This window comes from Panicum virgatum, chromosome 5N, assembly GCF_016808335.1.
Source record: "Panicum virgatum strain AP13 chromosome 5N, P.virgatum_v5, whole genome shotgun sequence".
Lineage (NCBI taxonomy): Eukaryota > Viridiplantae > Streptophyta > Magnoliopsida > Poales > Poaceae > Panicum > Panicum virgatum.
The window spans coordinates 3769249-3841152 of NC_053149.1; the positions used below are offsets into that span (position 1 = coordinate 3769249).

Consider the following 71904-nt stretch of genomic DNA (forward strand, 5'->3'; position numbering starts at 1 on the left):
TATTTCGGAGGCGGTTTTGTGCCTGACTCAGTTAATCAATTAAAGAATAATAGAAAAGGTAAAACCGGTGTCGAGCCCGCTGAGCCCATCATGGGCCCACCAAACCCATTTGAGCAGGCTGTGTCACTCGCTGCCGGCCGCCGCCTGTCCACCGGTCGCCGTGCCGCCCCAGGGCCGCAGCCCGCCGCCGCAAGCTTGTTGGCCCGACCGCTGCCACTAGCCCGCCGCCTCGCCATGGGAGAGACAGAGGGAGGGGGGAGAGGGGGAGGGTGAGGGTCGGGCCGCCATGGGAGGGACAGAGGGTGAGGGCGGGGAGTAACTAGAGATAGGGAGAGAGAGATAGTGAGGAAAGAACCTAAGTATATATTCTTGGAGTCATCTACTGGGCCGGGTTAGTTTTCTCTAAGTCCGGTTGGGCTTGGCTTTTTAATTGAGCCGGGCTTTTGCAACTAGACCGCCTCTGAAAATAGGAGTATTAACAGAGGCGGTCATCTTAACACTGGCCGCCTCTATTAATCGATTTTATGAGACGATTTTCTTAATCGCCTCTGTTAATAAGAAATGGCCGTCTCGGTTAATGCTGCATTAACAGCGGCGGTTATTTTTGTGCCCACCTCAGAGATGCTGAAAAAGGCCTCTGTTAATGCATTTTTGTAGTAGTGCGGATTCCCGATTTTCTATGTTTAGGGATCGGGATGACACACCCTAACAAGTTTAAAGACCTGAAATTTTGGTTTTATATGTTGAAGGACCGGGCTGATATACTCTAACAAGTTCGGGGACCGGCCGTGTATTTTAATCATAAATTTACAATTGCGGCTGGCAATGCACATACTTTTCTTCTTAATGGTAACGTGGTAACATTTTTCTCTAGGAATCCTACTCGTGTTAACTTTTTTTCTCTACTTTCTTTTACTTATAGTTGCCATGTAAACTAATGCTATTAAATTGTGCTTCTTCATGGTCATGTCAAATTATTTCTTTTTGGTTGTTAACACATTCCCTAAATTGCACGCTGACAACTTGTTTGGTTGGGCTTTATCTCCTTCTAAAATTGCTTTAGTTTTGGCTTCAGTGGTGAAAGCACATTATTTCTCATGGAGTCGAAACTATTTTTAAAAAATATTGACCAAAATGGTTTTTAATGGCAACGTAGTAATTCTAAGAATACTTTAGAACTTGGAGTGAGGAGAAGCGGGTGAAGCTATTTTTTTTTGTCTTCTCCTCTCTACTGTAAGTGTATTTGGTAGAACCTTACCAAAACTTGCTGGAAAAGCTATTGGAGAAGCCCAGTAAATAGATCCTAATAATAGTCAAGGTTTACTTGTGTTATTGACACCAAAAGTACCGGTGTTTAAAATATTGATAATACAATGAAGGGTATGCAAGACTCAATTATTTCTATAGTTAAACCATTGGTTAGCTTTCGATCCATGATCGATGATTGTTGTAATATTCAATTTTTTTATTTATTTGTAGCTCGACCTAAAGTAGAAGCATGCATCTTTCTAACATTTTTCAAACTAATACCGTAATGAAATTGAATGTTAATTAGAAGGTGGCAATTGCCGTACGTAGTTGTTATACTCTACAATGCCGGATAACTGCTAAGCAAGCTGCGCACATACGCAATCGAGATATTAATAGTTAACTTATTATAAAAGCAACAAAGAAAACTGTACCAGTGCCAGTAATCGCATGGAAATTTAGGTATCTACCCTCTTTATATTAGCTATCTATTTTTTATTGGATTTTCATTTTTTTGTTTCTTTTCTAACTTATTTTTTACTTCAAGTTAAGAGCGAGAGGATAGATCGGTTGTTTACAAACGTGGCTTTCGTGGAGGGGTTGTACATTACAAGGTGTCAGTGTTTTGATCACCGCCTGGTAAATTGCACCGCACTTCTCTGTAGCTCGATGGCTAATACTCAAAGGCTAGTGACTTACACTGGTTCAGACAATTGTCCTATGTCTAGTATGGGGTGGTGCGCTTCGTATTCTTACGTTCAAGTTTTGGGTGCTTACAATGAGGCACTTGCAAGCAAGAAGTGTGAATGTGTGTGTGCGCGCGCGTGTTTGTGTGTGTGTGTGTGTGTGAGAGAGAGAGAGAGTCTAGACGTTGCATGTTAGAATGTTGGAACCCCCCTCGAGAAGGTCCGGGTCCACCTTATATATTCTGATGGGCTAGGCTACATTACGAGAAAGAAGGGGTGCCCCCCAGTAGTCATCCCGGCGGGAAGGTCAGAAGCTCTACACATGTCCTAAGTTAGGGTTCACTGGTCAGTTGTGCTCCATCACATCCCAAAGCCAAGTCTTATCCATCTGTTTCACGGCGCCACCTGACGTGGCTCCGGTCCTGTTCGCCTTCCCGTGGCATGGCATGGTGCCGTTGTAATTGCAGTACGCCCTCCCCGATCCGTTGGGGGTGGGCCTCTCGCTTCCTTAGCGAGGTTGATCTCCTTTGCGGAGGTCGGAGGGTCGGGCGCCCGATGGGACTATGATGCAAGGCCCGATAGCCTATTGCACCGTACCCCACCTCACCCTACGCCCAGGGGTGGAGGGTGATCAGACATGGTTTGCCCCTTGGAGCTTATGGAGGGGGCACAGTCAGCGTGAACGCTGGTCTCGGCGTCATGACAACCTGTCTGACCGTGGTGTCTCGACCGCTGCTCCTCCGGTCCGTAGACGGCACCCCTACCCCGCTTGACGGGCGGGTAGGGGGGCACACATGCATGTCGTGTCGGGCCAGAGCATTTAATGCCCCTTTGGGCGTTCCCGTGGGGCTCGGGGGATTGGATTCTACCCTAGGTCGGCGTAGGTCTCCCCGACCCGACGGCTCAGCGCGAGTCGAAAGAGCATCACATGTCTATTGTTGGCATGTCCGAACCCTTACACCATTGGCCCGTCTGGCGGGTTGTAAGGTTGGCCAGTTCTCCTGTCCGAGACTGGCCAATCCTCATTTTAGGCTGACGAGGATCTATCTTTAGGGTATCCGTGGTATTTAATCCCGTAGCAAGGTACAAAAATCTTCCCGACAATATTTATTATTTATTAAAGAAAAGCCAATTGTTTTGGTGCTGCTTAGGGCAAGTACATTGGTCTGGTCTAATAGACGGTCTTATGCATTGCCAGCATTTTAAGACGATGCAATAGGCAATACATACAATGAGTTGTCTTATAAGTTGTCCCATAGTAAATATATAATTTCATAATTTGTGCATAGAAAAAAGAAATATTGTGATTTGTATGGCAATAACAACTCGTACAATAGTGTGAAAGTGATTGCATAGTCCTAAATTTTAGCTTATGAGAGGGTTGACTCACAAAACAACCTCTTTGTTCTCTCTCCTCCCTCTCTCTTTATACCATCTAATTAAAAATTCTACATGGACTTGTATGAGACGATATAGATACTGTTGACGTGTAGCAATATACTTGCCCTAAAAGTTAGATTAGTTGGGTGAATCGAGCCTGACTAGATGCAAGATGCCGGATCAAACTTTGAGCTAGGCTGGCCACATGCAACTAGCGCTTCCTACCGCCCGAGTCCCGACGATGAAACTCGAGTGCAACGCCATGGTGGTGCCGCCGATGTTGGTGGAGGGGCCGGCCTGAAGGACAAAACCGGCATTGCCGGATGTCGGCGGCGTCGGCGCTACGACATTCCTCTCGTCGACGATGCCGGTCATGTACGGTGGCGTCGCCGTCCCTGTGCGCTCGGAGGAGTCGCTAGTGCTGCTCGAAGCCGCTGCAGCGGTTGTTGAAGGACCAGGCTGATGGCCTGGTGGAGGCGCCATGGGGGCAGGTCGACGGCCTGGACTCCGATGGCGAGGGTGGTCATTGGAGAAGCGGCGGCCGCGACCACCACGGAAGCGGTGACCACGGCGGCCACAATGGCAACGACCATTGCAGGCGACGAGAGGGAAGACGAGGAAACTGTCTCCAAGTGCAAAAAATTGAAGGTCAGTGGAGTCCATACCCAAGGAGCGTGAGGCCTTCTTGCTTTTGCGTTCTCGGCGAGTCGTTTTTTGGTCTCGTTGCCGCCTTCTTGCAGGAATTCTGGAGGGGAATGCCGGCGAGGACTCTCTTGCAGTGGCTTCGTTTCCCAGGGAGACGCCGAGTTCCGTACTCGTTGCTTTCTATGTGTGCAGAGTAGGCGAGTTGTCTATGTCCAGGGGCGTAAAGACGTCATGCCTTTGTGTTTGAGATTGGGAAGAACTCGGCGAGTGCTTAGCGTAGAGGCTAGCGTGCGTGATAACATGTTGTAAAGTAAAATTGAAAGAGAGAGTGTAATAAATGATTGATTGTATTGATTGATGGTTTAGACCACAATATTTATATGTACAAGAGGGGAAAGTGTGTCTATTCATGAAGGGACAGGCCCCTTCGTGATGTTTGTAACTGCCTAGTGACATCACAATGATGTCATTAATCTAATTAATAAATATGGAAATTGATAACTAAGCATATTTTCCTTCGTAACACTCCCCCTTGATCAATTTGTTCTTCTTGTAGCCTTGTAATCAATTTTGATCTTCTTGTGGTCTTGTAATCAATCGTATAACTCCTTGAAAAACCTTGTGGGAAAAATCAGGAGATGTATGTATGTATGTATATGTCATGGAAAAACTCCTTAAACCCTTTTGGGAAAATAGGAGAAAATTTTGATATGACATATATGTGTTGGTATTCCATTAAAAACTCCTTTAAAACCTAGTGGGAAAAATATAAGGAGAAAATGATATGGAATATCATTAATTGCAAACTTATATGAGAAAAACCTCAAAACAAAAATTCATAAGTTGCAATGTATTATGATCTGCTGATCATATTTGAACTTATTCTCCCCCAAAAACCCGATGGGAAAAATATGAGGAGAAATTAAATCTTGGATATCTTCTTAAAAACTCTGCTGAGAAAACAGAAGATATGATATATATATAATATGTCTTGAATATCCCTTCAAAAACCCTGGTGGGGAAAATTTGAGATATGACACAGAATATTGCCTCATTAAAAACCTAGTATGAGAAAAATCTTGATAGAAAAACTCATTTAGGAAAAGAGTACAATATATAATCAGAAGATTAAAATCAAAGGTTTACTCCCCCTAATGCTTGCAAATCCTTAAGTGTTCTCATACCAATCCCGAAAACATATTTTTGGAATAATGATGTAGGTAAAGACTTTGTGAATAAATCTGCAAGATTATCACATGACTTTGTTTGCAAGATTTCTATCTCTCCATTTTTCTGGAGCTCATGAGGATAGAATAATTTAGGAGCAATGTGTTTTTTGATATTGCTCTTTATGTAACCTGCATTCATTTGTGTAATGCAAGCTGAATTATCTTCATAGATAATTGTTGGTTTCGTAATTGAACCAATATCACATGAATGTTGTATGTGATTAATCATTCTGCGAAGCCATACACATTCACGTGAAGCTTCATATAATGCAATTATTTCAGAATGATTAGTGGATGTGGCTACTAAGGTTTGCTTGGATGATTTCCATGATATAGCCGTTCCAGCATGTAAAAATACAAAGCCTGTCTGAGATCTGGCATTGTGGGGATAAGAAAGATAGCCAGCATCTGTATATCCAATTATTGATTTATCTTGGTCAAACTGATAGAATAAACCAAGATCTATTGTACCTTGGAGATATCTGAAGATATTCTTAACTCCCGTCCAATGACGTTTTGTTGGAGCTGCGCTATGTCTAGCTAGTAAGTTTACCGCAAATGCAATGTCAGGCCTAGTGCAACTTGCGACATACATTAGCGCTCCAATGGCACTTAGATATGGAACTTCAGTTCCCAATAATTCTTCATCTTTATCCTTTGGTCTGAATTGATCCTTATTAATGTCAAGAGATTTGACGACCATAGGTGTCTTTGATGGATATAATTTATCCATATTGAATTTCTGAAAAATTTTCTAGATATATGCAGACTGATGTACTAATATCCCTGATGGGAGATGTTCGAGCTGAAAGCCTAAACAAAATTTGGTTTTACCCAAATATTTCATTTCAAATTCTGTCTTTAGATGGTTGCGTGCTTCATCTATATCTCGTGTACTCCCAATGATATTGAGATCATCCACGTACACAGATATAATGCGGAATCCACTTAAGGATTTCTTGATGAACACACATGGGCAATCATCATTATTGGAAAAACCTTTCTGAAGAAGGAATTCCTTTAGTCGGTTGTACCACATTCTTCCCAACTGCTTCAAACCATATAATGATTTCTGAAGCTTTACACAATACATGTTGCGTGAATGATTCTTATTCAGAATATCAAGCCCTTCAGGAACTTTCATATAAATATCCGAATCTAGTGACCCATAAAGATATGCTATCACTACGTCCATGAGATGCATGGATAGACCTTTTTGTGGTGCCAATGATATTAAATATCGGAATGTTATGCCACTCATAACTGGGGAATATGTTTCATCATAATCGATGCCGGTTCTCTGCGTGAACCCTTGTGCTACAAGCCTCGCTTTGTATCTCACCACCTCATTGTTTTCATTCCTTTTACGGATGTAAACCCATTTTGATCCCACAGGAAAAATGTTTCGAGGAGTAGGTATAACCGATGAGAATACCTCTCATTTCTTGAGCGAGTGCAATTCTGCCTCGATTGCTTCCTTCCATTTAATCCAGTCTGAGCGCTTGATGCACTCTGCCATGGTCTTAGGTTCTGGATCAAGTTGGTGGTTACTTGCAATCTTGGAGGCGAAATTAATGTCGACAATTGTAGTTTTCCTATTGAATGATTCTCCATAATCAATATAATTAGTGGAAATTTCATTTAACCTTTGTGACTCTTCTATATTTCCCAAAGAATTTGAGTCTGGGTCTTCCGATGTCCTAGCACTTGTATTTGTGCGCGCATTTGTACTAGGTATATGGTATATTTCTTGAATATCCATATTATTTGGATTTACAATATCTAATTGGTGTCTATCAACGTGATGTTGATTTGCATTTACCGTTTTGGAAGTAGGCTTCCTTGGTTTCCGCGGAGGCTTATCCTTTGTTACCGTATTTCTCCCCCTCTTATTTTGATTTGGGAGATTTTGAGTAGGTACTTCTACTCTTTCTGGTACGTTTACGGCAGGATTGTGTGACTTTATGACACCTTTATAATCAGTAAATGCTTCTGGCAGATTATTTGCAATATTTTGCAAATTGATAATCTGTTGAACTTCATGTTCAGTTTCTATAGTACGTGGATCAAAGGACTGAATACCTGAGGCATTCCAATTTATTTCCTGGCATTCGTTATGGTACATATTGTCTCCCCCTAATGCCGGGAAATTAGTCCTCATCGAAGATGCAATCAGCGTGACGGGTAGTGAATAAGTCCCCTGTTAGAGGCTCGAGATATTTTATGATTGACGGTGATTTATACCCCACATAAATCCCCAATTTTCTATGGGGGCCCATTGATGTACGCTGCGGTGGTGAAATCGGTACGTACACAGCGCAACCTGAATTTTCGCAGATGGGAAATACTTGGTTGATTCCCACGTACTAACTGCAACGGAGAAACCGTATTGTATGCAGTAGGTCTAATTTGAATCAAATCAGCGGCGTGTAAAACAGCATGACCCCAACAAGATGTTGGTAATTTGCAATTCTAGTAATAATGGTCTAGCAATTAATTTTATTCTCTTTATAAGAGATTCGGCTAATCCATTTTGTGTATGTACGTATGGTACTGAATGCTCCACATTTATGCCTAGAGCCATACAATAGTCATTGAAGGCTTTTGAGGAAAACTCAGCGGCATTATCCATTCTGATGGATTTTATTGGATTATCCGGATAATGTGCTCTTAATTTTATAATTTGAGCAATGAATCTTGCAAAAGCATGATTTCTTGTGGATAACAAACATATATGGGACCATCTTGTTGATGCATCAATAAGTACCATGAAGTACCTAAATGGCCCAGTTATTGGATGAATAGGACCACAAATATCTCCTTGAATGCGTTCAAGAAATGTTAGCGGTTCAGCCTTGATCTTAAGATAAGAGGGTCTCAAGATTAATTTTCCCGGTAGCACATGCGGTGCATACAAAATCTGAAGGTTTAGGAAATTTTGAAGTATTCATATGATGACCAAGTGAATTGCTAATAATTTTTCGCATCATCCCAATTCCGGGATGTCCTAGGCGATCATGCCAAGTCTTGAATATATCAAGATTTTGAAAAATTATCTTATATGCAACATGTTGTACGGGTTTGATATATGTGAAATACAATCCAGTTGATAGTGAAGGAATTTTCTCAAGCAATTGCTTGTTATATCCGTCATTTTTGGTGATGAATAGATATTCATCTTTGTTGTCGTTATGTGTTTCGATATGAAAACCATTACGACGGATATCTTTGTAACTCAATAGGGTACTGAGTTGAATCGGGATACAGGAGTGCATCCTCGATTACTAATTGTGTACCCATAGGGAGAATTATTATGGCTCGTCCTGAACCAACAACCACGGCATCTCGGCCTGCGATTGTCATGACTTTTCCTTTACTCTTAGTTAGAGTTTGCAAATATTTAATTTCCCTAAGTATTGTATTAGTGGTAGCACTATCTACTAAACAAAGTTCTTCCTCCATTTGGATTGTTCCCGTAGATAATCTATAATTATTTAGTCAAATATATTAAGATAAACTCAAATAATTATATAATATATATGTATATATATTATTGAGTAAGTATTATATATTTATAATACTATATTTTATGTCTTACAATATTTATGACAACAAATATTTTACAACACAACATAATATTTACAAGAATATGGCTTAATGATCAAGTCTATGGGGGTGTTTGAGACTAGTTGGTGTCTCCGAATATGTCGTTGGATTGAAATTCAACGAGCATATCTTCAGTGCTGAATAAATCGTCCATCTGCGGAGGAGTCTTCTCATCAATGGTTTCCAAAGGAGTGTCCTTGGAGCAACTGGCGTCAGTCTGTTGAGTAGTGAAGTGCGCTTCATACTTGTCCCCATGAACTTGTTTGCCAACAGATTTCTAGTAGAGTTCAACTAAATGCTTAGCTGTGTGGCACTTCTTAGTGATATGGTTGTGACAACCACACCTTTGACAAACTTGAGAGTTGTCATGACGGAAATTCTTCTTGAAAGTGCCCTTGCCTTTGTGAGAATCCTTATTTTTCTAGAAATGATGCTTATTTTTGTTCCACTTTCCCTTGAAATTCTTTTTGAATTTCTTGCCACCAAACTTCTTTTGAGTGTTCTGACTATTGTAGTGAACTTCAGGCAAAGGTGATGCCCCGACGGGGCGCAATTGATGATTCTTTGTTAAGAGCTCATCATGTTTTTCTGCCTGAAGTAAATCATATATCAAGTCAGAGTATTTAGTATACTTGTGGCGGCGGTATTGCTGCTGCAATATCCTATTGGCTGGGAGAAATGTGGACAAAGTCTTTTCAATCTTTTCGGCATCATCAATTGGTTGATCACAAAAACGAAGCTTGGAACAAATCTTGTGAACGGCGGAGTTATATTCTGCAACAGATTTGAAATCCATAAGGCGAAGGAGAGACCATTCACGTCTAGCTTCAGGCAAAATAATTGCCTTTTGTTGATCATAGCGTTCTTTGAGTGCAACCCAAAGTGCTCTAGGATTCTCCTCCATTATATATTCGTTCTTGAGATCTGGATGAAGATGATGTCTCAAGAAATGTAATGTAGCATATTTTGCTTCATTTGAAACAGGGGCTTGTGGATTTGGCTCCTCAATTGAATTGAGAAAACCTTTTGCTGTTAGCATGATTTTTACGTACATAGCCCAAGTTAGATAGTTACTACCATCTGCGGCAAGTTCAGCGAAATCTTTATTGACAATAGGTGACATATTCCTACATGAAATATCATGTATAGGATTAATTTACTGTGGTAAATTAAAATTTATGTGTGTGTAAATCTAGGCAAAATAATGAAATCAAGACGATGCTTGAATCAAAACTTATGGTATATAGATTAAATAGTGCAACTATTTTATAATATTCCTACCAGACTAATTTACTTGGTAGTTTTAATATATACAAATTGAATTTGTATTGAATAATTTGGATATACACATTATAGGTAATCATCATAAGATGTAGACCTTTAGTGATGGGCAAATAATTTGCTGCCTAAAAGCATGGTCTCAGCCCGATGAAAAGGGAGGAGGGCGGTTAGGGTTGGGGACCCGAACCCCCCCCCCACCCCAGGAACCGCCGCCACCGCCTCCTTGGGCGCGCCGCCGGCGCTCCGCCGATGTCGAGTGCCTCCGTGCGCCGCTGCTGTGCCGTGCGCGGCATGTGATGTACCGCCGCCTCCTCTTCTTCTCCCTTTGCTCCAGTCCGCGCCCGCCCCATGCGTCGATCGTAGTCGTAGACCGGCCGCCGGCCATGGCCGGCGCTTCAGTAGCCGGAGGAGACCCCAGTGCCGCTGGGCTCCGTGTGCCGCGGCGGATGCCGGATCGGCGGTCGGTGGCCGCCATGTGGCCAAGAAGACGAGCGGGCGAGGGAGCCGTGGACGCAGAGGCGTCGGTTGGCGTGGCCGGTGATGCTGGCGGCGTCGATGTCGCTGATGCGGCCGTGGAGGGGTTGCCGGCTTTGTAGAAGGGTGAAGCGCCCCGACGAGCCGCCCGAGTCCCGATGATGAAACTCGAGTGCAACGCCATGGTGGTGCCATCGATGTTGGTGGAGGGGCCGGCATGAAGGCCAAAACCGGCATTGCCAGATGTCGGCGACGTCGGCACTACGACGTTCCTCTCGTCGATGATGTCGGTCATGTATGGCGGCGTCGCCGTCCCTGTGCGCTCGGAGGAGTCGCTAGTGCTGCTCGAAGCCGCTGCAGCGGTTGTCGAAGGACCAGGCTGATGGCCTGGTGGAGGCGCCATGGGGGCAGGCCGACGCCCTGGACTCCGATGGCGAGGGTGGTCATTGGAGAAGCGGCGGCCGCGACCACCACGGAAGCGGCGACCACGGCGGCCACAATGGCGACGACCATTGCAGGCGACGAGAGGGAAGATGAGGAAACCGTCTCCAAGTGCAAAAAATTGAAGGTCAGTGGAGTCCATACCCAAGGAGCGTGAGGCCTTCTTGCTTTTGCGTTCTCGGAGAGTCGTTTTCTGGTCTCGTTGCCGCCTTCTTGCAGGAATTCTGGTGGGGAACGCCGGCGAGGACTCTCTTGCAGTGGCTTCGTTTCCCAGGGAGACGCCGAGTTCCGTACTCGTTGCTTTCTGTGTGTGCAGAGCAGGGTTTTAAAATCCGACCAGACTGGCCTAACCGCCGCCCTCCGGTACCGGTTTACCGGACCGGTTAGGCCGGTAACCGGTGGAAACCGGTTGAATTCAAATCCAAATTCAAATAAATTCAAAAACTCCCATGCAACCGGTTCCGACCGGTTTACCGGCCGGTTTGACCGGTTTACCGGCCGGTTTTACCGGTTTACCGTCGGTTTGACCGGTTTGAAATTCAAAAGCTCCCGTGCAACCGGTTTACCGGCCGGTTTGACCGGTTACCGACCGGTTTGACCGGTTTACCGGCGGTTTGACCGGTTTGATCGGTGGGCCTTCATGGGCCGGCCATTTTTTTTCTTTTCTTTTTTGATTTAACTTTAAATTCTCACAAACTATACTAAATGAATGAATTTTTGAGAAAATTTGACACCATTAGATTCATCACACCTTGAAGTATTTTTAGGAATTTTTTGGGAATTTTTCATTTTTTGAATTCAAATTTAAAATTTGAATTTTGGCCGGTTGGGTACCGGCCGAAACCGGAACCGGACCGGACCGGTTTGACCGGTAACCGGTCAAACCGGACCGGTTCCCACCGGTTAGGTTAACCTTGGTGCAGAGTAGGCGAGTTGTCTATGTCCAGGGGCGTAAAGACGTCATGCCTCTGTGTTTGGGATTGGGAAGAACTCGGCGAGTGCTCAGCGTAGAGGCTAGCGTGCGTGATAACGTGTTGTAAAGTAAAAGTGAAAGAGGGAGTGTAATAAATGATTGATTGTATTGATTGATGGTTTAGACCACAATATTTATATGTATAAGAGGGGAAAGTGTGTCTATTCATGAAGTCCCCTTCGCGATGTTTGTAACTGCCTAGTGACATCACAATAATGTCATTAATCTAATTAATAAATATAGAAATTGATCACTAAGCCTATTTTCTTTCGTAACGGGGAGAACCGTTTGTACAGTGGGGCATGCTGCGCAGAGCTCTCCCACCCACCAACTTCGAACTCCTAGCTAGGCCGCCGTAAAAGAAGAACGCAGAACACGGAACACGGAACACGGAACCGCCGGCGCGAGCGGTTCAATTCGATCGCCGGACTTTCCCTGGACCCTGTCTTGGCTAGCTATGGTAGGCAGCTCCAAAGCTGCTCGCGTCTGTATTGACAATTTGACATGGCACACCACGTGTTGGTACAGAAGCATTTGTACCATTTTCCTGTAAAAATAAAAAAAATTAGTACGTCAGTAGAAAAATACCTTGCTGCCTGATTTGAGGGTGGAAAGTTTAATCAGAACCAAAACACACACAAAACGAACGACACTGTTTCTGAACGAGAAAAGAATCCAGGACCGGCCCATCCAGCAATTCGTCCATCTCTTTAGGCCCATCAAGGCCCAATATCAAATCACCCCCGCGGGCCAAGGCATCAATTTTTCCTTTTTTGCCCCATGATGAGGAGAGGGAAAAAATCGCGTCCGAATCCGCCCAAGAGAACCAGGCGATCAGACGTTAAGATTATATTAGGATATACTAGTATGGCGACAGCACCAGTGGAGTAGTACTTCTCTAGTTACTACCATTAATCTATAATACCTATAAAATTAATCTCCCACTAAGAATCATTAATTCTATTTCTCTCAACATGCAAGCTATCCACATCATCATCCACTATAATCGGACCTTCTATTTATGTCTCCTACTGATTTTCTGTGCACAACCGCAAGTCACTATTGTAAGCACAAATAATTTCTTCACCACAACAAACACACATGAAAGGAGCTGAAGAAAACCAAAGGCCGTCACTGCAATATGAAGAAACCCAAAGATCATCCCTGCAATCGAGTCTAAATAACTCTACTCTACCTCTGGCATGCCCTGCCCTACTCAACATGGCTGTAGCTAAGGCCACTGTCGACTTCATTTTCGGTAACACCGCCGCCGTGCTGCAGAGCTGCAACCTCTATGCCCGCCGTCCGCTCCCCAACTAAAGCAGCATCTAGGAAAAAGAGATGAAAGATCTTTGGTGTTGTTAAGAGTCATTAATTCTATTTCTCTCAACATGCAAGCTATCCACATCATCATCCACTAGGATCTTCTATTTATGCTCCTACTAATTATCTGTGCACAACCGCAGGTCACTATTGTAAGCACAAATAATTTTTCCACCACAACAAACACACATGAAAGGAGCTGAAGAAAACCAAAGGCCGTCACTGCAATACGAAGAAACTCAAAGATCATCCCTACAATCGAGTCTAAATAACTCCACTCCACCTCCGGCATGCCCTGCCCTACTCGATATGGCTGTAGCTAAGAGCACCGTCGACTCCATTTTCGATAACACCGCCGCCGTGCTACAGGGCTGCAACCTCCATGCCCGCCGTCCGCTCCCCAACCAAAGCAGCATCTAGGAAAAAGAAGATAAAAAGTCTTTGGTGTTGTTTACGCTCATCTTCAAGGTGTTTGGTTTTCAATCTCTTTTTTTATGGTTTTCTGATGGGGAGGAAAAGAGATGGACAAAAAATAATATAATAATAAGAATACAAAGATAAGGATTAAAGGGAGAAAAAAAGAAGAAGAAAAGAAAGGAGAAAAGGAAAAGGTAGAAAAATAAACCGAAAAAATAAAATGTGAGAGAAAAAGAAAAAACTATAAAGAAATAAAAAAATGTCTCATACTTTACGAGTGTTATTTTGTTGTTAATTTTTTATTTAGCTAAAATAATTTTCCTTCTATGTTTCAAGTCCCTCAGCAACGCGTGGGGAATCACCTAGTATATGTATATTAGCAGACTACCCAAGATGACGAGATCGAGCATGCCACGACACACGAAGGGTCAACGTCGGAGCCGTTAGGGATATATTATATTAAAACGAGCAAATATCTATATCTATATTTATTACTAAAGCTAGTAAAGTTTTAATCTAAAATTTTGGTTTGGTCCGTCTTATGTTATTGACATGTGGACCTTAGTCCATCCCATATACGAGGTGGACTAGACTTTCGTCAATCTGAATCCTAATTGCAACCAGGACAAAAAAATTAGAATCATAATTGAAACTTGGATGAATCAATCGAAATCCTAATCGGATTCCAGACAATCAATATCTTGCATGATCACAACATGACTTGCGCACGGAGAACGAGCACAAAATTGATGATGTTATTTTATTAGTAATATTATGTAGATTTATTATATTACCTGTAGTAACACACGTGCATTATGCTAGTTATATTAAAACGAGCAAAGTGGCCCATACAAATAACACAGGTAGCTAGTTTTTTTTTCTTTATTCCTCCATATCTAATTTCTAAGTTTTATACATTCATGCGCACCTATATTCTGCTGCATCTTTTCCCATCGCGTAGTGATTGATGTGTACGAAATCTACAAATAATTTACTATTGCGGCTGGCAATGCACAGACTTCTTGCTAATGGTAACGTGGTAACATTTTTCTCTAGGGATCCTACTCGTGTTAACTTTTTTTCTCTACGTACTTTCTTTTACTTATAGTTGTTCCATGTAAACTAATGCTATTAAATCGTGCTTCTTCATGGTCATGTCAATTATTTCTTTTTGGTTGTTAACACATTCCCTAAATTGCACGCTGACAACTTGTTTGGTTGGGCTTTAATTATCTCCTTGTAAAATTGCTTTAGTTTTGGCTTCAATGGTGAAAGCACATATCTCATGGAGACGAAACTATTTTTTTAAAATATTTACCAAAATAGTTTTTTAATGGTAAAATAGTAATTCTAAGAATACTTTAGAACTAGGAGTGAGGAGAAGCGGGTGAAGCTATTTTTTTGTGTTCTCCTCTCAACTGTAAGTGTATTTGGTAGAACTTTACCAAAACATGCTAGAAAAACTATTGGAGAAGCCCAGTAAATAGATCCTAATAATCGTCAAGGTTTTGTGTTATTATCACCAAAAGTACCGGTGTGTAAAATATTGATAATACAATGAAGTGTATGCAAGACTCAATGATTGCTGTAGTTAAACCATTGCTTAGCTTTCGATCCATGATAGATGATTGTTGTACTATTCAATATTTTTTATTTATTTGTAGGTCGACCTAAAGTAGAAGCATGCACCTTTCTAACATTTTTCAAACTAATACCGTAATGAAATTGAATGTTAGAAGGTGGCAATTGTCGTAGATAGTTGTTATACTCTACAATGCCGGATAACTGCTCAAGCAAGCTACACATATACGTAATCGAGATAATAGTTAACTTATTATAAAAGCAACAAAGAAAATTGTACCAGTACTAGTAATAGCATGGAAATTCAGGTATCTACGCTCTTTATATAGCTATCTATTGTTTATTTACATGGACTTTTATTTTTTGTTTCTTTCCTAACTAATGTAGAATAGTATTTTTTATTTTAGCTTCAAGTTAAGAGCGAGAGGACAGATCGGTTGTTTACACGTGGCTTTCGTAAACGGGTTGTACATTACAAAGTGTCAGTTTCGATCACCGGCCAGTAAATTGCACCGTGCTTCTCAGTAGCTCGATGGCTAACACTCAAAGACAAGTGACTAAGGCAAGTGACTTAGACTGGTTTGGGCAATTGCTCTATGTCTAGTTTGGGGTGGTGCACTTCGTGTTCTAACGTTCGAGTTCTGGGTGCTTACAACGAGGCACTTGCAAGCGAGCAAGTGTGTGTGTGAGAGAGAGAGTCTCTAGACGTTGGATGTTAAAACGTCGGAACCCCCCTCTAAAAGGCTCACTCCACCTTATATATATCTTGATGGGCCAGGTTACATTGCGAGAAAGAAGAGATGCTGACCCGCCTAGCAAGAAGGTTGGAAGCTCTACACGTGTCCTAAGTTAGGGTCCACCGATCAGCTGTGCTCAATCACGCCCCGGAGCCAAGTCTTATCCATCTTTTCCGCGGCGCCACCGTACCTGACGTGGCTCCGGTCCTGTTCACCATTCCCGTGGCAGAGCATGGTGCCGTTATAATCAGGGGCGAAGCTAGAGCTGAATCGAGGGGGTGCCCTGTTCATGAATTTGCTGCTAGCTCTCTAATTTATAAGATGAAAATTTGATGATTAGTATTAAGTTTCCATTTCGGCGTGGGTGACCGGTTGTAATTGTGGTATGCCCTCCCCGATCAGGGGTGGGCCTCTCGCTTCCATAGCGAGGTTGATCTCCTTTGCAGAGGTTGGAGGGTCGGGCGCCCGCTGCCAGTCCCATCGATATAGTGTAGGGCCTGCTAGCCTGTTGCGCCCCACCTTACCCTATGCCCAGTGGTGGAGAGTGATCAGACATGGCCTGCCCCATGGAGCTTATGGAGGGGGTGCAGTCGGCATGAGCGCTGGTCGCCGCGTCATAACAGCATATCTGACCGTGGTGTCTTCGCCGCTGCTCCGGTCAGTAAACGACACCCCTATCCCGTTTGTTGGGCGGGTGGGGGGAGGTGGGGGATGCTTGCACGTCATGTCGGGCCAGAGCATTTAATGCACCTTTGGGCGTTCCCATGGGGCTTAAGGGATCGGACTCTACCGAAGGTCAGCGTAGGTCTCCCCGACCCGGCGGCTTGGTTCGAGTCTAGAGCAGGGTTCATCAAACCGGTGGGAACCGGTCCGGTTTGACCGGTACCAAACCGGCCCAAATTCAAAATTTAAATTTAAATTCAAAAAATGAAAAATTCCCAAAAAATTCCTAAAAATACTTCAAGGTGCGACGAATCTAATGGTGTCAAATTTTCTCAAAAATTCGTTCATTTAGTATAGTTTGCGGGGATTTGCAGTTAAATAAAAAAAGTGTGCATACAAAAGTATACAAATACAATGTAAAAGTAGTACAAAAGAGGGTTGGAGAGTCTATTTAGACTAAAATATGTTATACAAACATTTATTTAGTATACCTTGCGGACATTTGAATTTAAACCAAAAAAGAAAAAAATTTGAATTTGACCGGTTACCAGTCAAACCGACTGGTAAACTGGTCAAACCGACCGGTAAGCCGTTCGGAACCGGTTGAACATGCGATTTTGAATTTGATTTTGAATTTGACCGGTTTCCACCGGTTTTCGGTCAAACCGGTCCGGTAAACCACTACCGGACTGCACCGGTTTGACCGAACCGGTCGGTTTACTTAACCCTAGTCTAGAGAGCATCACATGTCTGTTACTGGCCTGTCCGGGCCCTTACGCCATTGGCATGTCTGGCGGGTCGCAAGCAGGTTGGCCAGTTCTCCCGTCCGAGACCAACCAATCCTCATTTTAGGCCTACGAGGATCTGTCTTTAGGGTACCCGTGGTATTTAATCTTGTCGCAAGGTATAAAATTTTTTCCCGACAGTATTTATTCTTTATTAAAGAACAACCAATTGTTTTGGTGCTGCTTAGGGCAAGTACATTGGTCTGGTCTAATAGACGGTTTCATGCATTGACATGTCATCTTAAGACGATGTAACAGACAATACATTCAATGAGTTGTCTTATAAGTTGTCTCATAGTAAATACATAATTCCATAATTTGTGTGTAGAAAAAAGAAATGTTGTGAGTTGTATGGCAACAGTAACTTGTTCAATGATGTGAAAGTGATAGCATAGTCCTAAATTTTAGCCTATGAAACGGTTGTCTCACAAAACAACCACTTGTTCTCTCTCCTCCTCTCTCTATGCCACCTAATTAAAAAATCTATGTGGGCTTGCATCAGATGACTTAGAGACCGCTGACGTGTAGTAATATAGGGCCCGATTGGTTGGCTGCATCTGCCCTCAGCCAGGCCCTCCCCATGCAAGAACTAGCTATTGTTTGGTGGCTTGGTGCACCTGGAGGACCTAGCTCACTCGGTGCAAAAGGAGGGTACCAGCCTGCATCCTGAGATGCAACCTTTTTCTACGTATCTCACGGGCCAGGCTCGCTGCATGCACCTGCACGCACGCGTCTGCACCAATTAGAGAGGAACGGTGCGAAAACAGCAGCAAACCAAACAATTTCTTCGTCACACCTAGCTCTGTGGATCCAGCAACCAAACTGAAGACTATTGCATCTAGCAAACCTAGCCACCACGAGCCTGGATGGCAGGTGCGAGATAGGCTGCATAGGGAAGGAAACCAATCGCGCCCATACTTGCCATAAAGGTGAGATTGGTTGGGTGAATCGAGCCTGACCAGGCCCGCTGGATGCAAGATGGTGGTGATTGGATGTCCGGGTCAGCCTTTGAGCTAGGTTGGCAAGATGCAACAAGCGTTTTCCCAACCAAACTCGCGGTACGGAGAAATTGGGCGTGTCAGCGTGGCCTGGCTCGTTCAGGCGCCATGCACGTGCAGCTAAAATTTAACTGTTGTCAAATTTCAAAAAGAAAAATTAACTGTTGTAGCTAGATGTCCAAGTGTCCAAGTGTTGCATGCTAAGCTAAAATTAACTAATCACGTGCTCCCTACAGCCTAGCTAGAACGTGCTAATAAGCAACCAAGTAAGTGTGCTTGTGTTGAACCAAGTAAGTGTGCTTGTGTTGCGTGCGCACCGACAATTATATTCTTTGCAGTGGGATTCGCCTTGTTCATCGGTTCGAGAAAACCATATACCGGACCCCTGCCCACCGAATCCAGTTGGGACTGTCATCCAATCGCGCCCATACTTGCCCTGAATCGAGCTTGGTTGGGTGAATCGAGCCTGACCAGGCCCGCCGGATGCAAGATGGTTGGATGTCCGGGTCAGTCTTTGAGCTAGGCTAGCGAGATGTAACTAGCGCTTTCCCAACCAGACTCGCAGTACGAAAAAATCGGGCTTATCGGCGTGGCCTGGCTCGTTCAGGCGCCATGCGCGTGCGCTAAAATTTAACTGTTGTTCGATTTCAAAAAGAAAAATTAACTGTTGTAGCTAGATGTCCAAGTGTCCAAGTGTGCTCTTGTTGCGTGCTAAGCTAAAAATTAACAAATCACGTGCTCCCTACAGCCTAGCTAAAACGTGCTAATAAGCAACCAAGTGTCAAAGTGTGCTCGTGTTGCGTGCGCACCGACCATTAGATTCTTTGCAGTGGGATTCGCCTTGTTCATCGGTTTGAGAAAACTAGATACCGAACCCCTGCCCACTAAACCGAGTTGGGACCGTTATCCAATCGTGCCTATACATGCCCTAATGGTGAGATTGGTTGGGTGAATCGAGCTTGATCAGGCCCGCTATAAGGGCGAGATTGGTTGGGTGAATTGAGCCTGACCAGGCCCGCCGGATGCAAGATGGTGGTGATTGGATGTCCGGGTCAACCTTTGAGGTAGGTTGGCCAGATGCAACTAGCGCTTTCTCAACCAGACTCTGGTACGGAAAAATCGGGTGTATCGGCGTGGCCTGGCTCGTTCAGGCGCCATGCGCGTGCAACTAAAATTTAACTATTGTTCGATTTCAAAAAGAAAAATTAACTGTCATAGCTAGATGTCCAAGTGTCCAAGTGTTGCGTGCTATGTTAAAAATTAACAAATCATGTGCTCCCTGCAGCCTAGCTAAAACGTGCTAATAAGCAACCAAGCGTCCAAGTGTGCTCGTGTTGCGTGCGCACCGACCATTAGATTCTTTGCAGTTGGATTCGCCTTGTTCATCGGTTTGAGAAAACTAGATACCGGACCCCTGCCCACCGAACCCAGTTGGGACCGTCATCCAATTGCGCCCATACTTGCCCTAAAGGTGAGATTGGTTGGGTGAATCGAACTTGATTAGGCCTGCTGTAAGGGCGAGATTGGTTGGGTGAATCGAGCCTGACCAGGCCCGCCGGATGCAAGATGGTGGTGATTGGATGTCCGGGTCAACCTTTGAGCTAGGCTGGCGAGATGCAACTAGCGCTTTCCCAACCAGACTCGTGGTACGGAAAAATTGGGCCTATCGGCATGGCCTGGCTCGGTCAGGCGCCATGCGCGTGCAGCTAAAATTTAACTGTTGTTCAATTTCAAAAAGAAAAATTAACTGTTGTAGCTAGATGTCCAAGTGTCCAAGTGTGCTCGTGTTGCGTGCTAAGCTAAAAATTAACTAATCAAGTGCTCCCTACAGTCTAGCTAGAATGTGCTAACAAGCAACCAAGTGTCCAAGTGTGCTCGCGTTGCGTGCGCACCGACTATTATATTCTTTGCAGCGGGATTCGCCTTGTTCATCGGTTCGAGTTAAACTTTTGTTATTATTTGGCAATTCATGTCCAATCATGGATTAATTAGGTTTAAAAGATTCATCTCATCATTTACAGGTAAACTGTGTAATTAATTATTTTTTTCAACTGCATTTAATGCTTCATGCATGTGTCCGAAGATTCGATGCGATGAATAATGCAGAATTTTTTTTGGAAACTAAACATGGCCAAATATTACCCACACCATTCCAAACCACCACCACCACACACCAAACCAGCCTAAATATTTCAGCTCATAATGTAATAAATTATTAGCCAAACTATAGTTACAACGTCATAAGAACCGATTTTCAAAAAAAATTATAGTATAGGTTCGCTACACCGTTTTGCACAGAGTAGCTGCCAGTCATACTGAGTCATCTCCAACAAATTTCGGTCAATTGCGATAAAATTTTATAGTGTGCACACGAGGTTTTATTTCCAGGGTCCGTCTCTTGATGTGGGGTCCACGTGTAATTCTAGTCACACTGCTTTGCACAGAGTAGCTGCTAGTCATACTGAGTCATCTCCAACAAATTTTGGTCAGTTTCGATAAAATTTTATAGTGTGAACACGAGGTTTTATTTCTAGAGTCCGGCGCTTTACGTGGGTTCACGTGTAATTCTAGCCACACTGCTTTGCACAGAGTAGCTGCTAGCTATACTGAGTCATCTCCAACAAATTTCAATTAATGTCGATAAATTTTCATAGTATGAACGCGAGGTTTTATTTTTACGATCCGGTTCTTGATGTGGGGTCCTACGTGTAATTCTAGCCATATGCACAGAGTAGCTGCTTGTTATACTGAGTCATCTTCAACAATTTCAGTCAATTTTGATAGGATAAACGTGAGGTTTTATTTCTAGAGTCTGACTCTTGACGTGGGGCCCAACTATAATTCTAGCCACACTGCTTTACACAGAATAACTGCTAGTCATACTGAGTATCTCTAATAAATTTCAGTCAATTTCGATAAAATTTTATAATGTGAACACGATATTTTATTTTTAGGGTCCGACTCTTAGTCGATCGATATTTATATATAGTCATACTGTTTTGTATAAAGTATCTATTTCAGTCCATCCCAACCCACCATAATTCACATTTACATAGAACCTGCTCCACCCCACCTCATTATCTAATACAACTTATTTGACCCACCCAAACATAATTCATATCAAAATCCAACTCATAAAACTCATTTCGACCCAACCCATTTGCAGGGCTAACCTTAATAACAGTTGAAACCAGCTGTCCAAACCAACTCAAGATATTAATTAAATCGTTACAAATCCGTTCAAATTCAGCTCACACCAGACCAGCATATTTATCTTAGTTTGGGTTGGAAACAAAAAAACTGTTAAAATCGGACCATAAACAGGGTGAAGCGGGATAACCGTTTGTACAGTGTGGTATCTGAAAAACACGCGCTGCGCTAGTAGATAGCTAGCCCCTGCTAGCAGAGCTCTCATCAGGCCGGACTCCCACCCACCAACTTCGAACTCCTAGGCCGCCGTAAAAGAAGAACGCAGAACTAATCTTAAAAGTAAAAAAGAAGAAGAAGACGAAGAAGAAGAAGGACGCAGAAACACGGAACTGCGGCAGGGTTACTGTGCCGCCGCCGGCGCGAGCGGTTCAATCCGATCGCCGGACTTTCCCTGGACCCTGGCCTGGCTAGCTATGGTAGTTAGCTCCAATGCTGCTCGTGTCTGTATTGACAATTTGACATGGCACACCACGTGTTGGTACACTAGCATTACTGCATTAGTACCATTTTCCTGTAAAAAATAATTAAAAATTTAGTACGTCAGTAGAAAAATACCTTGCTACCTGAAGCCATGAATTGAGTGTGCAAAGTTTAATCAGAACCAAAACACACACAAAACGAATGACACTAGGCCCGGCCCATCCAGCAACTCGTCCATCTCTTTAGGCCCATCAGGGCCCAATATCAAATCATGCCCTCGGGCCTTGGCATCAATTTTTCCTTTCTTTCCCCATGATGAGGAAAGGGAAAAAATCGCATCCGAATCCGCCCAAGAGAACCAGGCGAGCAGCGCACCGAGCAGAGAGAGGCAGAGGCGGCAGGGCACACAAGTTGGCGAGGCGCAGCGAGCCGAGCCCTTTACCCCGAATCCCCGCAGCCAAATCGAATCCAATCGCCGCCGCATTCCGCACCGGATCGAGTCGCGGGAACCGGCAGCGGCGGCGGCGATGGCGGCGGAGAAGCCGGCTCCGGTGCGCGTGCTCTACTGCGGCGTCTGCGGCCTCCCCGCGGAGTACTGCGAGTTCGGCCCCGATTTCGAGCGCTGCAAGCCCTGGCTGCGCGCCCACGCGCCCGGCGTCTACCCGGACGAGCTCATCGCCTCTTCCTCATCCGGTCCGTCCCGCGGCCTTCCTCCCCCCTTCGCTCTCCCCGCTGGCTCTGGTGCGGCCTAATCTAATCCGAGGTTGATCTGGTCGGGCGCGCAGGCGGCGGCGGCGGCGGCGACAAGGACGTGGACAAGGTCGGAGAGCGCCTCCAGGGCGTGGGGATCTCGGACGGCTCCACCAGCAGCGCTGCAGGTTCGTGTCGTCTCCTGCCCTGCCCGTCTTGCGTTGCTAATTCCTGGAGATGTTCCTGGTGATTAGAGATTAGGGAGATGATGGATGCCAACCTTCGATCTGTGAGCCTCTCGGAGGTTGAAAAACTGATCTCTGATCTACGTGTGCTGCTTTTCTGTTTCAGGGGATGCTTCTGCATCTAAGCCGGAAGAGGTGAAACGCCTGCCTGGTGGTAAGGTCAAGAAAAAGGTTGGTTCCCTCACATGCTTCTTAGAATTCACCCCACAATTGAGTCATGCTGCTTACTAGCCTGCTAAATCTACTGTTAAGCGTTAGTTTGAAGTTTAGAAATTCAAGTTGTGTTTTGTGAGTGTGTACCTCATTGGAGCGTCCAGATATCCTTCTGTTCAGTGCTGAATATACTGTTGCTTTAGCCGATGTCTTCATTTTGTTCAGTCTTCAGTGCTATTGTACTTGTTTTGCTGGGTTTAAGCCAATTGAGGTATCTGTATTCTGTAGCCAATGTCTTCAAGGAAAAGGTTGGTTCCCCTGCAAGGTTCCCACATTTTTCAGTTGGTTAATTGAACCACTGGCATTTACATTTGATTACTTGCCATCGCAACTTACAATTCTACATTAGCATGAGATTCGGATGTTACAAGTGTTGATATGTAACCTATTTTGCTATCGTGCTAGTTAGTTTGGCTTGCAATGTACTCATTTACTGTGAATAATTTCACACCACTGTCTTCCTGATTTGAGTTTAAACCAATTGAAGTCTCTGTGTGCAGCGTCTTAAATCTTCAGCGAATAGAACTTCATCGTTGACGATGTTCTCTTTCGATGTGCAGGACAAGCAGGAGGTTGTAATTGAGAAGATTGTCCGCAACAAGCGCAAATGCGTCACTGTGGTGAAAGGACTTGAATTGTTTGGTGAGTTATTTTCTAGTTTAAATAAAATATGTACGAGTGAAATGGCATGACGACAGTAGAATTAGGTGCTATATTTTATGGCTTCTGTTTGCAGTATAATGTTTTTTATTATTTGTTCTTCCCTGCATCTGTAGGTGTAAAGCTGAGTGATGCTTCAAAGAAGCTTGGGAAGAAGTTTGCAACTGGAGCTTCTGTTGTTAAGGTACTCTGTCGTGGCTCATGATGTTACTCTAGCTTTTGATTTTAAGCATGGTTGATGCATCTCTTCTTTGTTCTGTTCTTCAGGGCCCAACTGAGAAGGAGCAGATTGATGTTCAAGGGGACATATCATATGATATTGTGGAGTTTATTACAGATACGTGGCCTGATGTAAGTTATCCATCATCTTTGCATTTTATCATGCTTACATTTTTTATTTGTTTTCATGTATGTTTTTTTATACTGTATCCACCTTATAATTTTCTTATACACATCATTCGGTGTCACAACAGTATGTGTGTGGGAATACAACACCTAAATATGTTATCTAACAATTATATTTGCATTGAGAAATGATACAAATGTAGTTAAATAATATACTTAAGACTGATAAAGTGGAAAAGTAGCACTTTCTGCTCATTGTTTGGAATAATGAAAATATGATTGGGGTGATCTTCTTTCTGGAATGTGGTTGGTCCATGGGTTTTCTGTTCATTTTTCATTTTCTATCAGAATGCTAAGGCGGGCCTGGTGCAGCGGTAGAGCCTACCGTCTGTAACCGGAAGGTCCCGGGTTCGAGCCCCAGCCTCTGCACATTTGTGTGGGTAAGCCTTGGGGCTTAAAAACAATCCTTCCCCAGACTCCGCACAGTGCGGGAAGCCTACGGTACTGGGTACGCCCTTTTTTTTTATCAGAATGCTAAGGCAAGAACATTTAGCATATATCTTTTTCTTAGTTCATGTTGGTGTTGCACAAACGCTATAGGTTTTCGTTCCATAGATCTTGCTTCATTTTCCTTTAGTGAAAGTAGATGTATTTTGTTTAAGCAAAATAGTTTTGTTATATCTTTTCTTGGAGTAACAAGTGATTCTCACGATAGTGTTCTGTTCTCTACTGAACTATGTCTCAAGTATTGACTAGATATGACAATGTGCCATGTAAAACTGCCGAAAAAGATAATTTAATTATTATGTTTGCATTGAGTAATGAAACAAATTTGGCTAAATAATATACTTCCACAATGATAAGGTGCAAGAGTAATTGATTGGGATAGGATTAGAGAACCAAAGTTCCATGGTAGATGTAATGAGGTTGATCCATGTGTTTTCTGTTCATTTTTTTTTAATCTCCTATCAGAATGCTTAAGACAGGAAGGGAACCACTCTGTTCTTTTTCTCCCTTAGTTCATGTTGTTGTTGCACAAACACAAACTATTTTCCTTCCATAGATCTTGTTCGGTTCCTGTTAGTGAAAATATACTTATTTTGTTTAAGCATTAAGCAAGATACCTTTTCATTAGGGCTAGTTTGGAAAAGGCAGGGGGCTAATCCCTGGGGCATGGCTCCCCCACGGGGGACCCCCTGCACGATCGGACCCCGGGGGTGCGCTCTCCCCCCGGTGGTGCCATCCCGGGCACTATTTGGCAGACCCCGTGGACCCATCCCGGTGGTGCCATCCCGGTGCTGTCTCTCCCATTGGTCAGAAGTCAAAATTAGTCTTAAAAAATCAGGAAAAATCAAGGAAAAATTATTAAAAATAAGAAAATGGGAAACTGATTGTTCAATAATTGTAGCAAGTACTAAATACACAAGACAATGCATTGCATGATCATCCATACATTCAAATTTATACATACAAATAACTTTGCTACAGATGAGAGTCCTGTGCTGATGATGGCACCTTTTTATCATGGCCACCGGTAGCAAGCAGTTTGCCATCAGACGAGATGTCGCAACAAATAACTTTGCTTCCACTGGCACTTGCTTTTGCAATCTCACCAAAGGCAAACACTGCAACGGATAACATGTTTAGCTGCACATTGCTGTCCTCCAGTAGTGACATTACATTTCAGTGAAGCAAAAATAAAGCATGGACTTTGCCCTCATCTGGGCAAGACAAGTGTAGCATGATCTGAAATAAAAATATGCCAAACTGACTGCAGCAATGACAGTTAGATCATGCATCATTAGGAATAAAATCTGGCAGATAATTCTTTTCAACCAGTAATGTGATGTAACGACAACCATTCTCTACAGCAAAAAGTAACATGGTTTTTTTTTTGGGACTGACAGAAGGGACTCCAGATATTACACCTAGGCCTAGTTTGGCAACCAGGGCCAGATTTGCCCTGGGTAGCAAACCCCCGACGGGGATTTAATTGGCCGGTCGCATCCCCGGGAGCCATTCCCCGTTCCCTGGCCCAGAATTATAGCCAACCAGAAATTTTTATTGTATTCCCAAGCACACCAGCAAGAGTAGGCATCAACATATAGCATCAATAGATTCTGAGCTAACTGACTGACTCAAACATGTGAAAATCAGAGTTGAGAGCAGCTGAGGCTGTGTTTAGTTCGCGAAAAAGTTTGGGTTCTGGGTACTGTAGCACTTTCGTTGTTATTTGGTAATTAATGTCCAATCATGGACTAATTAGGCTTAAAAGATTCGTCTCGTGCCAATCAGTTGAACTGTGTAATTAGTTATTTTTTTCAACTGTATTTAATGCTCCATGCATGTGTTCGAAGATTCGATGTGATGGGTCCTGTAGGAAAAAGTTTGGGAACTAACTTGGAACAAGCAGCAAAATCTATTGAGCTAATTAAGGAGAATTTACTCTGCTACATGCTAAGTAGTAGATGCCTACACATATTGCAGCCATGGTGCAGCCTTGACGATGGCGCCTTGACGAAGGCCACCCTTCAAATAGAGCAAGGGCTAATTCTGCAGCACCATACCATCAAATCAATATGCTGGCTAACTGAATTATCACTCCATGGAAGATGCCCCAGTACCAAAAGCAGTGCCTACTATTCTTCTATCTCTCTATCTGAATACTCACTTGTCCCACCACTATAGCATTATCAGCATGAAGCATTTAAAACAAGAATAGTACATAGCAGAGTAGAATGAACTAAATGGGCACAGGCTCTACCATAACAAACCCAATCAAATGAAACTATTATCTCCTACTGAATGAACCTCACTATATTTGACTGCAAGCAATGGCAACCTCGCTATACTTAACTGCAAGCAATGGCACAGGTACAGTATGGAAGCAATGACATACAGATTTGTAGTACTAGAAATAGCTACTCTAGTTGCAGATTAGTTGATTTATAGACCTAGATGGTCCTGGTGGCATCACCACTAGAAACTGAGGATTAATCAAACTGGACCTGACATTTTGGCTAATGGGGAATTAGGGAAAAAATTGAGAATCAGATAGAAATTGGTAGCTGTAGCAACTTTAAGCTCTGTCTAAAACCTAATTCTGCACCAATCCTGCCAAATTGAGCATAGTTGCCAGAAGAATTAAGATGTCCAAGAATCAGGTATCAACCTTGTGCCCAGGACATTCCAGTCAGGACAGGATCGATAAGCAAGAATGTGACAATACATACAAAGAACTTGAATCGATGGCCCAACTAGCTACATATGTGGCCTAAACGTGGATGGGAAAAGAGCTAAGCACACCCAAGACTGAATCTAAAAAAAAAATAGTGAAGGAATGGCGGAAACCCTAGGCAGTAGGAGAGAGAGAGAGGATGAGGAGGAAGCGGAGAGAACTCACCTCACGGATGCGGAGGAGTCAGTCTAGGTAGAGATCTTATAGGTAGAAGTGTCCGCAGTGGCGTTGTAGTCGACGGAGAACTCACCTCCTGGATGGGGAGGCAGAGCGGCAGCGCCTCGATGCGGATCGGAGGCGGAGCAATGGCGCTCGGACGGGAAGGGCCGAAGAGGCGTGGCGGGGCGTGGCGGCAGGGCCGGAGAGGCGGACGGGGAGACGGAGAGGCGGCGGAAGTCGAGCGGACGTAGAGATGGAGAGGCGGCGTCGAGCGCTCGCGAAGCCGCTCGGGGAAGTGCCGCCCGGACGCCAGAGGTAGGGAGCGCTCGCCCCGGGGAAAATGCGAGGATAGGGCCAGGCAACCCCGTCTCGTGGGTTCCCAAACAGCAGGGAAATTGAGCCCGCGGGATTTGCTGCTTCCAAACTAGCCCTTAGAGTATAAGTCATTCTGACTGCCATATTATGTTATGTCTCAAGTATGACTAGATATGACAATGTGCGATGTAAAACTTCTGAAAAAGATAATCTATGATTTCTGAGGAGTTTGTGCGCATAATATGGTTGCCGTAGTCACCATGTGCTGGTAATTATTAAGAATTGGCAGTCATGTTTATTACTAAGTTATCATCGCCTTTGTTCTTTTCAGGTACCTGAGTCTGCCATTTTCTTCATTGAAGATGGAAGGAAGGTTCCTGCTGCTTGATGTCATATGATTTACAAGGCACGAGACCAGTGGGTTTACAAATATAATACAGATACAAGGCAAGAGCATGTCTGTTAAGGCATGCAGCACCCGTTTGAGTTGATCTCTTGTGCGAAGTCATTGTCTGTTATTTCAGTTTCTAGGCTAAGTTCACAAGTGGTATTTTGATATATATATATATAGATTTTGCAATTTCCTGAAAGCATGTTTTGTCGTTGTGTTGTCTGAAAATATACTGGTTGCAGCCCTTATCTTGCACTATGGTAAAGCAGTTTTGCTGCCTAGTCAGGAGCTAACTGGCGTAGATTTGTGCAAATGAACCAGATATTGCAAATGGTGCAAATACAAAACTGATCTAGGAATCGTCAAGCATATTTAGACTTCACACGCCTATATATGATTATAAGTTCTATCTAGGATCTGGTTTAAAAGAAACAAAATGACAAATTTCAGGTCCTGAAGTGCATTTGCACCTGTAATTTGTCACTAAATTCGGCTCAATCTTTATAATATCTTTTAGACTAAATTGAATTTGAACTTCAAATTATAAGACATTTAATGTGTTTTGAGTATACATTGTAGAGCTAGGAATGGAGGGGGATGTTCTTAGCCTAGTCTTGCATAGCGAGTTAGCGACTAGCCTTGCATAGGGATGCAAGTTAGATAATCTTTGGGTCATTGGATCAACCCAAAAAGTTGATAAAATGAACTAGAATGATATTATACGTAAACAATTTGGGAGAAAAAATGAACTAGAGTGGCATACCATTGTAATTAATTAGCTGACCCAAAAACACTCCACAGAGAGAGAGAAGTTTGGGAACAAACATCTGCCTTCTTCGATGGATGGAGATATATGTGTGAAAGAGATAAGATTGCAACCAATTGCTAAACCTGGTGGTAGACACGATATCATATTCTTATAATTCTTAAACCAATTTTTTGAAGGGTAATTCCATTCATCCATCACAAATATCAAGAATAGGCTTCATCTTGGACAAGCACCCAAGGTACAAAGTTATGGGTGCTAACCAAGGTTTAAAATTTCGGTGAAATTTCGGCGAAATTTCGGTATTTTTTTTCGTTTTCGGTAGTTACCGGGAAGTGGAATTTCGGTAAATTTCGTTTCAAAATTCAAAAATTCAAAAAAATTTGTAAAAAAATATGTAAAAAATATGATAAAAAACTAGGTGTTTTTCTGAGCAATTAGCACTTGAAGTAATTGAAAAATAAGTTGATTTGGTTGGTTAAAATCACTAAATGGTTTCAGACCCGTTAACCAATAATAAACCCGTTAAGCGTTTTAACCTACCCAACTCACCTGGGTCCGCCCCGACGCAGCTCGTTACTCTTCCAGTGCCTTCCTCGCTCTCCTCTCTTTTCCCCTTCGTCCCTTCGCCCTTCCGCCGCCGCCAGCAGTAGATTTCGGCGCGTAGCACCGAAATTTCGGCGGAAAAACACCGGATTTCGGCCGGAATGTAGAGGATCCCGCTGCTGGGAAGGCGCGGCGGCATACCACTGCATCCCGACCGGATTTCGCTGTCTTACCGGCGAAAAAACGCTACTTCTGTCCGGATTTCGGCGCTGGCTCCGGGAAAGAAAGGTATGAGAGAGTATTTTGCGATGGTGATGCTTGTTGATGTTGATCTAAGTTAGTTACTGCTGATATGTGATGAACTTCATGCTAGTTAGAGGAAATTGGGAAGCTAGGGTTAGAGGAAATGTTAGGATTTGTTAGTTGATTTGGCATGGAATGTATAGAAAAAATCATTCAAACATTTTGGATATGAATTGTATTGAATATTAGTGATGAATTTAATAGCCGATTCATGAACTTACACCGTGCTAGTTTGTATGATGAAAAAGAGCACGAATTGTAGATACTATGTGATATTCATGAACTTACACCGTGCTATTTTTCTGTAATTGTAGGACAATGCCAGACGTAGTTTGGGAGCATGGCCAAAAGGTCGGGGGTGGTTTCAAATGCAAGTATTGCAGGGAGGAGAAGGGTGGGGGAGGAGCAACACGGTTCAAAGAGCATTTGGCACATAGGGGGAAAGATGTGAAGGACTGCCCTTCGGTTCCGATCGAAGTTAAGCAATTCTTTAGTGAGCAGTTGGACAGGAACAAGGTTAGAGCAAAAGCAAGGGCCCGAGAAAGAGTGCTGAGGGACCAAGCAGCAAGGGGGCGGCACACTGACCTAGAGGAGGAGGGTGGCCAGGGGCACGACGAGGATGCAGAGCTACAGGCTGCCTTACACCAGTCCCGCCAAGAGTATGACTTTATGCAGCAAGCTGGGCCACGATACGAGAGGGGTGGCGGATCTGGAGCTGCTTCTGGATCTATAAGTGGTGGTGTTGGAGGCAGTGGTGGACCACAGCCTTCGATGTTCAGAAGGAGTCAGTCACAAGTCCCCGAGAGGGTTAGGGACTACCACCTAGGTTTGAGCAGTGCTCCACGACAGCAAAGGATTGATACCGGCCCATGGACTGTCAAGGGGAGGACATCAAGAGAGCTTCTAGGGAGGGCATGGGCGAAGGCGTGCCATGCTGTCGGTATTCCCGGCCGGAAAGTCGATGACCCATACTTTAAAGCTGCGATCGTGGAGACCCAGAAACAAGGTAATAATGTATATTTTGAGCTACATTACATATCCTTCATTGTGATCTTAATGCTTTCTCTTCTATGACCGCAGGTGTTGGAATCAAAATATCATCAGGGAGGGAGATAGATGGAAAATATTTGGATGAGAATGTGAAGGAGATAGAGAAAGAGATAGAGAAGTGGAAGAACGAGTGGGATGAATGTGGAGTCACGATCATGTGTGATTCGTGGACGGGGCCTATGCGTAATTCGGTCATTAATTTCTTGGTGTATAGCGGTGGCACCATGTATTTCTTGAAGTCCATCAATGCGTCCTACAAAATACAGGACCATCAATACTTGTTGAAGGTAAGTCCATGTATCGATGCATTGTTCTCACCTTGGCATAAAATATAGTACCATACGCATATCACATTGGCAATGTTGTGCAGGAGATACGAGCAGTGGTCATGAAAGTGGAGCCTCACAATGTGGTTCAGCTTGTCACGGATAATGGTTCGAACTACAAAAAAGCCTGCACTGAGGAGGAGTTAGGTAGTGACGATACCACACCTGAGCCTAGTGGTGGTGAGGACATTGGTGATGATGATGATGATGATGATGATGATGATGATGATGATGATGATGATGATGATTCCAGTAGCAGTGAAGGTGATGGCAATGATGGCAACGAAAGTGGTGGTTATCGTATATCTCCTACTATAAGGTTCACTGGGGAGGAGGACTTCACCCATGCAACACAAGATACAGATCATGGAGCACCTACTTCACAACGACAAACAACATCGACACATCGACATGGTCGACAGGCCCCACTTGCATATGATGAAGATAGCTCCAACTCTGCCTCTAGTGGTCAGTACTACAACCCTTACAGTACTTCTCCCCCTGCAGGGGGCTTTCTGTGGCCACCACCAGGGGTGGTGAACCCGCCACTTCCGCAGGCAGTTGCAGCATTGCCTTATTTGGATTATCACGGCTACCTACCATATCGAGCTCCACAGTTGCAATATCGCCCACCTACGTACGTGTATTTGCCACCAACAGACGAGCCGTATGAGGGACCACCGGGAGAGAGATTTGAGGACCGAAGAATGCAGGTACTTATCCTATCAACAGAACTTATCTATACGTTTTGCTTCCTCTACTTATTCAATTTATTTCACATAAATATTTAAATGCAGAGAATATGCTACATGGATTATTCTGGACTATGTCTTTGCCTCTGTTGTATCTTTGGATTGTAATAATTCTAAGGGACTTTGGATGTATTGCGTTCTATGTGTGGACTTTGGACATGAGTTATGTGTAATAATTCTAATGGACTTTGGATGTATTACGTTGTATGTGTGGACTTTGGACATGAGTTATGTGTTAAATTGTGTATTTGTCATTGTTTTGTGGAGTTATATATATGTTATGCATTATGAACTGTCAATATACACATAATCAGGGGAAATTTTGCCAAAATTTTCAATTTTTCCATATATACACATCATTTTCTGTTAATTTGCATCATTTTACGGTGACAAAACCGAAATTTCGGTCGGAATTCACCGAAATTTCGTTTTTTGAATTTGAATTCACTTTCCGTTCGGAATTAGCGAATTTCGGCGAAATTTCGACCGAAATTTCGTTTCCGGCAAACGGCGGGATTCGGAAAAAAAACGAAAAGGTAAACCCTGGTGCTAACATTGCACGATGAATATCACGATCAATTCTGGCCTTATGCTTAGGCGTGTGCGGTGTGCATTCGGGAATGTCCACTAAACATATTAGTCAACAAAAGAGGTTAGTAGGATAAATAGCACCGACTGCAGAAGTGCACAGTCTTGGGTCTTCACAGTATAAGACGGATGGGACTTCCTCGTCTTCACCACATAGCACGTCGTTGACCCTAAAATAATTATTGAATACCAAAAGAGGAACTTGGTCTTCTGTTCTATATCAGCATTTTCAATACGGTACATGCACTATCAAAATTATGTTTGAGGCACATGGATAGTATGCATGAAGTAACTACAAGACAGAGTATGTACGATAAAACAAAATGATAATAAATTATGATTAGTTTTAGAGTATCGCTAATGGTGACTCCCATTCTATTCAAACATTGATTAGCATGAGCAAGTATACAACTCTGCAAATAACACAATAAGATTGGCAGTGGCATTACTTGCTAAGGTCAGTCTCAATTTTTTTTCCGAACAAATTCGGGGGGGGGGGGTCCCCACCTACTATTTCATTGATCGAAAGAGCTCCGAGACGGAGCCGTTACAATGACACTTACAAAGATTATCTCGGCAAGCTGAGGGAGAACAACGTGAGGTCGGCTAGGCCGAAAAGAGAGAAATTATAGGAGAGGTTACATGGACACATCCCAAATTCTAATGCAGCTCAAGAGTACACCAAATGTATTCTACCAATCGTCCATGGGACCAGCGCCGAACAACTTGCTTGCCAGGTTCACCGCAGCCAAAATGCCACCACAACACCCCTCGCAGCTACGCCGCTCTGTGGTCACCTTTTATCCAATGGTGGTCTGAATGGCAAGCGCATATCTTCTGCAAATCGGCCAATCTATATTGTATGGCTCTGGACAACAATTACCAATCAGGCGAGAATGAGGTACAAGTCAATTTTCCTACCACAACATTTCTTAATATTTTTCACTTGCAGCCTTTGACTTCTACTCTTCACAGGATGATGACCGGAATCCTCCAACAATCAGCAGGAGTGGGCAGCTGATCAACTACGCCTTGCCAGCCGATAAACCAAATATCGGCTATGGTGCTCCAACTCTGATAGATGTGACCACTGGGAGAAAACGCAAAGTATCTTACACCAAAGTGATAACGCGTAAGAAAAAGAAATCTCCAGGCCAATCTTCGGCAGCAACAGTACTTCAAACAGATGTTCCAGTAAATCTTCCTTCTTCCCCTTCAGAAGGTAAGAAAACTTGAATCCTTTATTACTTCACTTTATCTGAATGCTGATCATATTTTCACCTCACAATCAAGATACCCCTGAACACCAATCCGAAGAAGAAGAAAATCTTCAGAACACACCTCCTCCTCCAACTCCCAGGAAATCCAGGGCGGAATCTCCATTGATACAGGTACGATTTCAAAACTTGCTCATGAATATATTCTGTATATTTCTGACAATCATCCTTCAGCTTGCCGTCCATGCATGATCTGAATTACTTGGCCAGCCAAACACTGCAATCCCGAGCTCTTCACCGTAATCCCTCGTCCCTGCTGGCTCTCATCTAGAAGAAATACCCTTGAAGCAGGTAAACAACCTTTCTTTCTGTTGGCCGATCACATTACTCTTTTATTTCCATCGGCCATCTTAACTTTATCTTCCTTTCAGGCACAGGAGTCTCCGGACAACAGTCTGTTCTCCTTTCAAATCCGAGCTACTTCTCAGGAAGAAGGAGAAGAAGCGACATCAGCCGATTCAACTGTACTATCAGATGAAATCAAGGCCAAACTCCAAGAATCCCTCCAATTTCTAAATCAAGACATCGGCCAACTGATCAAGAATGCTTAGCCAATCCACGCCATCTTGGAAGAACTGGAGGGTAGACTCCCAGAAGCAATTGAAGATGCACTAACTCCTGCAGCCTTCATCGAGAGCCACCGTGCACAATTCAACAAGGCTTAGAAATAACTCGCTGATCGTCATCAGCAGGAAGAAATCATCAAACAGAGGGACGACTTCAAAACTTTGGCAGAATCGGCCATCGGCGAGATCAAATCTCTAAATGACACCCGAGCCAGCATTCTGAGAAACAAGGCTACATTGGAGGCTAAACATGATTGTCTTCTGTAGGAACTCAATCAAGTAAATCAAGCAATAGATACTGCAGATCACGATCTTTCTCAGATTCCACCGGCCATCACCAGACTCGAGAAAGATAAGAAAAAGTATGCTCGTCAGGCATACCAACTCCACAAAAGCTTGCGGCCGATTTCTGGTTCATTAGTAGACAATAATCAAGTAATCGAAAACATTGATCAAATCCTCCTGCGCGCGATAAAAGTAATTCGGGAAGCTCTAGGATTACTGTAAAATCATTTCATGTACTGCAACCTCCAGAATTAGCAGACAACTTGATCTTAATCCAGAAATTTGTCTTTATGATTTATTGCTCTAAGGGCAACTCATATCGTGTCGGCCATGTCACAACCGATGCATCTGACTTGCAAATCGGCTTTTACATATTTTTTTTTGCACTAAAGGCAATACTTCCTAGTATTGGCTATAACTTACAAAATCCGGCCGATACTACAATCGGCCATATCTCTCATTGATCAAGATTCTCCCGAAGAATCTCCTGACTTTTCTGACGTAACTTCATAATCAGCCATCCGAAAGAAATCCTTCTCCCATGCTTGACCAGAAAGACAATTCATCCGATCATAACTCACTATATGGGCTTTAGCCGATGCCACGCTGAATGACGAATCGGCCGATACTATTTCAATAGTATCGTCAACCCATTGAATCAAACATTGATGCATAGTAGATGGAATGCAACAATTGGCATGTATCCAGTCCCGACCCAACAGCAAACTGTACGAACCTTTGCCATTAATAACAAAGAAAGTAGTGGGAAGGCTCTTACTGCTAATTGTGAGATCGACGTATAATGCCCCCAAAGCAGGAGATACGACTCCTTCGAAATCCTTGAGCATCATATCAGTTTTCGTCAGATCATCTTGATTCTTCCCAAGCTTGCGTAGCATAACATAGGGCATTATATTCACAGCTGCACCTCCATCAACCAACATCTTCGTAACAGGCTTGCCATCAACGAATCCCTTCAGGAACAATGCCTTAAGATGTTGCCTCTTATCATCTTCTGGCTTCTAGAATGTTGCTGGCAATGGCTCCAAATTCAACTGTGCCATGGCTTCCTCTAATTCTGGTTCATGATCTTCGTTGCCCGGCACTATAAACTCTTTCGGCATTATGAAAACCATATTATTTGGCGCAACCGATGATCCAGCATCTTGATCACTATCGGCTCTGGGCTTAGCACGCCAAACTTGTGACTTGATCTCTTTCTTGCGCAGAATCTGTCTTTGCTCTTCTTCAATGATCTCCAGCTGGCGTAGCCTCTGAACACATCGCTTCTGAGACCTAGTCAAACCTCCTGGACACCACTGAAATTGATCAGTATGATCGGGCTCACATTCTAGATCTCTTCGCATCGGCTGATCATCTTGCACTCTTTCATCGGCCATCTGCTCTAGCCGATCGTGTGCAGGTATTCTTCTTCCAGCACGATCACAAAGCATGGTCCTGCCACCCAGTCGATCATGTACCGATACTCTTTTTCCTAGCCGATCATGCACAGGAGTGCGTTCACGCCGATAGGGCTCATGACGTGAACTTTCATATGATCAGCTGCCTTGACCATTGCATTCAGGACAATCATATGCCGATGGCAATGTCAACCCTTCTTCCCAACAGTAGAATGATCTTGCTCGCGTCGTTCCTCTTCTTCTCTACGTTGCCGCCTTTCACGATCACGCCGAAACTTGTTCAACAGCATTTGAGACGTGACACGTCTACGTGGTGTCGATGAACATCCAACATCCTTCATCGGACCCTTTCCTTTGACCTCATCGGCCGCTAGCTGCGCTTTAGGATCAATAGCCCCAGATCTCTTGGCCGATGACGACGTCAGAATCTTGGCTTGAGGAGAACCCTCATCTCTGGCCACATCAACCATGTTTGTGGCGAAATGATGCCCGTCGATCTTCATCATCTTCTTGGGAGCCTCAAATTTCAATCTCCCTTGTTCGAAAGCCATCTGAATCTGCTGTCGGAAGACCTTGCACTCATTTGTATCATGCGACGTGGCGTTATGCCACTTGCAGTACTTCATATTCTTGAGCTCATCCTCTGATGAAATCTTATGATATGGCTTCAACTTGATCAACCCCTCCGACAATAACAAGTCAAAGATCTTGTCAGCTTTGGTGATGTCAAACCCATACGACTCAGGCTCTTTCTTTCCAAATGGACATGTCACCAGCTTTTTGCTGTTCTGTATCCACTCAGCCGATGCGACCATTTCTTGCTCCTCTTCAGACTCATCATTAGCAGAATACTCCACATAGTTGATCTTCTTCTGAAAAGGCTTCTTGGACTCGTAGGATCGAGTCTCTCCTGTCATCCGACTTGCGATCTGGCTAATACTTTCAAACTTCTGCGATGCATATTTATCTTTAATATATGGCAAGAGCCCATTAAATGCTGCATCGGCCAACTGCTGATTGGACAGAACCAAACTGTAACATCGGTTCTTGACATCTCTGAACCTTTGGATAAAAGCAGCAACTGATTCATCATTTCTTTGTCTTAAACCAGTCAAATTGGTCAACTTCAATTCAGTAACCCCAGAGTAGAAAAATTGATGAAATTGTCTCTCTAGATCGGCCCAATGTAATATGGAATTTGCTGGCAAAGTAGTGAACCAAGCAAAGGCCGATCCAGACAAAGACAAGGAGAACAAACGGACTCTGAGTATATCATAGTTGCCCGCTTCTCCCAACTGTAGAAGGAATATGTTAACGTGCTCCATTGTAGAAACTTCTCCCTGCCCTGAGAACTTCGTGAAGTCAGGCATCTTGTCCTTGTTGGGGAGAGGAATCTGATTGTAAGCCGGAGAATAGGGAGCCTTGTACATAACAGATTGTTGCTTCAGCCTTAAGCCAAACTGCTCCCTCATCACTTCAGCTATCTTCGTGCTCCAATCAACTTATGTTTCAACATTTAGTGCCTGTTGGGGAGAAGCCACGCTCGCTGTGTTGGTCATCATTGCAAGTTGCTGAGCTACATGGTTCATCGGCTGTTGAGCCGATTGCATCTGTTGTGCTTGCTGGGACATCTGATTGGGTATCTGCCGAGTCATCATCGGCTGTATAGCTAATGGGTTAGCCGATTGTTGACCAGTAATATCCATGTATGGCACATTGACATACCGTATCTGTCCGGTTGCTTGATTGTGGAATACCCATTTTACTCCCTTTTGATGTGGAGATTGCGACAACAACACTTCCGAAGGAGACTGGGGTTGGAGCAGGATAGCAAGACGCTGTTGTGGGGTCATCGGCGATGGCGCCGATGCATTAGCTTGTGCCATCTGTTGTGGACTCCATGCGCCTTGTGCATTCAGTTGTGTTGCCGATGCATCCTGCTGTGCACCCATCGGCTGAACGGCCGATGGATCAGGCTGAAAGGCTATCGGCTGAGAAGCCGATGCATTAAACTGCATCTTGGATGGCGTAGAAAAGAAATCCGGATGCATACCATACCCAGTAGCAGGATCCCATCCTCTAGGAAATACGGACGCAGATCCATCTTGCACAGTTGTAGCAATCGGCGGCGTGGTTGAGTAAATAGGATCTGCTGTACCCGCCGATGCTGCAGTAGTAATCTGGGGTGAAGTTTGACTGTTGCTTGTTCCTACCTGGCTATTTTGAGCCGACAGGGCTGCTGCCATATATATTTCCAAGGGAACATACTGCATCTGATCTGGCTGTATATAGCAAGGACCCATACACCCTGGAAACATGCCTTCAGTAAAAGTCTTAACCACCACATTGTGCACTGTGTTGCCCATGACTATTGCACTCTTGATTACAGCTTGTGCTACAGCTTGGCCAACTGCATCCATCATCTTGCTTTCACGTTGAGCCTCGGTCAATGGCTGGAAAGATGGAAGATTAAACTTCTTGATCACCTCACCAGATCTGTTGACGTTGTACGACTTGAGGCATTCACGTTTGAATTTCTCCACCAGCTCTTCATATTCCTTCTTTTGTTCTTCTTTGAGTTTATCTTCAGGAACAGGAATTTGGTTCTCTTCACTGACTGTAGATTTATCAGTAATGTCCACCATGTTGAAGCTTTCGGTCCCACTGGGCGTGCCAAAAGATGTGTTGACGCAAAAATCAACACACTGGAATCCGAGGGCAAGTGTACGCTGAGTCACGGAAAGTCAACAAAGCATGCCAGTCAATTTGACCTGAAATTGATAAGGGAGAAAACAAAGTCAAATTCGAGAGCGTTTTGGCTGGGATTCCGAATACCTCTCAGATGGGCGTATCAGCAAGCTTTGCCGATACTATAGACGACAAAAAGATATTAAATGCAAGCGCGTAGTAAACGAACGTATCGGCAGGATCAGCCGATACACTAAACGACAAAACCGGCTTTGAACAGCCGATCGTGTATGTATGACAAGATCTAAGCTACGAATGTGTAACTCAGATGATGTGAAGCTAAAAATAGATCTAAACCGGCTCTTGAGATAACAAAAGTGTTACTCCAAAATCTAAAGCCGATCTAGTATGTTTTTAGATGTGATAATGGCCAAAAAGCATAGAAAAACCTACAAATCTAGCCGATATCGATAACTGATGAATAAATCTAGATGAGACGACAGCGATGCGCCCGAAAGTCAAAGCCTAGATAAACTCGATAACTTTTGAATAGATTTGAACGAAGCCACAGCGATGTGCCCGGTAGCTAAAGCTCAAATATACTCGGTAAAATGAAAACTCACCAGCAAATCAAGTCGCTCGAATGTGAGGCAATCAAGTCGCTCGAATGTGAGGCGTCCTTGATCAACTTGAAAGAACTCATCGAAAAAAGAAGAGAAAAGGCGATGTCGCCGAAAAAGTGCAAAGGAATTATAAAGTTTGTTGTATTGGATGTGTATCAAGTTTTTCCGGTCCCTTACAACCCATATTTATAGTCTAGTGCTATCAAGTCCTAGCCGATTATGGCGAATATTACTCGACTTAAAAGAAAAGACTATCTAAAGATAAACTACTTTAAATATTACAATCGAATCATCAAGATTCTCGTAGAGTCCGGATCCTCTTCTCCTTTCTTGACTTCATCGGCAACTCTCCATCGGCCGAGCACCAGAGCTAGCAGATCAGCATCTTCGCAGAATATCCTCCTGGCCCATCGAACGAACTTCCATCGGCCGATTCCAACCCTGTGTATCTTTTGGTTTCTTCCAAATCGGTCATCTTCCCTTCACAAGAATCACCTTCCTTGACACGTGTCAAAAAACAGTGTCAACAACATGGTTCTCCACAAGTAAAATGGATCATGGAAGTCCTTTTGGTAGTTCTCTTCCTCACACCCCACACCCGTCCTCCAGATGAGAGTGGGCATGGCTTATGTTTCTGGTGCTAGAAGAATGCTTGCGAACGGCGGGGGATCCTCCTTAGGCATGAACTCGTCAACGAGCTCATCCCGCCAACCGCTGCCCGACGCCGAGGAGTTCGAGGGCTTGCTGCTGGAGTTAGGCAGGCCAGGCCACTGGTCTGCCGGCTCCCTTGCCAATCGACGAGGGGGGCTCCCTGCTTCTGGTGGCCTCCTTGGACTCCCCTTGGCGCCGATCTGGAGACCTTGTAACATCCCAAAATTCGCTAAGTTAAATCGTAAGCTGATTAGTTTCAAAATCGAGTTTCCGTCGTTGAGCTCAAGTGTTTCCCTAAAGCCCTAACCCTAATATTTCGGGAACTTCCCCTGTTCTGCCCGATCTCCTGATCCCCGAAAGACCCGACCCCGACACCCGAATCCATCACCCTGTTCGCCCTTGACCCGCGCACGCACCCGGCCGCGCACGCACCCGACCGTGCATGCGTGATCGGCGCTGCTCGTGGCCGACCGCGCGTCGTGGATCCGGCGCGAATCTCTCTCCCTCTCTCTTCTCTCCCTTCTCTCTCTCCCTTTCTTTTCTTTTTCTTTTCTCATTTTTCTTCTTTTCTTTCTTTTTCCTCTCCTCTCTCCTTCCCTGCGCGCTCGGCCCTCCCCTCCTCTCTCTCTGCTCCCGAGCGCCGCCCGACCCGGCTTTTCCCCCTCCTGCTCTGCTCGGCCGCGCACACGCCGCCAGCCCGGTCCACGACCTCGCCCCACGCTGCATAGCCGCGTACCGCCGGCCCCGAACCCCGCCTGCCCGCGCGCGCCTCCTGGCCGTGCGCCCCGCCTGCCCAGCCCGCACACACGCCCACGCGTGCGCACGCACGCGCACGCCACGCCGCGGCGCCCCGAGCCGTGCCCCCGCCGCTCGCCTCTGCCCGCTGAGCCGACGATGCGTCATGTCGCCGGCCGCATCTCCGACCCCCACGCACGCGCCGTCGCCCTGGGCGCACAGCGCCGGCAACCTCGGCACAGCGCCGCCTGCGACGGTCGCCGCCTGCCCGAGGCGTCGCATCACCTCGCCGTACTCACCCCGCCCGCCGTTGACGCCCGCACATTGCCGATCCGGCCCTCCACCGCCATTAACTCGGCCGCCGGCCTCCGCCCGCGTCCCGCCAAGCCGTCACCTCCTTGCTCGCCTATAAAGAGCCCCCCGAGCTCCACAGCCACCGCCGCACAGCTTCCTCCCGAGCCCCAGCACCGCCACTGCCACCATAGCCACCAAGCGCTGCCCGCCGCCGTGGAGAGCCATCCACAGGACGCCACTACCCAAGGTGAGCAGGTGAATCGAGTTCCCGGAGCCCCGTGATGCTTTTCCCCCTCCCCTTGCTCACTGCCACACCTCTGGGACGCCGGTCCGAAGCGACCGCCGCCCGCCGCCGCCCGCCGTCGTGGCCAAACCGCCCTGGGACCACCCCGCCCGAGCTGCGGCCGGGAATCGGCCCCGCGGGCCTCCCTGACCCTTTTCCCCTTACCTCGGAGCCGCCCCGAGCCCCTGGCCGCCGGATTCGGCAACGCCGGCGAGCCGCCTCCCCCTCCCCTGTTTCCCCGTGCGAGGGGAGGAAGAGGACAGGGCATTTTGCCCGTAACCCCATGGCCCTTCCTCTAAATACTCAAGAACCCTTCCACCTTTTAACATTCTTGCAAATAAAACCCTTCCCTTTAATATATTTCGAAATAAACCCTCCCCCCATATAAAACTAATTATAAATAAACCCCTACATCTTTTCAATATGTCCCGATTGTTTCTAGAAATTACGATCAAGCCCTTCCACTCTTAGAAATAATTACAAGCAGGTCCCTGGCCCCTTATTTAACCCCTAACCCTTTATATAACTTATCATTTCATGCACCAAACGAACTTTGATCGACCCGAAACTCTACCACGCCTTTCTTAACCTAGTCTCGGCTATGCCGTTAAGAAACCACCCCAAAATATTACTCCAAACTCCATTTCTTAATTATTTCCGATTCGAGCTCAACGATAAAACCTTTATTACTTTTTCTTGATTGTGTGTTTATTTGTATGTGACATAGACCACGGTGTGAATGAAAGAGAGCCCGTTGACGAGCAGTACTGTGAGCCCGTGAACGAGGACCAGTTTCGCGACTCCGAGCCCGAAGGACAGGACCTCCCCGAAGGCTACGAAGACGGCAAGTTCAATCCCATCCTTTGATGCATGTTTCTGTCCTAGTTTTTATAAACACAACCTATTGGTCTGTTTTATAAAATTGCATATGTTTTGCCTGCATGAAAACACGGTTGGATAGCCACCCCTTGATTTGTTATAACCATTCCTTGACCACCTAGATTAATGTCTGATTTTGCTTGGACGTTAATCAATATTAGAATGCTTAGGACTTTACTCATAATACGGTTTATTTTATAAAGAAAATGTGTGCGTATGTGGGATGGGATAAATGTGGTGTTTTTGTAAAGAAAGTTTAGACGGGATGGATGGCATTTCTACGGATTTGCCTTTTGGTGTGCTCGTGCCGTTGTGGCAGGGCAAGGAAGGGAGATATCCATCTTGTCACCCCTAAGGACCGAGTTGGTGTTACATCTCACCTAACTCAAATATCGTGCAAACCACTCGACCGTTGAATGGGCAACGGCTTAGCATAAATCCCACTAGTTGATGTGATAGCCATCAGGAGGGCTGAGAGCAACGGGTGACCAAGGAAAAGGGATATGTTCAGTGTGACTCATACCCCGGTCGTACCTCAGAGATAGGTTGATGACCCTTTGGTGAATCCCGTGATGGCGAATCAGGTCTAGCTAAGGTGGGTAATGGCTATGTCGGGATCTACACCGACACTTCGGTGCTCGTGTTGTGGTACCCGCTTGTGGGTAAAGTTGCACACCTCTGCAGAGTTAAGAATCTATTCGAATAGTCCGTGCCCACGGTACTGGGCGAGTTACGGTGTGGTCTCACTACTAGTGTTTACCTTGGGATGGGCTAGCGTGAGTTGTTTTGAAAATGTGTCCGGCAGTTGTGCCGTGTGCTACGACGGACGGGGAGTCCGGTAGCAGTTTAAAACTTGAACTCCGTGTTACTCAATACAAAAACTGGTTTCTGAAAAGTTTTTCTGCTAAATAAACCCCTGCATAAAAGTTAGCTTTCTGCAAATGAAACCGTAACCTTACCCTTGATTTACCTGTGCATATTATTCTAATATAACCCCCTCCGTGGGTGTGGTTGGACTTGCTGAGTACGTTTGTACTCACCCCATTCTTAATTTTTACAGAGGAAGACCCAGACTTCGTACCAGACGACGCCGAGTAGGGTTATCATTCTACACCCAACCGTGCCTGTGGAACCGGCCCTGTTCGAGATGATTTCGTTGACGCAGTACTCTGAGCCCGAGCTAGATCCCATGTGGGTCACGCTCTGGTGTTATGTCGTAGCTTGGTTACTTTTTATTATCATCTGTATTGAGTGTCCTCCTCGGAGGTTTGTATGGTAATGAACCATCTGATGTAATAAATGTGGCATCAGCCTCCTGGGACTGATGTTTGTATCACATTTAAGTTCTCTCTTATGAGGGGACGCTTCAGACCTGGTGGTGGTGTGGACCTTCCCTACCACGGGGGTCGCCCCTCTGCGTCATTCTGGCGGTTGCGGCTCTCCCGAGATCTCGGGTGGGCACATCATGCGTCGTCGACACGGAGCCGTAGATCCGCTGCCTCATCTTCCAGCTACAGCTGGAAGGCGGCACAACTTGGTGCCATGCTTCATGGCAGTGGGGGGCGGTCATGGGCTCCTCTCTCGTCTGGCAGGGTGGTCTTGCAGCCAGGATGGGTCTCCGCGCTTCCTTTCGAAGGCGGGAGGTTAGTGTGGTGCGACTGGAAGGCACCACAACCAACTGAAGGAGATCATGGCCCGTCTTCCAGCGCCTGAGGAAGATACCCAGAAGCGGTGCCAGCAGGGGGTTTGGGCTAACCTTAGATCCATTAAACTCCCCTTCGACGCCATCGTCTGCCTCTACCTCTGCCGGGGGCTTTTTGGCGTGGCTGATGCTAGGAGAAGCCTTGCGAGGTGCTACAAGAAGTCTTGCGACGTTCTTTGGCCATGTCCTCCAGCTTGCCAGGTAGCAGCAATTGCCTTAGCCCCCTTTTTGTTGCTCCCTTGGTGGGAGTAAATGGATTTGATCCATTGTATCCGTTGTTTTCCTGAGTTGAGAACAGCCAGCTTTCGTTTGTTGTAACAGCTTACGGCCGGTTGTTGTAAGGAGATGATTGATGAAATAAAGTTAGCCCTTGGGCGTTCCTGTTTGTTTTATGTTACCACACTGTTTCTTTCGTTTCGTGCCTCAACGGTGAATGACTCCACTGCGATCGGTGGCGATCGGAGTAGGTGAACCCTACCACTTGACCTAGATGGCCCGAAATGGTAGGTTCGGTGAGCTTGATAGTGGGTACGCCCATTTAAGGACAATCCGAGTGAAGTCCGACCCCGCCGTGGACGACCGGGTCGACGGAGCCCCATTGGGAGCACTCCACTGCTCTAAAGTCCGCATCCCAGTCAGATACTCGAGCCGTCAGCCAGCTCGGGGGGCCTAGTTGGCCTCCCCCCTGGAGGGGATTCTGTGGGACGCTAGAGGCCGGATCGGACAAGAAAATTTGAGATGACCCGACTGCAACCAGGGTAGGTCAGGCTTGGGCCGCTTGGTGCTTGTCTCGGTTTTTCTTCCCTGGCTCTTTGAGTCAAGGTGGCGCGGATCCCTTGGCGGATTGGCCTTCGAACCTTGAGATCGAATCATGCGGTTATGATTCGTTTGAGGCATGAAAATGGTTCGCCATCTTCCCTGCAAATGGAAACGAATTGACGATGGAGATTTAATTGGAACTATGGAATACGCACCCGTTGAACCGATGCGTCGCGCCGGTTGCCACAGGGAGGTCCATTGGCGCCGACTTGTGTCTCGAGACGTCGCTTCGCTTGGGAACCGCCGCGGAGTGATGATGATGATCACCTATTTAACCCCTAGCCTCGCGCCGTCTCGTCTCTGTCGACATTGTTGCCTGCCAGTTCTCAGAGAAAAACAGAGAGAAGGAGAGGGCAGAGTGCAGGGGAAAGGAGAAGGAGGAGGAGAGCTAACCGCCTTCATCGTCGTCGTCGATGTTCTCCTGATGGCTGACGGCAAGCATCCCCGCGATGAGGGGTCCAGTGCTCCGCCGCACGGTCTGCCACGGGTATGCCGCGAGCTCTTTCGAGGAAGGTATTTTTCGACGCCATCCTCATTCATCTGTCCCTGCATTTTACTTTGCTGTGTTTGTGATGATACCTGCGCGGTGGTAGGGTGCCGTCGACGGGTCCCGGAACATGGATCGCGGGGCAAGGTGGCGTTGGGCCGTCGGGCGGCCCCGTTGCCTCCGGCTCCTCTTCATCTGGCGGACCTCCAGCGCAAGGCGGCGCTGGAATGTCTGCTGCTGGTGGTGGTGGTTCGGGGTCATCCTCCGTCGCGCCCCTGGTGCTGGTCATCGAGGCGCCATCGGTTGCTGCTGCTATCTGGCCGGACCTGCCCGCGCCGGGTTCGCCTGCAGCGTCTGCTACGTCCTCGGAGTCCGGCTACGCGGAGGTCCGCCCGGACATACCAATTCTGTAGCGGGAGTGCGACTTGGCACGCAGTCTCTTCTCAGCCGCCTCGGTCGAAATCGAGCACCTACGGGAGAGCCTGCTGGCAGTCGAGGTGGCTCGGGGCGCTACCGAAGAGGAGGTGTGCGCGGCGAGGGACGCTGCAGTGGACGCCCAGGCCCGTGCCTTTGGTGAGTTCTATTCTTGATCATGCCTTCCATCCCCTGTTTATCCTGTATTTCACATTTTTTGTCCGTAGTGCTGGAGGAGGAGTTGGAGGCCGTCCGCCGCGAGGTGACGGACCTGCAGCGCCGCCTTGGTGAGGTGGAGGACCAGCGCGAGGCCCTGGAGGATGGCGTGCTCGCTGTCTTCCGTGTGGTGGAGCTCCAGCACGGCGGTTCATCGGCGGGCCATGCTGGACTTCACCGGGTTCGGGTGGGTCGTCACGGCGGAGATGGACGTCGATGACCTCCTACGACGCGGCGCGGATCCGGAGCTGGATGACCCATATGGACCGGGCGGGAAGGCAGCGGAGCACGCGGCCGGCTGGCGGCCAGTTTTTTATTTTGCTTAATTATGAATTGTATGTAAGTACTGTGCCCCAAGCTATTCGTGCGGCTTGGGTGAATATCTGGGGTGTTCACTGTGTGTGTGGCGCCCCTAACTATGTTTAATTTCGTGTTTGCTTCTCATATTTTTGCTCTGTTTTCCGTCTCGCCCGGGTTTGTTTTTTTTGAAAGTGTTCTGACGTTTGCTTTTTGATTTGGCTATGGGAGTTTCTATGTGTTGTGTGGCAGGAGAAACCGGTGTGCGCGTGCTGCGCAGTCCACCCCAGTGAGGCCCCCGAGCGCCTTGGCCTGAGAGTGCTTAGGGCAAGGGGCTGTAGAGGCGAAAAACAACAGAAAGTAGGATGGTCGAAGACCATGGTCTGGCCCCCGAGCACTCTGAGCCAAATGTGGATGGGTCGGGGTGCTAGAAACCAGAGAGCTTGTGTGTTATGGGTAGGTAAAAAATGCAGGTGTCTGGCCCCCGAGTGATTCCGGGCCGGAAGTGGCTAGGTCGGGATGCCGGGTGAGTGCACTGTGTTGTGAGGGGAGAAAAAAGAATCGACAGGTGTCGGGCCCCCGAGTGCTCCGAGCCGGACATGGCCGAGTTGGGGCACTTGGACTGAGCCGCTAGTGCTCCTTACGGGAAAAAACATCGTAACTGTTCTATGTTCCAAGAGTTGGTTAGAATGTTATCGTCGGAGTCTTTTAGCTTGTAGGTGCCTGGCCGTATCACCTCTACGATGCTGTAAGGTCCTTCCCATGGTGGCGAGAGCTTGTGCTTGTCCTTCGTCGACATGACTCGTCTTAGGACCAGATCTCTGACCTGCAGCGTCCTCTCCCGTATGCGCCTCTTGTGGTACCTGCGTAAAGTTTGCTGGTAACGGGCTGATCAGTGTAGCGTTGCTAGCCTTGCTTCCTCTAAGAATTCCATGGCGTCCCTCTGGGCTTCGGCTGCCATTTCTGGGTCAAAGGCCTTGACTCCCGGTGCACCGTAGTTCAGATCGGAAGGCATCACGGCCTCGGACCCGTATGTTAGGAAGAAAGGTGTTAGTCCTGTGGACCGATTAGGCGTGGTTCACAAGCTCCAGAGCACTACCGGCAGTTCTTCCACCCAGCGATCCGCAAATTATTTGAGCATGTCAAAAATGCGCGGTTTGAGCCCTTGGAGGATTAGGCCGTTAGCTCTTTCTGCTTGCCCGTTTGTGCGTGGGTGTCCAACCAATGCCCAGACGATCCGGATCCCGTATCCTTTCGCGAACTCTTGGAAGTAGTGGCCTGTGAAATTGGTTCTGTTGTCGGTGATGATGGAATTGGGCACGCCGAATCTGTAAACGATGTCTAAGAAGAACTTGACATCTTCCTTGGAATCGATTGTGGTGATCGGTTTTGCCTCTATCCATTTGGTGAACTTGTCGATTGCGACAAGTAGGTGGGTGAACCCTCCTGGTGCCTTTTTGAGGAGCCTGACCATGTCTAGACCCCATATGGTGAATGGCCATGTTATGGGGATGGTTTGAAGGGCTTGGGCTGGCAGGTGGGTTTGCTTTGCGTAGAATTGGCAGCCTTTGCATGCGCGGACGATTTCTTCCGTGTTGCGCAGTGCTGTTGGCCAGTAGAATCCCTGTCGGAAAGCTTTTCCGACCAGGGAGCATGGTGCAGCATGGTGTTTGCAGATCCCGGCGTGCATCTCGAGAAGAAGCTCCTTGCCCTGGGCAATGGGGATACATTTCATGAGAATGCCAGTTTCTGAGGGGCTGCATTTGTAGAGCTCGCCGTCGATTATGTCGAAGGTTTTGGCTCGTCGGGCTACCCGGCGGGCTGTGTTGCGCTCCTCGGGGAGGACTTCGTGTAGGAGATAAGCCAATAGGTTGGCTCTCCAATCCGTGTTGTCTGCCTGGCTTGGGTCAGGTTGTCCTGTAGCAAGACAGGTTGGGACCCGGGTACCTGGTAGGGGGCTAGGTCGGACGGAGCGTGCTCTATTTTCTCTGCATGCTCTGTTTCCCCTGTTTTTGTCATGTCTGCGGCCTACTATTTCTCTCGTGCTGACGGCGCATTCAGGTCGTTGACGAAAACGCCATTGGGCGCCGGCTTGCGCTCGGCGGCCATCTTTGCGAGAGCGTCTGCATCGGGGTTATGCTTCCATGGGATCTGGTGGAGCTCCAGACCCCGGAATCTCCCTTCTAGCTTACGGATTTCCTGGCAGTATGCGTCCATGAGGGGGCTTGGCAGTTAGAGTTCTCCGATGTCGATTACTAGCTTGGAGTCGCCATAGACGTACAAGCGGGTTGCTCCGATGTCGATGGCTATGCGGAGGCCACTGATGAGCGCCTCATACTCGACGACGTTGTTTGATGTGGGGAAGTGGAGGCAGACTGTGTACTGGAACTTGTCTCCTTCTGGGGAGACCAGGATGACCCGGCCCCCGCGCCGGGTCCCATGACCGACCCGTCGAAGTAGAGGGTCCAGTACTCGTGAGAGATTTCTTGGGTCGGAGCTTGAACTTCCGTCCACTCGGCGATGAATGTTGGCATTTCTTAGCGTCATCACTAGAAGTGGTTAGTTCCTAGCAACGGCACCTCAAAGATGCCATGTGGTATGTCTTAATGTTTACAGAAGGATCCGCAAGCGCAAGGATATACCGTTGTAGCATTTCACCCAAAAGTATTCAGGGTATCGTTATTTATATTTTCCCAAGGGATGGCTAGGTTGTGTAAAGTGTATTTACTTAGTTACATAACCATGACACGTATGAGCAAGATGAAGACCACTGACTATATAGGGGTAAGTGATAAATGAAGGATAATCATGGGTAATGTGACACACACAGAACAACCAACTCTCATGAATAAAGAATAGACAAGCAATCCTAAGGTTAGTGGGAGCATAGGCAAAGATTCCTATCATACTAATCATATTAGCGGATAAGTTACATTAGCCACATTGCTTAGAGCTGCAGGTGCCGAGAAATTAGGGACATCGGGAAGAATGACCCGCACTGGAGAACATCCAGTCCCGTTTTATCTTCGCATGAACTCCTACACCGTACCCGAACGTCGGAGAGTACGCTAACCGAGAAGCAGCTTCCCGGCGGACCGATAGGGCTGTCACCACCTGCGGTGTACCCCATTCACACCGTGGAGCACCGTCATATATGAAGGATCCCGCATACCCGGGCACCATGCCCGCATATGAGGTCACTACCCTAGCACCCCCGGGTCCCCCACCCTTCGGATGGACAGGTAAGATGCTAAGGCAAGCCCGAAAGCACAACGAACCGATATCCTTACCCAGATCATCCGGTCTAAGCATGCAACTACTATAACTTGGATAAACACTGATCAAGGCTAAGCAAGCTATGAACATAGCAAGATAACCAAGAACGAACTCTTAATGATTAGCATAAAGAAAGTCAGAATACAAAGCCATACCAGAGGCCGAGGATTGCTCGCCGACCCCGAGGACGACTGGATTCGCTAAGAGATGAAGTACTAGCCTAGCTCCACTACCCTAAGGAGTACAAGTCATAAGAGAGTGTAGAGAGAGAGAGAGGCTTCCAACTGGTGTGTGTGGTGTGAGTTGTGGGAGGCCCCTTTTATAGTGCTTGAGGTAGGTTCCCGCCATCTCCTTGTATGGAAACATGGTCAATCGCCTTCAGGAGGATAAGATCGAGTTTCCCGCCAAAACTCAGCCCGTTTGGCTGCCAGGTGGGGTCGGCCGACCCCCCCTTGGCGCCACTGGCCACCGACCTTTGCTGGTTCACTGCTCTGTGGGTCTTGATGTCAGCTGGTCGGTGCCGGGGCTTGGTTGGTCTGGTTTGTGGGCCTCCTTTGCTCATGTTATGTAGGACACGATCGTCTGTGTCTTCTATCTGCGTAGTGATCGTGTTTTCGTCTTATTCCGAACTTGTGCTCCTAAAATCATAAATTCTCGAAAACAACTCTGGAGCTAGGTTAGTGATACAAATGTGCGAGTAAGAGGTATAGTTTTCCTTCTTAAATGAGTATAGTTGACGGTAATATTTCGCACTTAACGACCGTCAACAACACCCCCAAGCTAGCCTTTTGCTCGTCCCTGAGCAAAACAAGGCGCTCGTTGTTGATCAGGAGTTGCTACAATGTTGAATTTCCAACTCATACTTAGGCACAACCAAATGCTTCTTACCTTGATTTTGAATAAGTTAGCATTTTTGTTCTTACCTCTTACCTTACTCCTATGGAGCTTTTAGCTTCACCTCATCTTTGGAGGTTGAGAGTCAGAAAGGTATCATAGAGTGCTCATATTTCTTTCTCTTTAGCTCAACCGTCAATCCGGAGGTTTTGTAAAGAAATTTATAAAGTTCCTCGGATGGTCTCTTGAATCGTTCAATGTGTATAATTCCTTACCAATGCTTTTTATTTTGCCTTTCTTCCTCAACCTATCTCTAATGGCTATTTTTGTGGAGCTGTATGTATGGAGGATTTGAAGGCATACCTGCTTCTCATATTTTGTTCAGTCAAAGACCGGATCCAAAGGAGAAACAAGTCATAAACCTTGATCAAGATGTGCAAGTGTGTGGATATTTTTGGTGGATGGTGTATGAACTCCTTTGTATGCACCATCTCTCTCTCTCTTTCTTTCTTTTTAGATAAGGGGCTATTTTTTTTGACATGCCTAAGCATGTGGCATACCTTCTTTGGGTATGCGTCTTTCATTCTCTCTTTTTTTGACATGCCGGAGCATGTGGCATACCTTCTTTGGGTATGCATCTTTTATTTTTCTTTTTGCATAGCCCCATATCCTTGGCATATTTTTTTTGAGAGAGAGTGGTGTCATACATGAACATGGAGTTTTATTTTGTGGATGGATATGTGCTTACTTCTAGTGTAGAAGCATAGCATGTGGTGGAAATATGTACGTGATCTTGATCATGAGAGTATGAAATGAATCTCACTAAGGGTCACAACAATTTGACAAAGCTCAATGAGATAACAAGTTGCATATGTGGTAGGTTTTTCAATTAAAATCAACATATGACTTTGGATAGGAATTTCGTATCATCGAGGAACTTTATTATATTTTTGTGTTTTTTTAAAAAAAATTAAATACTCCGGATGTCAAGTATCACATAAGAGAATATCATAGCAACTTTACTTAATCATATCATAGTTCACAATAACTTAGATTTGGATCATGCTTTTTGCTACCCACAAGTTTCAAGTTTAAGGTTCGAACATTTTTAGCCACCAAACTTAAAACTAGGTAGAGCATAAAGTTGTAACTAAGTATATGAAGAAAATTAACAGAGCAACTATTCATCATCTCAACAAGGAAAACTTACACCATGCTTACTACACATATTAAAAGGAAATATTTTTGGTATTTTCTAGGTTTTGCAAATTTTTATTTGTTTTTAGTTATGCAAATTTTTATGGATTTTCTGATTTTGCATTTTTATGGGTTTCATGCAAGGTTATGAAAGCGGTAAAGATAAATGATACAAGTTACCTCTCGTGGGGGTCCTCCCCCAAGCTAGCTTCAGGCTCACTACGGCTGATCGGGGTTGAAACCCGTCCAGCGGCAGTATGCCCTCCACAACTCCTGTGGCTGCAACTGCAATTGCTCCATGTTGTGGATTCTTTTGCCAGTGTAACGCTGCCATGCTTGGGTACTATCCATGTGTTGGTTCAGCGTCTCTTGTATGTTGTCGCCCTGCACCCGCAGCTCACCTAGCTGCTGGGTGATGGCACCGAAACCTCGGGACGAGGACGTCCATCTTGATGAGGTTCGGGGCTCCATCGGAGCTGGAACTAGTGGATCGGCAGCCAGGTGCCTGCCGTGTCCACTCCTCAGTGCTGGCACTGTGCCATGACGAACCACCGGCCTCATAGTTATGTGGCTGTTGAGGTGGTGGTGTCGGCTCTGCCTCTCTTCTGGTCCTGCTTCTTGTCATCCTGCCAGGCAAACCAGAAGATCTATGCCTATGACCCCTTTCTCGTGGAACGAGAGGTATAGTTAGCGAATGGCAATTGTACAAATGGAACTCTGCATTGGGCAGCGGAATCTCATTTATATAGTCCATGTAAAAGAAAATCAAAGAATCATTCGGGCCTTTTTTAAGTGTCTGACCTTGGATCAAATAGTCCTCGTCGATATACGCACGGTCGCCCTCAATGAAAGGAATACATTCTCCTCTAAGGCACCGATACATGTAGCGATGCGAGTAATCAAAGAAGTGCACTCAATAGGACCCGTCATCTTGAAATTCAAAAGCCATTGCTTAACCAAAGCTTGCGCGGGGGAGATTTTGATCTTGTTGACCATGGCATAGAAAATGAGCAACTCATCGTTGCGCATGGGTCGGACATCATCTCTTGGAAAGAGAGTGATGGTCAACCACTTGTGCATCAACTGAAGAGTCGGATTATGAATATCGCTACACCGAGGTGCAAACTTGCCATGGACAACTTGACCCCAAATCTGGCCCCAAAACTCATGACGATTAAAACCTCGGCAAGCTTGGTCCAGAGAAATAGGCTAGCGTTTGTTGAAATCGAGGTGGCCAGCAAAAGTTTTCCAAGAAAGCAAATATTCTTTCCCGAAAAGTCGAAAATAAACCTCGTTTTCCACCTCCCGAAGAGTGCAAAGAAACGAAGTTATCCCATCCAATTTCATGCCAAACATTAGAGAAGTCTTCGTACATACCTATTTTGATGGGGAGGTCCGGATCGAATGCTCGAGTGTGGACGAAGCTTCTATTCTTGAGGATGACGTAGCCTTATCGTTCACGGTCGTCTCGCAAGTCGAGGTATGGTGCATCTTCCGCATCAATCTCTATGACCCCAGCTTGCGGTTTGGCTTGCATCTCTTCATATTGTTCCTCTTCTTCGTAGTCCATCGTGCTTGGTGTAGGCGTAGGTTCGGGTGTGTACGAGCTTGAGCCACCCCGAGAACGGGATGAACTTCCACCCGTCATCTTCTTGAATGCGCCGGAGACCTTCCGCCTTATGCCTTTCATGATGGAACAAAAACAACAAGTGCAACTCGAAACGTGTTATGTTAGTAAAATCAAATTGAATGTTCTTACCCGTGAGTTGCTCCTTCTTTCTTGCAGCAAAGAAATGAGAAAGAGAGAGAGAGGTCTCTTGAAATCAAATCTTGAGCAAGAATCCAATGAAAACCCGAGAGCAAAGTTTGAGAGAGTTTGAGAGAGAGTGAGTGAACGAGAGTTGAGTGTGAGAGCTCAACACCCACCCCTCGGCCTGTATTTAAAGGGAGAATGGCCGGGCACCATTGGAAGAAGCTAGGCACAACGGCTAGTGACCGTTGGAAAAGGCTTCGCCCACTAGCAGTTGGCAGGGGGCCGGCCGACCCTAGGGTTCGGCCGAACCCTAGGTGGGCCGCCCTACTAACAGCCAGGGCCCACTGCCCTTCTAACGGTCAAAAACTTTTAAAACTTTGGTGCCGGCCAAACTTTGCTTCGAAAAAATATTCAAATTTATTTTTCAAAAGATTTTCATACTCAGAGATATTTTTTTGGATTTTTGTGAAAAAACAGAAATGTGCTAGAAAAGTTTCTAGCATGCAAGGGTGTTTTGAAAATTCAAACATGCAGTGGGAAAAAATAAAAAAAAGCAAGAAAAGCAAAATGATGGAGGGTGAGTATGAGATACGCATCGATTTACCTTCGGCAAGGGCTCGTCGTTTTGAGTCTGACGAGCGGGACCTTTCTCCTGCTGTATTTACCATTGCTCGGCTCGTCCTGGAAAATTGGACGAGGACGAGCTTGTGACCTTACGCCACACCTTCGTTGCGCGTCTTTTCATTGATTTTGTGGTCGTAGGTCTTTCCTGCTGGGGTTCAGGTGCACCCTAGAGTGGACTCCCATCATGAGCCTGCTGGATCACGAATTTCTGCTCCTTCCTGTAGAGAAATTTAAAGAATATGTTGTCGACCCCGATGCGGAACTGGACTTCTCCAGATCCGACATCGATCCTAGCTTTCGCACTGTTCAGAAAAGGTCGTCCGAGGATGAGGTCTAGTACCAAATCTCCATCCATGTTGAGGACGACAAAGTCGGCTAGGACAAAGTAATTCCAGATTCGTACGTAGATGTTTTCGACTATCCCTTCGGGATGTCGAACTATGGAATCTGCAAGCTGTACGAACATACGGGTCTGGGAAAGAGCGGGATATTGTAATTGCTCAAAGATTACCTTGGGCATGATGTTTATGCTTGACCCAAGGTCGCAGAGGGCCCGTGTGTAGGATTGATCGATGATGGAACAGCTGATCATGGGCACCCCTGGATCTCAATGAAGTTTCGCTGTCAGCCCGCCCCACGCATTCATCCTTGGGTGTGTGGTTCCTCCTGCATGGTTAGTGCAAGAAGTCTGCCGGGGAAGGTTGCCCCACCCGGTAGACACCATATTTGCAGTTTCAACGGAAGATTCAGGTTGCCCCGGGATCTTCCCGTTCTCAGTGATAGGAGCAGCAGCAGCGAGTCAAGCAAGTTGAGTTTCTATCATTTTGTTGAAACTTAGTTGATTTTTATGAGCAGAAGAAAGAGTTTCAACTTTTGCATGTATGCTTTCTAAAATTTTATCATTGGCAGCAAGCTTTTTGTTTAAAAATTCATTGATTTTAGCTTGTCCAAAGACTAAGTCTCTCAAGGAGGGTTGGTTCGAATTGAAATTCGAATTGAAATTTGAGTTATAGTTGTTACCTCCTCCTTGGAATGGTGGGCGTGCTTGATCCCACCCCTGACCTCCTTGTGGACGGAACCCGATGTTGTTGGTGTTGATGTAGGCTGCATCTTCTCGGGTCTCGGGGCAGTCATTCCCCTAGTGTCCACCATCACCACAAACCTCGCACATAAAGTACGAGTTCATGGCATGGACGGGAACAAAAATCTGGGGCCGGTTCCCTTCATCAAATTTCTTTAGTAGGAGGCCCAGCTTAGCGGCGAGCATATCCGTCTCCTTGACGGTATGCATTCCGCCTTTGGTTTTGGGCTGGGAACGCTCCTCGTTCTAGCCCTGGTTGGAGACCATTTTCTCAATTAAGGCTGTAGCCTTGGCGATGGTGAGATCGAGATAGGCTCCTCCAGCAGCAGCATTAAGATGGTCTCTGGATGTAGTCGTTAGCCCGTTGTAGAAGCTTTGGAGCACGAGCCACTCGTCCATCCCATGATGAGGACAGGCGAGTATGTACTCTTGCAACCTTTCCCAAGCTTATGGGATGGATTCCATCCCTGTCTACTGAAAGCTTGAAATTCTTCCACGCAGGGCATTGGTTTTGCCCAACGGGAAGAATTCAGCGAGGAACACCGTGGAACACTTGTCCCACGTGCTGACGGCTTCCTTGTTCTGATAAAACCACTATTTTGCCTTCCCCAGGGGGAGAAAGGAAATAGGCGGAGCCTGATGGCGTCAGCCGTAATGCCCCGTATGGTTACGGTCTTGCATAACTCTAGAAAATTCTAGAGATGGGCGTTGGCGTCCTCATTTAGCTTGCCACAGAATGGGCTAGCCTGCACCATGTTAATGAGGCTGGACTTTAGCTCAAAGTTCACGTCCCCAACATCAACATTGGGTCCAGTTGCCACATTGGTAGCTGAGGGGACGGAAAAGTCGCGGAGAGTCTTCTTAGCCATGAGTTCGGTTGATGGTGCTTGGGAAGCTGGTTCGCTTATCAACTGCGAGATCAGAGGAGGAACGACGCGAGGTCGGACCCTTCTCACGAGCTTCTCGGGATTTTCAACGAAATTTGTCGGCAAGGAGAAACCAGACATACACTACCCTATTTTCATCCAATCAGGAGAAAACAAAAAGATAAACACATTAGCCTATATAAGCAGTAGCTACCTCTTACTTATATTGCCATGTTTATGTACTTTAGTAAATAACTTTACACCTAGTGCCATCCCCGGCAACGGCGCCAGAAATGCTTGTTGGCATTTCTTAGCGTCGTCACTAGGAGTGGTTAGTTCCAAGCAACGGCGCCTCGAAGATGCCGTGTGGTATGTCTTAACGTTTACAGAAGGATTCGCAAACGCACAGATATACCATTGTAGTATTTCACCCGGAAGCATTCAGGGTATCATTATTTCTATTTTCCCAAGGCATGGCTAGGTTGTGTAAAGTATATTTACTTAGTTACATAACCATGACACGTATGAGCAAGATGAAGACCACTGACTATACAGGGGTAAGTGATAAATGAAGAATAATCAGGGGTAATGTGACACACACAGAACAGCCAACTCTCATGAATAAAGAATAGACAAGCAATCCTAAAGTTAGTGGGACCATAGGCAAAGATTCCTATCATACTAATCATATTAGCGGATAAGTTACGTTAGCCACATTGCTTAGAGCTGTAGGTGCCGGGTAATTAGGGACATCGGGGAGAATGACCCGCACTAGAGAACATACAGTCCCGTTTCATCTTTGCATGAACTCCTACACCTTACCCAAACGTCGGGGAGTACGCTAACCGAGAAGCAGCTTCCCGGTGGACCGACAGGGCTGTCACCACCTGCAGTCTACCCCAGTCACACCGTGGAGCACCGTCATATATGAAGGATCCCGCATACCCGGGCACCATGCCCGCATATGAGGTCACTACCCTAGCACCCCCGGGTCCCCCACCCTTCGGATGGACAGGTAAGATGCTAAGGCAAGCCCGAAAGCACAACGAACCGATATCCTTACCCAGATCATCTGGTCTAAGCATGCAACTACTATAACTTGGATAAACACTGATCAAGGCTAAGCTAGCTACGAACATAGCAAGATAACCAAGAACGAACTCTGAATGATTAGCATAAAGAAAGTCAGAATACAAAGCCATACCAGAGGCCGAGGATTGCTCGCCGACCCGGAGGATGACTGGATTCGCTAAGAGATGAAGTACTAGCCTAGCTCCACTACCCTAAGGAGTACAAGTCACAAGAGAGTGTAGAGAGAGAGGCTTCCAAGTGGTGTGTGTGGTGTGAGTGGTGGGAGGCCCCTTTTATAGTGCTTGAGGTCGGTTCCCGCCATCTCCTTGTATGGAAACATGGTCAACCGCCTTCAGGAGGATAAGATCGAGCTCCCTGCCAAAACTCGGCCCGTTTGGCCGCCATGTGGGGTCGGCCGACCCCCCCCCCCCCTTGGTGCCACTGGCCACCGACCTTTGCTGGTTCACTGCTCTATGGGTCCTGATGTCAGATGGTCGGTGCCGGGGCTTGGTTGGTCAGTTTGATCTGGTTTGTGGGCCTCCTTTGCTCATGTTACGCAGGACATGATCGTCTGTGTCTTCTGTCTGCGTATTCATCGTGTTTTCATCTTATTCCAGACTTGTGCTTCTGAAATCATAAATTCTCAAAAACAACTGTGGAGCTAAATTAGTGATACAAATATGTGAGTAAGAGGTATAGTTTTCCTTCTTAAATGAGTATAGTTGATGGTCATATTTCGCACTTAACGACCGTCAACAATGAAGTCGGCCAGGGCCTGAGACTTTATCGCCATGCGCGGCACGAACTTGACGTCATAGCCCATCAGCTCGACTGCCCATTTGGATATCCGCCCCACGGTGTCGCGGTTGCGAACAACCTCTCCGAGTGGGAATGAGGTGACGACCGACACCTCGTGCTCGGTGAAATAGTGTTGCAGCTTCTTGGCCGCCTTGATGACGGCGTAGAGAAATTTTTGTGTCTGCAGGTACCGTGACTTGGTGTCGGTAAGTACTTCACCGTCAAAATACACAGAACATTGGACTTTGAGGGCGTGTCCCTGTTCTTCCCTTTCAACTACCAGAGCGGCGCTGACCACATGGTTAGTGGCTGCCAGGTAAAGCAAAAGGGGTTTGCAAGGATTTGGGGCCATGAGCACCAGTGGAGAGGATAAGAGAGAGGCAGTCGAGGGCCGCCTGTGCCTCCTCCGTCCAGGCAAAGGTGTCGGATTTCTTGAGGAGTTTGTACAGTGGCAGGCCTCGCTCTCCCAATCGGGCGATGAACCGGCTGAGTGCTGCTAGGCATCCGATTATCCTCTGGACGCCCTTGACGCCGCGGATGGGTCCCATGTTGGTGATAGTCGCGATTTTGTCGCGGTTGGCTTCAATGCCACGCTCGGACACCATGTACCCGAGAAGTTTGCCCTTAGGCACACTGAACGTGCATTTCTCGGGGTTCAGTTTGATGTTGAACCTCTTGAGATTTGCGAACGTGGTGCTCAGGGTGGCGACCAGGTCGTCCGCGCGCGGCGTATTGACGACGATGTCGTCAAAATAGACCGCGACCATCGCCCGAGGCATGTCTGGCCGGTCGGGGTCGATCGACGGGTTGATCTGGTCGGAGAAGTAGGCTTGCATGCATCGTTGGTATGTTGCCCTGCATTCTTAAGACCGAACAGCATCGACACGTAACAGTACGAGCCAAACGGTGTGATGAAGGATGTTGCGAGCTGGTCGGATTCCTTAATCGCTATCTGGTGATAGCCCGAATAAGCGTCTAGAAAGGATAAGATCTCGCATCCAGAGGTGGAGTCGATTATCTGATCTATTCTAGGCAAAGGAAAAGGGTCTTTGGGGTAAGCCTTGTTTAGGCTGGTGTAATCAACACACATCCTCCACTGACCATTTTTCTTTTTTACAAGGACTGCATTGAAGAGCCAGTCGGAGTGATAGACTTCTTTTATGAAGCTAGCAGCTACCAGCATAGCAATTTCTTCTCCTATGGCTCTACGCCTCTCGTCGTCGAAGCAGCGCAGGCGTTGTTGAACGGGCTTAGATCCCGGCAAAATGCGGATCTCGTGCTTGGCGACCTCCCTTGTGATGCCCGGCATGTCAGACGGCTTCCAGGCAAAAGTGTCCTTGTTGGCGTGGAGGAAGTCGACGAGCACGCGTTCCTATTTGGCCGACAGCTGGGAGCCAACCCGCACCGTCTTGGTTGGATCGGCGTCATCGACCACGAACGACTTGGTCTCGTTGGTTGAGACGAAGGCCGGTGCCTGGCTAGGCTTGCCAGGGTCAGGGCAGCACTCGGGAGTGGTGGCGCGAAGCTGGCCAAGCTCAGCCGAGTTTGCCGCAGTGGTGGCGAGGTCGAAGTACTCGCGGCTGCTGACGTAGGCCTGCTCGAAGGAGCCGCTCACCATGATGACCCCGTTCGGGCCTGACAGCTTGAGCTTGAGGTAGGTGGAGTTGGGCACCGCCATGAACTTGGCATAGGTGGGGCGCCCGAGAATGGCTTGGTACACCCCCTTCCAGTCCACCACCTCAAAAGTGAGGGTCTTGGTGCGGAAGTTGGCTTTGCTGCCGAACGTGACCGGCAAGTCAATGTTGCCGACCGGGTGCGCCTTCATGCCCGGCAGGATACCGTAGAAGGGGAAGAGGGAGGCCCGCAGGCAGGCTCACGGTATCCCCATGGCTTCTAGGGTGTCGATGTAGAGGATGTTGAGGCTGCTGCCCCGTCCATCAGCACCTTGGACAGGCGCATGTTGCTGACGACGGGGTCGACGACGAGAGGGTAGCTCCCAGGCCGAGGGATGCTAGCTGGGTGGTCATCCTGATTGAAAATGATGGGCATCGACGCCCACTTCCACTTTCTAGGAATTGAACATGCGGCAGCACATACCTCGCGGAGCCGCACCTTCTGCAGTCACCTGGAGCATTCGCCCTCCAGTCCGTCGATGATGACCAAGCACCGGTCCACATCCGGGAATGCTCCTTCTGCCGGCTTCTCTTTGTCCTGGTTGGCGTCGGACCGCTTGTCGCAGCCTTCACCATCGGTCTTGGCTATCCTGCGAAGGAGGCGCATCATCATATCACAATTCTTGAACTTGTGGTTCACCGGATAGCCATGGTTGGTGCATGGCTTCTCTAGGAGCTGGTTGAAGTGGTCATTCCTAGATGGGCGCTTATCTTGGCGCTCGGTCGTCACGACCTCGCCGGCGACGGGAGGTCGGCGATTCTTCTTGTTCTTTCTATTCTTGCAGCTCGAGGAAGGCCTATCGTGGTCATGTCGCTTCGTCGTTGCCGCATGCGGGTCACGCTCGAAGACGGCCCCGACCGCCTCCTCGTCGGAGGCATGATTGGTGGCGATCTCCAGGAGCTCGTGCGTGGTGCGTGACTTTTGGCACCCCAGTTTGTGGACCAGGGTCTTGCAGTGCGTCCCGCTGAGGAACGCGCCAATGACGTCGGCGTCGACGATGCCCAGGAGCGAGTTGCACTGCTTGGAGAAGCGCCGAATGTAGTCGCGCAAAGACTCGCCGGGCTCCTGCTTGCAGTTCTTGAGGTCCCAAGAATTGCCAGGGCGTACGTACGTGCCTTGAAAGTTGCCGATGAACACTTTCTGGAGATCTGCCCAGCTGCCGATGGAGTCGACGGGCAAGAACTCTAGCCAGGCGCGGACGTTCTCTCCCAAGCATATTGGGAGATACTGGATGATGAAGCGGTCGTCTCTTGCTCCTTCGGCCCTGCATGCAAGCCAATAGTGTTCCAGCCACACGCCGGGGTTCGTATCCCTAGCATATTTCACGACGTTCGCCGGTGGCCGAAAGCGCTGGGGGAAAGGCGCCCCACGGATCGCCCTGGAGAAGGTGTTTGGTCCGGTAGGGTCCGGGCTCGGACTCCAGTCGCGATCCACATCGGGGTCGCAGGGGCGTCCCTCTCGCCGGAGCGGTGAGTGCTCTGGGTTGGGCGCGTATGCCCGCACGTCCCCTGCTCGAGCGGCCGCCCGGTCAACGTCGACGTGGTGCCTTGCCTGCTGCTGGCCCGGATCACGCTGCTCACGTCATAGTCGGGACCGACGCGGTCGTGAATTAGCGGCCTCGGCGGGAGAGGGGCGGATGCCGCCGCTGGGGCTGGCGCGCCGCCCACGTCGGCCTGCTGTGCCGGTGCGGGGTGCTATACCATGGATGGCTCCCGGCCACGGTGGCTTGCTACACCGGCGGGACACGAGGCGGCAGCTTGTCGGCGGTGCAGCGAGTTCCACTAGGGTTCTCACCTGGCGGTGAAGGTTCCTCTGGGCTGGATCCTCCGGCTCCGGCAGCGTCTGCAGGAGGATCATGACCACTGTGATGTTCTGGCCTACACGGAACTCTTGCAGGAGCTGCATGGGGCATCGTTGATTATGTCGAGGTTGACCCCGCGCGCACGTTGACGTACGGAACCCACGGGGTCTATCCCCTTTGACCCGAAGGGAGCCCGTGGAGGCTGGTTTACGGGCGGGGGCGTCTGTTGGCGACGGCGGAGATCTTCGCCGTGAGCCTGCGCATTGGCGAGTGCACGCTCGTGGTGGTCTGCTGGAGTGTGCATCTGCTCGGACGGCACCACCTCCAGCGGCGGGTCGTTGTCGGCCATAGAGCACATGGACAGCGGCGCGGATGTTCCCTCTAGGTGGTTGTCCCCCGTGCTGGAGGAATCGCTTAGGGGATCCTCAAAGCACAGGATGTCGTGGATGGAGTCGGGATAGCTCTCCATCATGCCCACGAACTGAGGCACGGGCTGGCGCCCTTGGGCGGCCTTGTGCAGCTCCCGAACGTAGACGGTCGCGGAGTTGCGTAGGCCGAACGGGAGCCCATCTAAAAACGAGCGGGGTGTCGGGAGCGGAGGTCCGCCCGCGAGCTGTTGAGAAACATTGGCCAGAGAGAAGAGGACAAGGTTGACATCCTCGACAGCGGGGTTGGAGGCCATCATGAGCGCGATGCGGCGGAGCACCGCACGGGTTGGCTTTGATGGCCTGCGCTTCTTGATGTGCCAGCGAACTGATCACCGATGCTTCAGGTTGCGAGGCTTGGGGGGAGGAGAAGGCTCCTCTGCGGCCGCCGGGGCGGCCTCCTACTCGTGGAGGCGCAATGCACCGAGCTAGTCGGTAACAAACTCTAGACTCCCGAAGCGGAAGGTCTGGGAAGGCGGGAATGGTGGAGGCACCCACGATCCGTCGCGGGGGACCGCGGGGAACTCCAGGGAGCCGAAGCGGACCATCTCGCCGCGGCTCACCGCTGGAGCGGTGAATGGGGTGATCGAAACCATCTGATCGCCTAAGCAGTGAACGCACAAAGCGCTCCCCACGGATGGCGCCAAACTGTCGCTGCGGGAAATGGGCGACTACTAAACTACTCAATTGCTCGTTTGATGTGCACTTGATTGGATATGGTCTAGCACGTAAAGACTCGAAGATTTAGACTGGTTCAGGCCGAATGTGCCCTACGTCCAGTATGGGGGGTGGTGTTCTTGCTCTATTGCTCTCGAGTCCGGGTGCTCAAAGTTCAGAGGGGAGCTTACAAGCTGGTCAAGCACTGTCAAACCTCTAGGAGTCCAACCCTTTCCTATGTGGGGGCTTTCCCTTTTATAGTCCAAGGTGGGGCCTCCATTTACATATATCTAGCGCTGTGTCTTGGCACCGTCGGGATGCCCTTCATTCTTGTCAGTCGCCGGGGCCCACTCGATCGGTCGGGAGTGGGCAGGCTTGATCCTGGCGATCTTCTCGGGCAACGGGTTGTCCCGGCGCTGTCTCATCCTGGCTCAGTCGGGGCGGCGCAATCACTCGGACGATCACTCGGGGTCACCTCCGGTCTTGTCCGCCTGGGGCTACGTCCCTTATCTGCGAAGCTATCTCATGCCTCTCTTGCGTAGTCCCTGCCAACGGGGCGGCGCACCAGGTGAGGGGTGTCTTACCGAGGCCTGGCCGGGGGCGTCCTATCACGCTCGCTGGCATAATGAGATGGTGCGCAGAGGCAACCATCATTACGGCGGGGGGTGGCAGCGTCTGTGGACGTCCCCTTTCGTTGTGTCGTGGGGCCCCGCGAGCGGCGCTGTCCCTTTGTCATAGGGTCCTGTAGCCTAAGCCCATACCGCAAGATAAGGGGAGCTGGCGTCTGGGAGCCTGCACGGGGCCTGTCTTGGTCGGCACGCTTGTCAGGAGGAGCGGCATCCTTGGAGCGCACGTCCCGGGTCATTCGGCATGGCTCTGACCCGGAGCGTCAAGTCAGGGGGCCGCCACGTGTCCCAGGAGGTCAGGCTCCTGGACCCGTTGGCTTAGGAACAAAGGCAGCTCCCCACGCTGGTCAATGGGTTGTCCCGTCCTTGGCCCAGTAATTTTGCTGGGCTTCCCCTTGCACGAGTCGGGCCCGTCAGGGGTCCCGGGTTTATACCCCCGTCAGCATTTGTGCAAAATGATTACGAAAATGGTTTGAAATTTAAAATTTATTCACTATAAAGTTCTAGTTTCCATTTGATCAAATTTTATATTGAATGAATTTTGATTTTGAAGCGTTTTGATGCTCAAATTGTACATATATTACCGCTCGTGAAGAAGTAGCGAATGGAACAATTGTGATTTGATTTAATGAAAATCCAAGAGTTTTTATAATACAGTTCCTGAGAGAGGAACAAGATGACGGGTTGATTTTATGAAAATTGACGATTTTATTTACAAAGTTTCCTAAACCGGAAGGTTGGATTGCTGTGATGAAAGTTATGATTTTTTTCGAAAAAGGGAGAGGGCTTTTTTGCGATAAAGTCTGAGAGAAGGCCGGATTGCGCGTTGATTTTGCTAAAGGTCAAGATTTTTTATAAAATGACCGAGACTCGCACGATCTGGATAGTCCGGCCTGACGATCGGACGACCAGGAAATGGTGGTGACGTGGCCTGCTGGTTGGCCTCGGTTTGGTGCGTGAATCATGAGATTAGACTATTAATTGCTTATTCAATAATCTTTGTATTCAAAACTTTGTTAAAGTGTCTCATGTGATCGGAAATATTAAGATAGTCACCTACTACACTGGGGTGCAAGATTTTTTTTTCTTTTAGGCTGTTGGGTCACTCTAAAATTATCAAAATGAACTCATCCAAGTTTTAATGGAAGAAAAATTAAGAAAAGGAACTAATGGAGTGACCTGGAACTACTTGCTAGGCACACATTTACATCCTACTAGTGAGGTGTAATGGAGTTCTTCCACTAAAACTAGAACAAACACTAATTTATTTGATGTTCAAATTTTTACTGGTAAAATTAGGGGATTTTGTATTACATGTTAACAATGTTGAGGGTTGGGACAAGATGACGTGGCGCCAGCATAACTATGGATCATAATTTCCTTTAGTTAGTCATAATTCTATTGGAGCTCTTATTGCTCTTTATAAAATCAGGTAGCATGGTAAATTGTTTGATCATGGCATAAGAATATATACATATTGAACACTTATATTAGTCTTCATAAGATAGACCTGTTGACACCGGATTTTGGTAAATCCGATGTAGTCTGAATCGTGAAGCAATCGACTATTGATGTATTCGTACAGAGGATCAACATGGAAGCCGATATGCATTGTCAGTTGCTGACAAGAGCCAGGAGCATGTAAGCATATGGAGTTTACACGTGAAGGCAAGAGGAGAAAGCTAATAAGATTTGCGTGCATATATGTGATCAAATATGGTTAGCATCTAGCCAGATTATTTTATAATTAATAATAGAAGACATGGAGGCCGGTGTCTGTAGAATAAAGAAATTACATGAGGGATCAGCATGTGCGTGCAAAGAGGTTAATGAAGTAAACAAAGATGCATGGGTGCTACGTGTGTCATGGAGATTATTTGCATGCGTGCAGACATTGGAAAATTATTAACGTGCAAGCATGCCTGACGTCATGAAGGAGGCCTGTGCGTGAGAGGGAGGAATCCAGGATTAATGGTGCATGCAGATCGGTCATTATGTGGACGGGACGGAGGAAGCTTAATTAGCAAGGATTCTACGTAAGGAAAGTTAGAGTCCATTTATCTTAGTATTTCCTTTTAGTTTAGATTTTGCTTGTCAGACAAGTTAGTTCAGGTTATAAATATGTACCCCGTCCATTGTAAAAGGTTTGTCACACGACCAATACAAACACATTTACTTTCTCGAGTATCTTTACCTTTCTGCCCTAGGAGTAGGAGTAATGTAGATTTTCGATGAGTTCTTCAGTAAGCTGGGCTGCATCGCTTCGATCTCCAGTTCGCCGCGGTCTTCGTCTACCAGGAGTTCTAGGCTTTAACCACCGGGCGCATCACTATGGTTTTGTCTAGATTCGCCTACAAGTTACCGGGTATCCCAGATCTCAGCTTCTGGGCGTAACGCTGTCGTTGAATCTGGTTCTTATCCACCAGTCACCGAATATCTTTGGATCTTCGGCCGACGGCACATTCGCTTCTGCCTGGATTTATGGTATTCATCAGTTATCGATTTTGCCCTATCTTGTGAGCGTTATCTCTTGCTAGATGTGGTAGAATCACAATTATTCTAGCCTTGAGTAAGATTGCATCGGCTGATTTATCTTTAACCTATCGTCTTGTCGATCAGATTAATTTAATTAGCTTTACCTTGATAAAATAGACGATAGATTGTTTAATAGCCTGTTGCATCTTAATCTTGGCTGCTTCTCAAGTGTTGTCGGGAACGAGTTCTATTGTGGATAGATCTATTGGCTGATGAGATTAGATTAATCTTTTGCTAGTAGTATTTCTAGACTGCAACTTCCGGGCGCATCGCTGTCGTTTCATCTAGAAATACTGGTGGTAATGTTAGTCAAAGCATCATTGGCTTATGGTCCTGTTCATGGTGGATTAAAAGCCCAATGGCACTCTATTTTCTATCGGCTTCCTAGCCGATAGCTCCTGAGCTTTATCATCAGTAATTGCATAAATGTAGTTCGGAGAATCGATGAGTTGCTTATACTCATCAGGATGTTGGAAATCGGCCTCAAGGCGAACTGTGCTGTTATTCATTTATCATGGCCGATTATTCATTTATCATGTTTTATTCTGCTGTGCTGTTATCGCGACTGGTGACAGGATGAAATCGGCCTGATTGGCCGATCCCCTTTGACCTTAGAAGAATTATTTTCACCTTATCAATTGAATGGTCAAATTGACTGCCACGTTTGGTCTGTATTCTGAAGCTTGGCGAACAATACCTTCAGATTCCAGTGTGTTGATTTTTGCGTCAACACATCTTTTGGCACGCCCAGCGAAACCAGATTAAATTGAATATCTCCATGAGCCTAGCCGGTGGTATTTGAGCTCACATATCTTAGAAGAAGTCACAATGGAGATTTCAACCAGAGTTAATGTCCGTGCTAATTACCTCTTGATGGTCAGTTCTACGTGTTTTGAAGAGAAGGGAATGGCCAAGTTAGATCATTGATTTCATCAACATGCCGTCTTGAGGATCAGTATATTTTGTGATGGGTTCGGCAAGAGCCGATTTTGTTCTATTGATCGGCTAGTTGGAGGAGGTGTATATGTGATTGCCGACCTGAAGTTTGGAATATAATATTGACCGATGAAGAAATCTGCCCCCATGCTTGCTGATGATAGATATTTAGAAAAAAAAAGTACCGATAGCTACAGAATAGTCGATACATCTATGGGCTCCATGGTGGGGCACGATCGGATTACTATTGACTATTGAAAACTGATAGGATACATCTATCAGCTGTGTTATTCGGATGGATTTGGTACTAGGCTGATTACGAAGGAACTACACGCAAATTCATTTGTCTAATTAAATCGGCTGCATGCGCTTCAGATTGTTGGCATCTGTAGCCGATGGTTGTCCAGGAGTCGAGGCTGAAAAATAAAATCTCAGGAAGCCAATGGATTAAATATTTATGTGGAGCAATATCTGACGGATCAACACGTCTTGATCAATTCGGGTAAATGATATTCAAAGGAAAAGAGCCTATGTATTTCTCTGATGGTACTTACACCAGGCGCAGGACCTGTCTCGGGTCATCGGCTTATTGGTTTTGGTATCTGATATTGATATGGCCGATGGGATGATCGGTCCTACGTAGTATACCTCACCTCGGCTTGAGACCGGCACGGTACTGACCATCCTATTTACGCTAATGGTTGCTGAGGCGCTGGGGGGCTATATGATTTCAAGCTGTCCATTGGCTCCATGACAATATACAAACATCAAAAGCCGATGAAGTTTACAGTCGATCAGCCAGACTATGAAGCTGGTGGAATCTGAGTTATGGATCTACGGGACTATCATGCAGTATCAAACTTTAGGAGAGTCGATGCGGCAGGCACATCCATCGGCTAGCCGAGAGCCGGTGCAGTACATGGCCCAGTTCGAGAGCAGCAGAATAGCCGTGAATTCGAATGTATCTGCGTCTATGTCGAGAAACACCAGTTCACGCTTCATCAACAAACTAACGACATCAGATGGGAGGATAAGTTTGGATAATTAAGCTTCTGCGCACATATTCTGTCTGGCTGTTTATATTGGCCAGGAGTGCCGATCGGCTATCTAAAACCTGATGCTGAAGCATTGGCTTGTTCTACGTCCACATAAACAACAGAGAAACGTTAGTCGGGCTCACAAAAGCCGATTCGCTGGATTACTTTCGGCCCTTTTGGATGAAAGCTATCTAGCCGATATTATATTCTATGAAGAGAGCAGGCGCTATGCTAGTTGATCGTAAGGTCCATAAAGTCAGGATCTTCTATGGTAGCTAACCAGCGTATTAAGATGGACTAACACATAAGTAGCTCTGCTAATGGGTTGTAACCCGCACTATACCCAACCCCACCCAAAATTAATATATTTAGATACCCAACCCCACCCAACCCAATTAGTTAATTTCTCAACTCTAACCAACCCGCCCCATTATAAGCGGGTAACCCATAAAAACCCATGGGTTCTACTATGCAGAGGAATTTAGTGGTTCTAACTTAATGTGGGGACCACATATATGTCTAGCCACACTACTTTGCACAGAGTATCTGTCAGTTATATTGACTCATCTCTAAAAATTTCAGTCAATTTCGATAAAATTTTATAGTGTGAACGCGAGGTTTTAATTCCAGAGTCCGGCTCTTGATGTGGAGCCCACGTATAATTCTAGCCACGCTATTTTGCACAGAATAGCTGCCAGTTGTACTGAGTCATCTCTAACAAATTTCAGTCAATTTCGATAAAATTTTATAGTGTGAACGCGAGATTTTAATTCTAGGGTCCGGCTCTTGATGTGGAGCCCACGTGTAGTTCTAGCCACGCTGCTTTGCACAGAGTAGCTGCCAGTCGTACTGAGTCATCTCCAACAAATTTCAGTCAATTTCGATAAAAATTTTATAGTGTGAACGCGAGGTTTTAATTCTAGGGTCCGGCTCTTGATGTGGAGCCCACGTACGTGTAGTTCTAGCCACGCTGCTTTGCACAGAGTAGCTGCCAGTCGTATTGAGTCATCTCCAACAAATTTCAGTCAATTTCGATAAAATTTTATAGTGTGAACGCGAGGTTTTAATTCCAGGGTCCGGCTCTTCATGTGGGGCCCACAGGTAGTTCTAGTCACACTGCTTTGCACAAAATAGCTGCCAGTCGTACTGAGTCATCTCCAACAAAATTCAGTTAATTTCGATAAAATTTTCTGATATAAACACGTGGTTTTAATTTCAGAGTCCAGCTCTCACGTGGGACCCACATTTATATATAGTTATACTATTTTGTAAAAAGTATCCATTTCAACCCACCCCAACCCGCCCTAACCCGCATTTATATAGAACCCGCCCCGACCCACCCCATTAACTAATACAACTCATTTTAAATCATCCAAACACACTCCATTTCAAAACCCACCCCATAAAACTCATTTCAACCCAGCCCATTAGCAGGCCTACACATAAGTGACCGATCGGCCCTAAGAAGCTGAAGGAACAAATATTATTATCAGCACATGGAAGATGAAAGGAGACCACCGGATGGAAATTATTGGAGTATATATATTTGCTATACCAACGTGGTGGTCGATCAATAAAAGAAAGAAAGTCTTATACACCTGGTACGTTAAGCATTATTGGTTTATGACGGTCGATCTCAAAGCAGAAAGAAATTTCAATTGGAAGCACAAGCATCAGGCCTGGAGGCCGATTATGTGTGTGTGCTTGATGAGAAGATTCGAGGGCGACCTCCCACATGCCAGGAAAAGCCAGAAGCCTCGTCGCGGGGGGAAAAAAATCAACGGCATGACTGATAGCCGATGAAAAATCCGACCGGACTTCCCTTTCGTCATCAACACGGATGTGTCGCTGAGCATGGTTGTGGAGATGGTGGCAGAGCTAGATATCACGGACCATGAGGTGACTCACATCGCTGAACTATTCGACGACCAAGTCGGTGCGCTGCTCCTGGCATGACAACGATGATGGCGGCGGCGTCGGCGGACGTTACGGATGCGCCGATGTCAATCCAGTACCGTAGTCTCAGCAGTTCAGCTCAAGATGCATCAGTTTTGATGGAGGGATTAATTTCAACAAAATGTGGGTATCTTGATGGGAACTCCGACTACACCCTGACCGACGAGGTCATCGGCAGTAAATTACCACTATATATGGGCAGCCGATGGGAGTGGTGTCGCGGTCAATAGACGGGCAGCCGATAGGAGGTCAATCGGCTGATAAAATGCCGATGCTGATCATAGTTGGAGGATGGGCTCTGGAAGACCAGCGAGAAAATCAAACGAGCTGATGGAGGCAAAGAAACCAGCTGCCATGCCTGGGTTTTGAGGTTCATATGATCAGAGAAGGAAGCAACGATGAGGGGGAATGCCAATTGGCTGGCCAACGTCCGTTTAAACAAGCGTCACAATATCTGTTGGAGTTACACACTACTACAGCCACCCCTATCACCGCCGGTTCTTAAACCCCATCACCAACGGTTTTGGGTACCGTTGGATTTAAGTCGTTGGTGATAGCGGGGCCATCACCGCCGGTTCCAGAACCGTTGGTGATGGGGACATCAACACCGCCGGTTCGTATTTGGAACCATTGGTGATGGGGACATCAACACCGCCGGTTGAAGACACGAACCGGTGGTGAAGACCTTTTTCCCATAAAAAAATATTTTCATATAATAATATTGCATCATTGTGGAACACCTCATTTGCTCAAGAACAAGCAGATTCAGTTATTAACTTAACTGAATTATATTAGGTAATCTCATCTCATTACTTAAACATGCATTCAACCTATCAGCTACTACTAAGCTAGCTGATACAACTATAACAAAATTTGTTAATACAACTATATTAGGTAATCTCATCTCATTACTTAAACATGCATTCAACCTATCATTACTTAAACAAGCAGATTCAGTTATTAGCTTAACTAAATTATATTAGGTAATCTCATCTCATTACTTAAACATGCATTTAACCTATCAGCTACTACTAAGCTAGCTGATACAACTATAACAAAATTTGTTAATACAACTATAACAAAATTTCCATTTCCCTAATGAAAAAATCACCTTTTAAATAAAAATCTTGTCTATTTCCATGTTCAGACATATCATCATAGCAATTTCTTGTTCTATCACTCGCAGTTGTAAAATCTTGTCTAGGACAAAATACCTGGGGTCTGATAGAGCCAGTTGTCAACGATAAGATTGGATGATCTGCCATCCTCCTTTTCGTCCACAGCCATTTACCCCCTTGCATTGCAGCATCTTGATCTGCATGCTGTCCAGCCAATTCATTAAATGAAATTGCAAATAAAATAATATCAACGCCAGTGTGAGTTATGATTCTTGCCCCAGATTCTGATCAAACAAAAACAGGAACCAAACAGATCAAGCAGGCTGTTTTTATCACTTGGATCAAGCAGGCTGTTCCTCCCAGATTCTGAACCATCGCGGGAGATGGGGAGAGCGAGGAGAGGCGGCGAGGTGAGGGAAGGCCGCGCGGATAGCGGTGGGAGGCGGCGTCGCGAGGGAAGGCCGCGCGATTAGCGGTGGAATTAGCGGTGGGAGGAGACGGCGTCGCGATTTGGGTACGCGAGCTGGCGTGGGAGGAAGGGGATCTCCGGCGGCTGGCGACGTGGAGGCACTGCGAGCCCCTAAACCGGGCGGTGATTGCGGTGGCGTGGAGGCACACCAAGCGGTTCCTGCGGCTGTGGGTATGCGGGCGGGTCACGGATCCGGCCGCCATGGCCGCCGCGCAGGGCTCCGCCACCGCCGCCGCTATGGGAGGGGGCAGGAGGAGGGTGGAGGGCGTGGGAGGAGGGAGGATTGGGCGGAGGGCCAGCCGCCGCTGCCATAGGAGGGCGCGGGACGTGGGAGGAGGACGGGACGGAGGGCCGGCGGCGCCGCCATGGGAGGGCGCGGGAGGAGGAATGGGAATGGGGAGGAGGGCGGCGCCAGGGGGAGGAGGAAAAAAATACCGTAGAGAGAGGGGAGGGTAGAATAAAAAAAATAGGTGGAGAACACATCACCGTCGGGTCATATTACAACCCGGCGGTGATGCTCTCGGCAACATCACCGCCGGGTCGTATTACGAACCGGCGGTGATACGTAAGCATCACCGCCGGGTCGTATTACGAACCGGCGGTGATACTAAGCATCACCGCTGGGTCCATTTGGAACCGGCGGTGATAGACTATCACCGTCAGTTCGAAACAAACCGGAGGTGATGGGGCGTTGGCAATGATGTATTCAGCAGTAGTGACAGCCGATTGGCTAAATTACTGTGGTCTTCTCCGATATTGGCTAGCTAAAAAATGTCGTGTTCTATGAAGCTAACCGGTTCATTGAAGTTCTGTTGATTGGCAAGTGGACGGCCCGCGTCAATATGTCAG

At 46.8% G+C, this 71904-nt stretch overlaps 2 protein-coding genes and 1 non-coding gene across 3 annotated transcripts; all 3 read left to right on the plus strand.

Moving 5' to 3' along the window:
* Positions 1-22430: 22430 nt before the first annotated feature.
* On the plus strand, positions 22431-28684 carry LOC120674342 (translation machinery-associated protein 22-like). The gene is made up of 7 exons (XM_039955518.1): positions 22431-22790; positions 22883-22975; positions 23139-23203; positions 23806-23887; positions 24022-24089; positions 24173-24256; positions 28294-28684. The coding sequence occupies exons 1-7, from the start codon at positions 22625-22627 to the stop codon at positions 28348-28350; spliced, it is 615 nt and encodes a 204-aa protein (XP_039811452.1). The 5' UTR covers positions 22431-22624; the 3' UTR covers positions 28351-28684.
* Positions 28685-29905: 1221 nt separating this feature from the next.
* On the plus strand, positions 29906-35901 carry LOC120672970. Its single transcript, XM_039953615.1, has 6 exons — positions 29906-30974; positions 31049-31305; positions 31389-32057; positions 33079-33141; positions 33660-33791; positions 35839-35901. Exons 1-6 carry the CDS (start codon positions 30287-30289, stop codon positions 35899-35901), a joined length of 1872 nt encoding a protein of 623 aa, XP_039809549.1. The 5' UTR covers positions 29906-30286.
* A 19582-nt stretch (positions 35902-55483) lies between these two features.
* On the plus strand, positions 55484-55590 carry LOC120677054. Its single transcript, XR_005676119.1, has one exon. It is a non-coding gene; the product is annotated as a small nucleolar RNA R71 (small nucleolar RNA).
* Positions 55591-71904: the final 16314 nt, after the last annotated feature.

What these genes read in the sequence shown, in the direction of transcription:
- LOC120672970 (XM_039953615.1), top strand. Translation starts at nt 30,287, where the DNA reads ATGCCAGACGTAGTTTGGGAGCATGGCCAAAAGGTCGGGGGTGGTTTC. An exon ending in TTGAGGACCGAAGAATGCAG is followed by an intron (nt 32,058 to 33,078) that starts GTACTTATCCTA and finishes AACATTGATTAG; the next exon opens with CATGAGCAAGTATACAACTC. An exon ending in CCACTGGGAGAAAACGCAAA is followed by an intron (nt 33,792 to 35,838) that starts GTATCTTACACC and finishes TCTGGCTTCTAG; the next exon opens with AATGTTGCTGGCAATGGCTC.
- LOC120674342 (XM_039955518.1), top strand. Translation starts at nt 22,625, where the DNA reads ATGGCGGCGGAGAAGCCGGCTCCGGTGCGCGTGCTCTACTGCGGCGTC. An exon ending in GAAAGGACTTGAATTGTTTG is followed by an intron (nt 23,888 to 24,021) that starts GTGAGTTATTTT and finishes CTGCATCTGTAG; the next exon opens with GTGTAAAGCTGAGTGATGCT. An exon ending in CTGGAGCTTCTGTTGTTAAG is followed by an intron (nt 24,090 to 24,172) that starts GTACTCTGTCGT and finishes TCTGTTCTTCAG; the next exon opens with GGCCCAACTGAGAAGGAGCA.